Source organism: Gastrolobium bilobum, unplaced genomic scaffold, assembly GCF_033153095.1.
Source record: "Gastrolobium bilobum isolate Gb01-03AN ecotype WA unplaced genomic scaffold, APGP_CSIRO_Gbil_v1 utg7094, whole genome shotgun sequence".
NCBI lineage: Eukaryota > Viridiplantae > Streptophyta > Magnoliopsida > Fabales > Fabaceae > Gastrolobium > Gastrolobium bilobum.
This window is the reverse complement of record NW_026898828.1, coordinates 30936-103024: the sequence shown is the minus strand read 5'-3', so window position 1 is coordinate 103024 and position 72089 is coordinate 30936. Positions and strand designations below refer to the sequence as shown.

Genomic DNA, 72089 nt, shown 5'->3' with positions numbered 1-72089 from the left:
TTAGATTTTTATATTTTATCTCAAAGACGGACTTTCATTTATTACAACAGATTTACAAAATAAAAATAAAAAATTATTTTTTGCAACTATTTGTGTCATTAGCATTAGAAATTTTACAAATTTGTATTTACAAAAATTAAAATTAAATTTAGGAATTTAATTATAAAAAAAGAAGGATGAAATTTTAATTTAATTATAAAAATGTGTTGCTGGGCCGGCCCTTCGGGCAGAGGCCCAGTTTGCCACATCTAACTATCCGCATGTGATAGGTTTTATATTTATCCACAAAAAAAGGTTCTTATAGTCGCATTTGAGTTTTTATATTTTATCTCAAATATGAAATTTCATTTATTACAATCACATTTAAAAAATAATAATTAATTAATTTTTGCAAGAATTTGTGTCGTTAGTATTTAAAATTTTACAAATTTTTATTTACAAAACTTAAAATAAGATTTATGAATTTAATTATAAAAAAAGAATGATAAAATTTTATTTTAATTATAAAATATGTTGGTGGGCCGGCCCTCGGGGCCGAGCCCAGTTTGCCACCTCTAACAATCAGCATGTAATAGATTTTTATATTTATCCACAAAAAAGGCTTTTATAGTTGCGCCTAGGTTTTTATATTTTATCTCAGAGATGAACTTTCATTTATTATATTTAGATTTATAAAATAATAAGAAATAATTATTTTTTTGCAAGGATTTGTTTCGTTAGTATTTAAAATTTTACAAATTTTATTTACAAAAATTGAAATTAGATTTAGAAATTTAATTATAAAAGAAGAATAGTGAAATTTTAATTTAATTATAAAAACTTGTTGGCAGGTAGGGCGGACAGGCCCTCAGGCCAAGCCCAGTTTCAAACCTTTAACTATCAACATTTTATGTAAATAATAATTTTTTTGTAAGGATTTGTGCCCTTAGTATTTGAATTTTACAAATTTATATTTACAAAGATTGAAATCAGACTTAAGAATTTAATTATAAAAGAATAATGATGAAATTTTAATTTAATTATAAAAATAAGTTGGTGGGCTTTGTCACCTCTAACTTTCAACATTTTATATCAGCATGTAATATGTTTTTATTTTTATCAACACAGAAATATTCATATAGTTGCATCTAGATTATTATATATCTATACTTTTTAGAGTTGCCTTTAAATCGACTCTTTGTGGTTTGTGTGTTGGTGGGCTGGCCCTCCGGACTAAGCCCAATTTGCCACATCTAACTATTAGCATGTAATAAGTTTTTTATATTTATCCACAAAAAAAGATTTTTATAGTCATATTTAGGTTTTTATATTTTATCTCAAATATGAACTTTCATTTATTACAATCACATTTAAAAAATAATAATAAATAATTATTTTTGCAAGGATTTGTGTCATTAGTATTTGAAATTTTACAAATTTGTATTTACAAAAATTTATGAATTTATTTATATAAAAGGATGAAATTTTAATTTAATTATAAAAATTTGTTTGGTGGGCCGGCCATCCGGGCCTATGCTAGTTTGTCACCTCTAACTATCAACATGTAATAGATTTTTATATTTATCCACAAAAAAGGCTCTTATAGTTGCGTTAAGATTTTTATATTTTATCTCAGAGAGGAACTTTCATTTATTACAATTAGATTTATAAAATAATAAGAAATAATTATTTATTTGCTAGGATTTGTGTCATTAGTATTTAAAATTTTACAAATTTGTATTTACAAAAATTGAAATCAGATTTAGGAATTTAATTATAAAAGAAGAATAGTGAAATTTTAATTTAATTATAAAAACATGTTGCAGGCGGGGCGGGCTGGCCCTTGGGCCAAGCCCAATTTGCAACCTTTAACTATCAACATTTTATGTAAATAATATTTTTTTTGCAAGATTTGTGTCCTTTGTATTTTGAATTTTACAAATTTATACTTACTAAAATAGAAATCAGATTTAGAAATTTAATTATAAAAAAATAATGATAAAATTTTAATTTAATTATAAAAATAAGTTGGTGGGTTGGCCCTCCAGGCCTGACCCAATTTGTCTCCTCTAACTGTCAGTATTTCATATCAGCATGTAATATGTTTTTATATTATCAACACAAAATTGTTCCTATAGTGGCATCTAGATTGCAATATATCTATATTTTTTACAGTTGACTTTAAATCGACTCTTTCTAATATGTGTATTTGTGACATATATAAGAGATAAAGTGTTGGAAAATATTTGAGTTCGTAGGTTCAATATTCTATCAAATACTTTATAGTTGAATAGGGTAATATCAAAAGACCATTCGTTAGTTTAATTACATAATAATAAATATTATTAATAGGTTTAACAATTTTTGATGCAGAAAGTTATGGTATTATTAATAGGCTTAACAATCATCTATGCAAAAAGTAGTGTGATATTAATATAGCTATTTGACAAACAAAATTTCAAACTTTTTTTTCCCCACCTATGAAGTTTACATTTCAAATTTAAATTATTTTTTATCAACTATAAATAAATATTTATAAATTTAAGTAGATTTTTTGTTTAATCTATAATTTTATATTAAATTCAAGTTTATAATATATGTCTTTTTTTCACTGCAGAAACATTAAATGCTGAACTCTTTCCCCACCTATCAAGTCTAAAATTGAAATTTAAAAAGTTTAAAATTTAAATATTAAATATTTTCTCACCCAATATATATAATAATAAATTTTAGTAATAGGCTTAATAATTTTTCATGCAAAAAGAAGTAAAAAATATCTATAGAAAGTTGTGCATTTTTTTCATGTAATAGCTTTTAGTTATTCATTCACGACATAGAAAATTGTGTTAATTATACTCTTGCAATAAAAAAATGAAATTTTAACTTTTTTTATATACTAAATTAAAATTTTCATTTTTATAGTTATTAAATTTTTATAATTTTTTTACAAAATGATAGAGGTCGTTTTATTTTTTATTTAAATTTAAAATTTAAATTCTTTTTTATTAATTTATGATTTTCATATGTTTTTTAAATTGGTTATACACGTATATTCAAAATGTTTATGTTAATTTTTTTTTTTAAAAAAAAATTGTACGGAATTTTTTTCTCTTTTTGTATTACCTTTTTAAGTTTAAATTTTAATAAATATTCTTTTAAAGTATAAATTCATTATTTCCTATTTTTTTATTTAAATTTAAAATTTAAAATATTTTATTATCAACTATACATATATTTTAAAATTTTAAATATTTTTGGTTTAATCTGAAATTTTATATTAAATTCTAATTTCTTTTATAGATATCTTTTTCCCATTACAAAAATATTAAATGTTTAACTCTTTTTTCACTTTTCAAGTTCAAAACTCAAATTTAAAAAATTTAAAATTTCAATATTAAATATTTTTCCAACCAATATACATAATAATTAATATTATTAATAAGCTTAATAATTTTCCATATAAAAAGTAGTGGAAAACATGGATAGAAGGATGTGCACATTCTCCAAATAATAGTTTCTAGTTTTCATTTACTACATATGAAATTGTGTTATTTATACTCTTACATCAAAAAAATGAAAGTTTAATTTGTTTTGTTATATATTAAATTAAAACCTTTTTTGTAATAATTAAATTTTATTATTTATTTTTTACAGAACGATCAATGTCATTTTTAAATTTTTATTTAAATTTAAAAATTATATTCATTTATTTTCATTGTGTATATTTTTTTATATTTTAACAAAAATATAATGAACAAATATGAGTTGATACAAAAAAGTATTCTACTAAATCGGATATTTGGTGAATTGAATTGAATTGCATTTAATATAATTGAATATTTTATTATTTAAACAAAAACATAATTAAAAAGTATATATATATATATGTGTGTGTATATATATTAGAAACACGGTGATTATAAAAAACGTAATTAGAATACTCTGTTTAATCAAATTCCAATCTTTAATAATTTCAGTTTATGCTTTATACTCCTTTCCCACCTATTAAGTTCAAAATTCAAATTTAAAAAGTTTACATTATAAAATTAAATATTTCCCCCAATAGATATAATAAATAATATTATTAATGGACTTAACAATTTTTCATGCAAAAAATAATGAGAAACATTAAAATAGTCTGTAAAATACTTAATGGCAAACATCTTTTTACGATGCAAGAGTTGGATGGTTAGTGTTCATCGAATGATCATTCATTATTATAGTGATTAAATTTTTATGTTTTATTTTATTTAGAATGATAGAAGTAATTTTTTTATTAATTATACATGTTATTCGAAAAATTAATTTTTTTATCTTTTAATTTAAAAATTAATATATATATATATATATATTTAAAATATTTATGTTAATTTTTTTTTAAGAAAATACTTGTACGAATTTTTTTCTCTTTTGGTATTAATTTTTTAAGTTATTTATTTATTTATTTTCTTTTATAGTATAAATGTATCATTTCTTATTTGTTTTTTGCATTTAAATTTAATATTTATTTTATTTTTTAACAACTATGAATATATTTTTTTAATTTCAAATATTTTTTAATTTGATCTATAATTTTATATTAAATTTAAATTTATTATATATATGGGTTCGCTTTTTCTACAGTTACTGCATATAAGTTATCTGCAATAAGCACAATACGACGTCCTTTTGGGGCGAAAATCATGGTATTTTTGTAATTTTATTTTATTTCAGGGTTATAATAGTCTTTATTTTTATAATTTTTTAATATTTCAATACCAAGACGACGTCATTTTTGGAATAAATGCAGACAACTTATCTGCAGTAACTGTAGAAATATTTTTTCCTATATATATATATATATATATATATCTTTGCACTTCACAAACATTAAATGTTGAATTAGTGCTAAAAATTAAATTTAAATTTAAATTTAAATTTATTACTAAGTATAGGTGAAATTTTATTATTATAATATATGACCGCTTTTTAATTGATCGAAAAAATTAGTCCAAATAACATAATAATAAAAATTATTAAACCTAACCATAAGAATATATTTTCCAATAAATATATAATAATACAGTTGTCTACCACTAAAAACTATTGAACTCTTTTTCCACCTATATCAATTTAAATTTGGAGTTTCAAAAAAGTAGTGGGATATAAATAAAAATATTTGTCACCAATTAATGCTGAACTCCTTTTCCAGATATATCAAGTTTGAATTTCGAAATTTAAAAAAATAATGAGATATTAATAAAAAAGTTATTAAATGTTTTTTAAAAAAATTATTTGTACGAAATTCTTTTCTCTTTTTGTATTATGTTTTTGAATTGTTTTTTTTTAAAAAAAAATCTGGAATATTCACTTTTTTTTAAAGGGGATTGGTTTCAAGGCTAATTATGATAAATTTAATTAGAATATAAAAAGCTTTATATGCCTGTATTATATTTTGAAATTGAAGAGCCATCAATTTTTCTTCTAGTTCATATTCTGAATATGAGCATGCAAAACATAGTTTTGAATTCCTAATTACATTGAATTAGGCTAGGCACTTATACAATAGGCACAAAAAAATTAAATAAAGTAGAAGGATAAATTAATAGTGATAATTAAAGCAAAATATTCCTAAAAGAAAAATTGCTTTGAAACTATGTTGCTGGGTTGCACTGGTCTAGCATCTGGCACACTTCTAACCTTCTTTGAAGAAATAGAAGATGGTTTTATGAGGGTCAAAGTAGTATCATCCCTATCCAACTCATCCCTCCCATCATCACAGTAAGAATATATGTCAAGAACAAACATAAATTAAAGAATAGAAGGGAAAGATCATCTTGCTCTTGCAGACATTAAAGATAGAAAATAGAAGAACCTTAAGATAAAGGATAAAGTTTTACCGTGTTGAATTTTGAGATGGTGCCCAAAGAGCACAGATAACACACAAGAGAGAAAAAGAAAGAACTTCCCAAAAGGTCGGGATGATCCACGCATTATGCCATTGCTCGCTGTATACTTTTGTTTCTTTGTTGCAGCTTATAGATCTTTCCAAAGAAGGCTAAAGTCAAATATTTAGTCATTTAAAAGTTAAGACATTTTATTATATCATCTTATTCATTCATGATATTAGATTATGAAAATATACTTATAGAAGAAAAGCAGATAAAGAAGAATGTCATACCTTCCTCTGAGGAAGTGCAAAAGCACATTCCCAGTGATTCCAAATCATCCCGTCGATTTTGTTCTACAACAAAGCTGCCAACAACAAAAAAACCAAAAAATATTACATGTTCATGTAATAGAACAACAATTTGAGAAGATGAAGAAGATAAACAGATAGATAAGAGAAGAAATATATGCACAGAAGTTAATTACCAAATTTGAGAAGATGAAGAAGATAAATAAGAGAAGAAATATTTGCACATAAGCTAATTACCAAGTGAAAAACCCAATAACACATATCTTATTTATACACAAAATATTTGCGTTTTTTACAAAATATTTTCGTTTTTTAATGATTATTTTTTAACAAAATAGTATTTTTTTTATGCAGTATTAATAGGATTAACAATTACCCATGTAGAAAGTAATGGGATAATGTCTACAGAAAAAAAGTAATGGGATAGTAAATGAGCTGTCTGCCACCAACAATTGTTCAAATATTTTTCCACCCTTTAAAATTCAAATTAAAAATTAAAAATTAAAAATTCAAATTAAAAATTAAAAATTCAAATTCAAAATTGAAAATCAAGATTTCAGAAAGCAGTGAGATATTATTAATTTGAAAATTTCAATACAAAAAGTATAGGGACATTAAAAGAGTTATCTGCCACCAACAATTGTTAACATATTTTCTCAATTGAATTTAATTACAAATTCAATTTTATTTAATATTTTTCATTTTATTCTTTTTTACCAAAGAAAAAAAGGTTTTAAATATTTTGTAATGTGAACACAAAGCTGAAAGTGAAGGAAAAAACGACACGTCAGCATACTCATCAAAAAGTGAGTTTCCTTTAGAATATTAAATGCAGCATAAGAGTAATATAACCCTATATACATATACATAGAAGTATAAGTATGTGGGCCTACGTGGGTCATGGCCCAAAATAGGCTATTAATCAATGTTTGGTTTGGTGTATGATACTTTCATGTGAATATATATATATATATATATATATATATATATATATATATATATATATATATATATATTATGTGGAGAATTATAACTATATAAGAAGGGATTAACAATAATAAAAAGAGAGAGAAAATAATATTGAAATAAATAACTATAAAATCATAATCATTAATTTATTTTTATTTAATCATAATCTTTCCATACTACCATGTCACTTTTTTTTTCTTCAGAGAAGAGGATCCATTTCTGTTTGGTTTCCATGTGCGTGTAGGTTTGCATTTAATATTTAATATATATTCAATATCCTATTGAACTCGTATTACGGTCAATTCTATAATGAAACTTATGGTGGTAGGGACAAGGATTAGTAACAAAAATAATATTCATGTACACTTGCTTCTTTATTATTTGTTGTTTAAATTAATGGTCGTATTAATCTTATGTCACTTGAGGTGTTTTATCTTATGTTATAGAGACAAATTTTGTAGGACCCATTATTTAAAAAAAAATGGAACATTTGTCAAAAGCTATGTAGGAGAAATTTTTTTCTTTAAATTGTTTAAATTAAGGGTCTTATTAATCTTATGTCACATGAGATGTTTTATCTTATGTTATAGAGACAGATTTTATGAGACCCACCATTAAAAAAATGACACATCTGTCGAAGGCTATACAGGAGAAGAAAAATTCTTCCAGCAACATGAGAGTCTAAGAGTTGTCAAATTAAATCTTTTTATGAATTTATATATAAACACCTCTCTAATAATAAAATTAATATGGATTCTATAGAATTTCTAATATGATATTATTCGCCTAACTTTCCATCACTTTTTCTTTGGAGTTCCCTAAAGTTGGGAGCACTACAATATTCTTAATACTTCAATCATTTTATTCATTTTATCCAACACGGTTAAAAAGAAGAAGAAAAAAAGAGAACGTGACATCATAATATTTGTTGGAATTTATATATATAAATTGTGTAGACAATCTATTGGTTATAAATAAGAAGTTTGGTAGTGAAAATGTGTGTCTTTTCGTCGACAAACAGATGTATCTTTTCATCCTAACGGACGTGTTGTTTCATCCTAACGGACATGTTGTTTCATCCTAACGGACATGTTGTTTCATTCTTGAATGGGTGTCTTTTCGTGTTGAACGAATGTGTCTTTTCGTGTCCAACGGATATGTTGTTTCGTCGTCGAATAGGTGCCTTTTGAAAAGTGACCTTACGTTGTCTATAAATAGACACTATCACATTCAGAAAATGGATCCAATTTTTCCTGCACTGAAACTCTGCCGGAATTTTTCTACTTCTGGTTTGCATATTCCTTTTCATACTCTGGTGTAGTTTCCTCTGGCATTTTGTTGTGTTCGTTTGGGCTGTTGACGGGTAGTGCCGCTACTCTTCAGACGAAATATGTTCTATCCTGAGAGACAAGTGTACATCAACCTTTGGCATCAGTGAGGGGGCAAATTGTCTTAAGGAGACACATTCTGTGGGCTCAGATTTTATTCCTCTGATACTGCATTTTTCATTCTTCTGATTTTGTCTGTTTCATACATATCAAGTAAGTCTGTTTTAATATTTATAATTGCACAGTGATAATTCTGATCATCTACTCCCTTCTGGTTTATACATGGGTTCAAGCCTCTTAGTGATTTAATATCACTCACTGTCTTCAATAACAATCTTAAGACAATTTGGTGTTTTGAACCTGTGATCAGTATATTCTGTTTTTATTTTATATATTGTTTATGTTTATTTACTGTGTGATTAATCTGTGTGATAAATTAATTTGTGTGATTAATTTTGGATTCTATTTGTGTAACAGAAATGGCTAGTATAAGTGCAAACGCTGCCAATCTTACTGCCTCTGTTCCAATGCATGCTGATAAGCCTGAAAAACTGAATGGAACAAATTTCAAACGCTGGCAACAAAAGATGTTGTTCTATTTGAAAACTCTGAGTCTGGACCATTTCCTCAAGGAAGATGCTCCTAAACTGAATGAGGGAGAAGAATCTGACAAGGAAAAGGTTGCTGCCATTGATGCTTTTAAGCATTCTAACTTCTTTTGCAAGAACTATATTCTCAATGCTCTGGACAACACATTGTATAATGTGTACTGTACCCTGAAGACTATTAAGGAACTTTGGGATAGTCTGGAAGAGAAGTATAAAACTGAGGATGCTGCTTGAAGAAATTTATAGTTGGCAGATTCTTGGACTTCAAGATGCAAGACTCCAAATCTGTTGTGAGTCAAGTTGAGGAACTTCAAGTGATTGTGCATGAAATTCATGCAGAAGGAATGTCTCTTAGTGAGTCTTTCCAAGTTGCTGCTTTCATAGAAAAATTACCAAATTCTTGAAGAGACTTCAAGAATTATCTGAAGCATAAGCGCAAGGAACTGTCACTTGAAGATCTGGTTACAAGATTGAGAATAGAAGAAGACAATAAGATGTCTGACAAAAGAAATGGCAACAATCCTATGATCTCTAAGGCTAATGTAGTCGAAGAAGGATCAAAGTCAAAGAAGAGAAAATATTATGAAGATGGAAATGCCAAGCAAGGAAAGGGCAAGAAGTTCAAAGGTAACTGTTACAATTGTGGAAATCCTGGCCACCGTGCAAAGGATTGTAAGAAGGAACAAAAGAAAGATCAGAGGAAGCCACAAAATTTCAATAAGAAAAAGAAGAGCACTCAAGCCAATATGGTTGATATTGCTGATCAGGTTGAAGAACTGAATCTGGCAGCAGTGGTGATGGAGTGCAAGCTGATGGGAGACTCTAAGGAATGGTGGGTGGACACTGGTGCCACCAGACATGTCTGTTCAAACAAGGGGATGTTCTCCTCCTATACTCCCACTGATAATGATGAGAAACTTTATATGGGTAACTCATCTACTTTAAAAGTTGAAGGTGTGGGCAAAGTGGCTTTGAAGATGACATCTGGCAAGATAGTGACACTGAATGATGTGCTCCATGTGCCTAATATCCGCAAGAACTTAGTTTCTGGATCTCTGTTAAGCAAGAATGGCTTTAAACTTGTATTTGTTTCTGATAAGTTTGTACTTACTAAGAATGATGTGTATGTTGGAAAGGGCTACCTTAGTGAGGGCCTTTTCAAACTGAATGTGATGACCGTAAACAATTCCAATATTATTAATAATACTACTACTTATGTTTACTTGCTTGAGTCTTCTAATTAATGGCATAATAGATTAGGACATGTTAATTTAAGGTCAATTAAAAGTTTAATTCATTTAGATTTATTACCTAAATTTGAATGTTTAAATAACAAGTGCCAAGTATGTGTTGAATCAAAATTTTCGAAATTACCTTTTAAATCAGTTGAAAGATCAACTGAGTTGTTAGATTTAATACATACTGATATATGTGACATGAAATCTACACCATCTAAGGGTAATAAGAAATACTTTATTATATTTATTGATGACTGCAGTAGATATTGTTATGTGTACTTACTTAATAGTAAAGATGAAGCTATTGTTGCTTTTAAGCAATATAAAAGTGAAGTTGAGAATTAACTCAACAAGAAAATTAAAATGGTAAGGAGCGATCGTGGGGGAGAATATGATGGCCCCTTCGAGGATTTTTGTATAGATTCTGGTATTATACACCAGACAACAGCTCCATATTCACCGCAATCAAATGGGATTGCAGAAAGGAAAAATCGGACATTGAAAGAGATGATAAATGCTATGTTAATTATGTTCGGTTTACCACAGAATTTGTGGGGGGAAGCCATTTTGACGGCTAACTACATTATTAATAGAATGCCTCACAAAAAGACAAATAATATACCATATGACATATGGAAAGGAAATAAGCCATCCCTGAAATACTTTAGAGTGTGGGGGTGTTTGGCTAAGGTTGCGGCTCCAAAACCCAAAAGGTTGAAAATCAGACCTAAAATCGTAGATTGTGTATTCATCGGTTATGCACTTAATAGTAGTGCTTATCAGTTTCTAGTTTGTAAATCTGATGCTTCAGATATACACGTTAATATAGTTATTGAGTCAAGGGAAGTTACTTTCTTTGAAGACGTATTTCCGTATAAGAAAATACATGAATCAAGTGGTAATAATGATGATCAGGTATCAAGTGATAATAATGATGATCAGGTTGTGATACCTCGGGATGCAACAACTAATATTGATCCTGTAGAGGATGTAGAAGATGAACCTAGACGTAGCAAGAGGCAAAGGACCGCCACATCCTTTGGACCTGATTTTATGACATATTTATTAGAAAATGAGCCTCGGACATATAAGGAAGCTACAACGTCCCCAGAAGGACCATTCTGGGAAGAGGCTATCAATAGTGAGATAGAGTCTATCCTGTCCAACCACACTTGGGAATTGGTAAATCTTCCTCCTGGCAATAAGCCTTTAGGGAGTAAGTGGGTTTTCAAACGAAAAATGAAAGAAAATGACACTATTGATAAATATAAAGCTAGGCTTGTGGTAAAAGGCTACAGGCACTGTGAAGGTCTCCATTATTTCGATACTTATTCACCTGTTACAAGGATCACATCCATTAGGATGTTGATCGCGGTAGTTGCATTTAATGGATTAGAAGTACATCAAATGGATGTTAAAATCGTCTTCTTAAACGGCGACCTGGAAGAAGAGATATATTTAGAACAACCTGAAGGTTTCGTTGTTCCAAGACAAGAACAGAAAGTTTGTCGCTTAATAAAATCCCTTTACGGGTTAAAGCAAGCTCCAAAACAATGGCATGCGAAATTTGACAAAGTTGTTATCAAATGAATTTCGAACTAATGAATGTGACAAATGTGTCTATGTTCGAAATACTGAAAAAGGATTTGCCATTGTCTGTCTATATATAGACGACATGTTGATCATTGGTGGTAATAATCAAATGATTAAAGCTACTAAACAGTTACTTAAGAGTGAGTTTGATATGAAAGATATGGGGATAGCAAATGTTATCCTAGGTATTAAAATCCATAGAACATCTGCAGGGTTGGCCTTATCACAGGCTCACTATATAGCTAAGGTTCTTGAGAAATTCAAAAGTTTGAATATAACCCCTGTGAGAAACCCTGTAGATTCTAATCTTAGTTTATTAAAGAACACTGGTAAAGCTACAACACAAAAGCTATATGCTCAAGTGTTGGGAAGCCTTATGTATGTTATGAACTGCACCAGACCTGATATTGCTTATGCAATAAGTCTGTTAAGTCGCTTTACCAGTAATCCAAATGAAAATCATTGGAAAGCTATGGTAAGAGTTTTGGGATAATTGAAATATACTCAAAATTTTGTTTTGCATTACGAGAAATACCCTGCAGTTATAGAAGGGCATTGTGATGCAAATTGGATCACCGGCTCTAACGACACTAGATCCACAAGTGGATATGTGTTCACCCTTGTGGAGCTGAAGTGTCTTGGAAATCGTCCAAACAGACTTGCATTGCAAGGTCAACCATGGAAGCAGAATTTATTGCTTTAGATAACGCCAGTGAAGAAGTCGAATGGCTTCATAATTTTATTGAGGATGTTCCTAATTGGCCAAAATCGGTACCAACCGTATTCATACATTGTGATAGCCAAACAGCTATTGGAAGGGCCAAGAACGTCATGTATAATGGTAAGTCTAGACATATACGCCGAAGACATGATACCGTTAGCCAACTACTCTCGAATGGAATCATTACAATTGACTATGTTAAGTCTAAAGAGAACATAGAGGATCCGTTAACCAAAGGGATTCCTAGAGAGTTGGTTGAAAATTTGTCGAAAGTAATGGGTTTAAGGCCTATCAATTGTTGAGCATTGCGGTAACTCTACCTAGAAGAGTGGAGATCCCATGAACTAGGTTCAAAGAGACAACTAAGTGATGGTCGACTGTTCAAACACTGTGGAGTTTTTAAACTCATACTCATTCCTAAGACAAGACAGTGTTTTTATGAGGGTAAGCACTTAGGCTTTTAATGATTTCTTAATTTGTTGTGTTCAGATGATGTATAGTGAGTTACATCACAAGAAATCACCTATGTGAGTGTGAAGTGAGGGCCGCTTCTATAATAATTTTACAAAGGCCGATTCTCTAAAACACTCGCAGAACCAAGCAGGTGTCCCACGGCCAAAATGGGCACAACAAAGGACCAACAATGCTAGAGAAGCAATTGTGTGACTCCTATTGTCTAGGTATACACTAAAGGTTGACGGTTCAAGTCAACCTAGACCACCGATTGACCGAGTATACCCGATAGGTTTTCACTAGAGAAGGTTCAAAGGTAACTCCACCTATCTCGATGCAGTTGTTTCTCGTTGAGGAAATTACATTTTGCATTTATATTCTTATGCATTCTAGTCACGATGAATTGACTTCTTATCCATGTGGGGGATTGTTGGAATTTATATATAGGGTTTGGTGTTTGCCATTTTAAATGACATAAGTTATGTCATTTTAGGAGAGAGATAGACACAGAAAAATAGAAATCATAGGAGAGAGAAAGTGGGTGGTTTTTTTAATTTAAAATTTAAATAATTTTTTTTTCTGTGTCTGTCTCTCTCTTAAAATGACAAACATTTTTTCCATAAATTGTGTAGACAATCTATTGGTTATGAATAAGAAGTTTGGTAGTGAAAATGTGTGTCTTTTCGTCGACAAACAGATGTATCTTTTCATCCTAAAGGATGTATTGTTTCATCCTAAAGGATACGTTGTTTCATCCTAACGGATGTGTTGTTTCATCCTAACAGACATGTTGTTTCATCCTTGAATGGGTGTCTTTTCGTGTTGAACGATTGTGTCTTTTCGTGTCCAACGAATGTGTTGTTTCGTCGTCGAATAGGTGCCTTTTGAAACGTGACCTTACGTTGTCTATAAATAGACACTGACACCTTCAGAAAATGGATCCAATTTTTCCTACACTGAAACTCTGCCGGAATTTTTCTCCTTCCGGTTTGCATATTTTTTTTCATACTCTGGTGTAGTTTCCTCTGACATTTTGTTGTGTTCGTTTGGGCTATTGACTGGTAGTGCCGCCACTCTTCAGACGAAATTCGTTCTATCATGGAAGACAAGTGTCCATCAACCTTTGGCATTAGTGAGGGGGCAAATTGTCTTAGGGAGACACGTTCTGTGAGCTCGGATTTTATTCCTCTGATACTGCATTTTTCATTTTTCTGATTCTGTCTGTTTCATACCTATCAAGTAAGTCTGTTTTTAATATTTATAATTGTACAATGATAATTCTGATCATCTACTCCCTTCTGGTTTATACATGAGTTCAAGCCTCTTAGTGATTTAATATCACCCACTATCTTCAATAACAATATTTAAATAGGAAAGGTTGATATTCAACTACTTTAAAGTAAACTTTAAACATTTGAATACTAGAGGCTTATACTTCAATTAATATTAATTTGTGTTTTGCCAGAATCACCCACAAGTCAATACGAAAAACTCATCAATCATTTACGAAAAAAAAAAAAAACTCATCAATCCTTCTTTTTTTTTTTTTTTTTTTTTAATTTCTTCACTGTTTCATCGGTTAATTGACTATTCCTGTTGAGTAAGAGACGATCACAAATGTGATAAAGCTAAAATAACCTTTTATCAGTTAAGAACTCGTTGAAAACTCCAAAAATCTATCAGAGTCATCACCCGTATATTAACAAACAGTTATATATGTCACTGAATATAGTCTATATAGTGTCTGAATTTCCTTAACTATGTATGTAGATTGGCTAAATATACAGGGACACGTTGTCACTTATATTATGTTATTTGAAAGGGGTGACAATACAGAAGATGTGCTGTTGTAATGTCTTCATGTTTCATTGTGTCAACATGAAAATTTGCAGTCTGCAATCTTCAATAATGCCATGAAATAACATGGCCTTAGGTACATTTTAACGTCATTTATTTCTTCCATAGCTGCTCTATTAAAAAGCAATCAAAGTTGCAAAATCAGTTGTTCAAATCACCTAAAATTTTGAAGCACACGTACAATTCACACAAAATCAATTAAACCTTGCAACATTTAGAAGACAAATGGGATGATAGCCTTAACATCATTAGGGAAATCATCAAACTTAGAAAGATACCATCTTCTAGTTGCATAGCTCCTACCTAGCAGGTAGAAAGTAGTGCCTATGGTGAAAGAGAAGGCATAAAAGGTCTGAGAAATGAATGAAACCCCATAAAACCCAATAATCTCAAAGAGATAATGGGGACATATCACAAGGTCAAACATGCCACCTTTAGGAATCTTGTATTCCTTTTCACCCTTTCCTCTCAGTTTGGAAAGAAGGTAATGGTGGTAGAAGTTGCCACATATGCCCACAACAAACAGCACAATCCCTGGATACATTAGATCAATTGGTGGTTCTGGAAGCCCCTCTGTTAGGTTTTGAGCATATGTCATAGTTGCAGTTGACAGGAAATAGCTAAGACTGATGGGGATTGCAGAATCAAGAACCATAAAACCACTATATCTGTGAACAAAAAGAACCTACACAAGAGAGTAAAAACAGCATTCTTAATTCAGCTTAAAATCCCATAACAGAACAAGAATAAAACACTATGCTCAGCACTCATTTCCAAACAGTAAGAAGACTGATTTTTTAAAATAAATGAGAAATTAGACTGGAATAGTTGGGAAAAAAACAGATAATTTTTGTTGAAATTATGACCTGAAATAACCTAAGCAGCTAATTTCTTACACATAATCCCATTTATTCCAAATACTTGAATAAACAGAACCAACACAACTGAGTGAAACCTTGGACAGAACAGCAATAAAACTATATGATAACGAACCCAAACATTGAGAAAACAACAATTACTCATTTCCAGTCATATGTTGAGCCGTTTTTGTTTGCTTTCAAGTATTTGATAAAACCTTACCACAAGGGTACTAATTTCTATAATTCAACACCTTAACAAAACATTGAGATTGTTATTAAAAATTAATGAGAACATAAACTGGAAAAATATTAAAGAAAAAAAAAACTTAAATATTTAAGGTTTCTACTGAAATACATTTGATTATAAACCAAGCAATAAATTAATTCCAAAACAGGCCTATTGGGAATGTTATTAAGTGTGTGGTAGAGAGTGTTACCTCAAAGATTCTCTTGAAGAAATGGAGGGTGACAGCAGATTGAAGGATAATGGATCTGAGAGCATGATGAGGAAAGATAAAAAAAGAAGCAGCTCCAGCAAGAAAAGCCGGAGTATACAGAAGAAGCATACCAGCCTTGCTTGACAACTTCATCTGCCTTTTTTCATTGCTATTGTTATTATTGACATTGACATTCCAGAACTTTGAATAATTCAAATGCTTCCCTCTTATCTCGGACAAGCCAGTGTTTGCTAGTGACACCAAGCTTATCACTGACATGGCGGAAACAAATCGAGAAGGTGGTGCTGGAAACAACAACTTCAACAACACAGACATCACCATGGTTTATGTATGTCACCCCTCTTTTTTAGCTTTGCCCTTTTGCGTTGTGTTTCAGATCTAAAGAATAAGGAAAAGCCGTGAAATACCAATATATACTTATATACATAAAAGTACGGGGCTAAGTGGGTCATTGCGCAAAATAGGCTATTAACGAGGAATATATTTTTGTTATGTTATAAGAAAAAAATTATTTTATATTATAGAAATAGAAGTATAAGTGAGATTCACAGGAAAAAGGAGAGAGATAAAAGAGTGGTGAGACCCAACTTTTTTTTGTGTGGGTAGGAGAGTTGTTTATCTCATGTAAAATGAGATAAACATAACCCATTAATTAATGTTTAGGTTTTTGATCTTTTTTAGTAACTCATTGTTTAGGTGTTTTGGTTTGGTATATGATACTCTCATGTGAAAATATATATATATATATATATATATATAATATTATTATGTGAAGAATTATAACTATATAAAAAGGGATTAATGATAATAATAAAAAAAATATATTAAAAATAATAATTATAAAATTATAATGTTGATTCATTTTTACTTGATCGTAATCTTTTCATACCACCATGTTACTTTTTTTTTTTCAGAGAAGAGAATCCATTTCTGTTTGGTTTACATGTGCGTGTGGATTTGCATTGAATATTTAATACATATTCAATATCCTATGAACCCGTATTATGGTCAATTCTATAACGAAACTAGTGGTGGTAGGGACAAGGATTAGTGACAAAAATAATATTTAAATCATGTACACTATTTCTTTATTCTTAGTTGTTTAAAGGGTTTAAGTTTTTTTACGTTGTAGGATTGTAGGAGAGAACAAAAGTAGAGATAAGTTAAATGTGGGTCCCATATTTTATATTAAAAAAGAAAAGAAAAATTAATTAGCACGGAAAACGAATTTGTGTAGGAAAATGATGTAATCTCATGTGGCATGAGAGTATTATTTCCGTTGTTTAAATTAAGGGTCGTATTAATTTTATGTCACTGAGGTGTTTTATCTTTTTTTTGGAGTTAGCCAACCCTAATTATCTCTTTGAGACGAGTTGGCTCCCTCCGGTATCCCCACGAGCTTCGACTCTTTGAGCCGGCTATGGGACTAATCCGGAGTGCGGGGGAGTAGTGATGGCTAAAGGTTCAGCCCCCTCCCCAAGAATGCATTCAGCGGGAATCGAACACATATCCAACTCCACTAACTCAGCGCCAAGTTACCAACTGAGCTGCACCCATTGGGTTCTGAGGTGTTTTATCTTATGTTATAAAGATAGGTTTTGTGGGGGCCTATTATTTAAAAAAAGAAAAAAAGAGATGGCAAATTTGTCAAAAGCTATATAGGAGAAAAAAATTTCTTTAATTATTAATCTTATATCAAATGAGATATTTTATCTTATGTTATAAAGACAGATTTTATGAAACCCACCATTAAAAAAAATAACACATTTGTCGAAGGCTGTGCAGGAGAAGAAAAATTCTTCCAGCAACACGAGAGTCTAAAAGTCATCAAATTAAATATATTTCTGAATTTATATAGGATTCGTTTTTTCTGCAGTTACTGCAGATAAGTTATCTGCAGTAAGCCTAATACAACGTCATTTTGGGACAGAAATTATGGTATTTTTATAATTTTAATTTATTTCTGGGTTATTATAGTCTTGATAATTATAATTATTTAATTTTTCAATCTCAAAACGACGTCGTTTTGAGAGTAAATACAGATAACTTATCTTCTTTTATTTACCAAAAAAAAAAGATAACTTATCTTCAAAAATATTATTTTGATTTATATATAAACACCTCTCTAATAATAAAGTTAATATGGATTCTATAGAATTTCTAATATGATATTATTCGCCTAACTTTCGATCACTTTTTCTCTGGAGTTCCCTAAAGTTGGGAGCGGTACAATATCCTTTCCTAATGTATCATTTGTTTTTCAATAAAAAATAAAGTAACATAAGAACATATCCTATCAAAATAAGGTATTTACTTAAATGATTCACATAATAGAACACTAATTTAAATCATACATAGCATGTATTATCGAATATAATTTATAAAAGAATTTGGGATAACTTGACAAATATTGGAGATAATGCTCCCCCATCAAAACTGTTAATCTGTTATACACTTCTTTTGTGTCCCTCTAATTTTCTTCTCTTTCTTCTTTTCAAGATTGTGCCCATTCACTTTTAAGTAAGTGTAATAGAAAAGCAAATTTTAAAGCAAAACAGAAATATTTTTCCTTTTTAATATATAGACAAGTTGATGGGATGGAGTAAGAGAGTTAAATCTGATGAGTTAAATTTTTTAACTCACTTTAAAAAATGAGTCTAGACAAGGTGATTCATTTTGAGACTGGTAAGCGGCGGAATACATTACCCCTTTTTTCACCTCTAGATCCACCCAATTTCTTGTTTTTGTAATTCTATTATTATTGTGTGTTAATAATAAAAAAAGAAATATGTCTTTCATGTTGTATGGTCTCACTCACTTTTTAATATTTTTTTAATCATATATATTATATAAGATAAAATTATCTTATATAATATGATAAATATATTCTCCAAATAAAAATATCCTAAAAAAGACTCTAGTGGTGAAATGCTTCAACGACCAGGAAAAAAAAAATAGCTTCAAATTGTTAAAATTGGATAGGAATCCATCAAATGAGATAAGGTTAATTATTGGGTGCGAGCCTATCATGTGGTATTTTTTAATTTTGCTTTAACTCTCGTGCCAATTAAAGAAAGAGAAATGTTAATAATATATTTTTTCTATGTATTCTTTAATCTGTATTAATTTTATTAATAAGTACTAAATGTAAATTATTTAATGAGATTAATGTATAATTTTATTTAATAATAAAGAAAATATTAAAAAAGTGTAACATATTTTTCGTGAAAAAAATTCTCACTAATTATCAACTTTAAATACGGATTTTAAAAAACTTATAAGTGTTTATGTATAAGCAGATCAGAAAATTATTTCTACAGTTAATGTATATAAGTTATCTGCATTTATTTCTAAAACGACGTCGGTTTAGGATTAAAAGATTAAAAAATTATAATTATAAGGACTATAATAACTCTAAAATAAATTAAAATTACAAAAATATCATGATTTTCGCCCAAATACAATGTCGTATTAGGCTTATATATAGTAATTGAAGAAAAAATCAACCCTAAACAGATATGATACTTAATTTATATCATATTATTTAACAAATTAATTTCCAATAAAAAGTAAGTGCGTGTAAAGAAGAAACTAAACTAAGTGGTGAGGGACAAAACGAAGGAATCGAACCAATTAAGTGAAGATGGAGGGGTCATATCATTATCAAGGGGACAAATCCCTATCCTTTCATAATGGATACATTTCCCTTTCATTAATTAATACGTGGAACAAGAAGCAAGGAAATAAATGAGAGACGCCCGTTGACGTGACCTTAAAGTAAGAACTTTCATAATGGTTAGCCAGCCACGTGACACTCGTTTATTTTAAAATAATAATATATTAATTATTAATTAATTCAATGGCTTTCGTTACGTAGGTCATGGAACACGCAAAATACTGAAAATAGGCTATTAACCAATGTTTAGGTGTGCGTCTGATCCGCACAGATGAATTGGGCATAGGTGTCCCAAGAATGTGTCTTAGTTCTAGCTTGTTTTTAGTTTCCTTGTATCTCAAAAAAAATAAAAATGTTTTGGTGTATATATGTTGCGTGTGGGTTTGCATTGAATATTTAATACATACTCAATATGGGGTATGTTTTTCTCTTGCACCAAAAAACAAAAAAAATTATAGTAAATAGGCAGGAACACATGATATGTAAGTTGTAAATATTTATTTTATAAACTTAAGCAAGTATTCAGGTCTTGGAATATCAGTTTTGATAAGGTTATCAGAATTTTGATTTTGAGAGAACTTTGATAAGTGGTGTGTATTTGTATGTAAAGAATCCAAGGGGAAGCAGTAGCTTTACGATATTTTATGTAGATGATATGCTCCTTATTGAAAATAACGTGAAGGTAATATCAAGCATAAAGAGTTGGCTGAGTAAGCGTTTTGATATGAAAGTCCCAGGGAAGCCAATTATATTTTTGTTATAAAACTCTTATGAGACCGAAAGAATAAGTTATTGGCATTACCTTAGGCTATTTACATTGACAAAACTCTTGCCAAAATTCAACATGGGAAATTCTAAGAGGAGAATTATATCTCTCAGATATAGAATTTATCTTCCTAAAGAGTTACTTCTAAAGACTCCTAAGAAGGAAGAATGCATAAGTATAATACCTTATGCTTTGGCAATAGATAGTCTCATGCATACCATGTTGGGCTTTAAACCAGATATCTGTCACACAGTGGGAGTAGTGAGACGGTATCATTCCGAACCTAGAAGAACACTAGATTATTGTTAAGCATGTACTTAAGTATCTTCGGAGAATGAGAAGTTATTTGCTGGTATATTCTAATAGGAGTCTTGAAAAGTTAAATTTTCACAAATTTAATTTTTCAAGTGAATATTGACTCAAGAAAATCGACCTCGAGCTATGAGTTTTGCCACTAAACTAAGATAGCATTTGAGGTGGATCTTGCAAACCCAATTACTAAGAGTTTTTCTAAACTTTGTGTTCAAGAGGCATGTTACTTCTCTAGGTCTTAGGAGGATCCCAGACTTGCATTAAGCAAGTGAAAGATATTGTGTTCATTGTGCTCTTAGAGTAAGACAATGAAACAATATAATCATTTTTCTGAATTTTACAAATGAGGTTTTATTCATTGTTTAGTGCACACAATTTACAAATATTAAGGTCCGGATCAATTGTGGAGTATGTGATTGTTTGGATACGTTTATAGAGGATATGATCATATGTTCTCACGATTGATGAATTGGTTGACAGCTATTAAATAAAGTTGGATGCTTTATTTAGACTGCAATATTTTATGAAATGATTTTGCTCGAATCATTATAAAATATTGGTGTGAATTAACATTTACATTGAAAGGATCAAGGAGAGATTTGATTAAAGTTGTTTTTCTCTGTCATAAGGTGTCAAATCTCCAAATAACTATAGTTATGTGATTACTCTTAATCCTGAGTTTATTTTAAATAAGTAATCAAATAGTTTTCATTCTTTGATTTACCAACTAGTGAGATTTGATCTATTGACAACCAATAACTCGGTATTTTGGGAGTGAGATTATTTGATTATTGGTATTTATGAGATAAACAACATGGACTTTGTAGGATATGTTCCCTTGATATGTTTCGGTACTTAGATATTGAAGATAATGGCCAGTGCATATAATCCATTAGAGAAACTATTATAGTCAAGGGAATAAATAATTGATTGAGTAACAAAAAGTTCATCAGTCAATTATTGACATTCTACAAAGGGGAAATACATATTCATGTTATATATGTTATTAATCTTGGAGTTCAAGTTTGGGCTTTTAGTGGAGTAACACCGAATCAGATAATCATTCGGTCATTATATTAGGAGCCTCGATTAATAACAGCTGGTAGATCTCAAAGCTAGCTCGAGATAAGGGATGGGGCAATTTCAGTTGATGACGATTAGTGGGATACATGGACTTGGGCTTTGTACTCAAGAGCAAGTGGGAGATTGTTGTATTTTGCTCTTTCACTAAAGTCCAATAAGGCCTAGTGTGTAAGAAGAGCCCAAGAAATCTAGAGCTCATTTAACTTAGGGCTATGGTTTCTTGGAACTCATATATATTCTACACTTATAGTCATTAGCCTCTAACGTCTTCACTTGGTGATTAAAGAGGCTGAGGTAAGGTCATCTCCTTGAAAGTGAGAGAGTGCCCACACACCAACCTTATTTTCTCTTGAGACATAGTCTGGAAGATCTACCTCTAGCCAGTCTCAAGGAGATTGTTCGTGCAGAGGAGAACAGTTCATGAAGAGGAATCAAACACGAGGAGATACTGCACAGATCTGCGCAACAAAAGGTAAACATAAAACGATGATGATCTGTCTCATCCCAAACCGCAATGGTCTAAACGCTTCCGCAGATCCAATAATTCCTACAAGGGAACCCTAATTCTTATTTATTGTCATTGTGTGCATACACTTTCCTAAGAATCAAAGGTTATATATTGTTTGCATCATAGACACCGCGAATTTTGAGATCCAACATTAACTTTTGATTCTTGGTATGAAACATTGTTATTTTCATCTCAGTGATAGTAAAAAGTCATGTTCCTAAATAGTTGCAGTGTTATATTCTAAGCTCATTAATATTAACTATGGCGTTATATTATTCAAATGATTGAATATGTCAAGGTTTTTCCCCTCCTATTAGATAGCTTTGTTAATTCAATGATGAATTGGAGATATAAATCTGTTGGTTTCTTTGTCATTTTAGAACGATGGTAGGATATTCCATAATCGAATCTGCAGCTTTATGTTTTGGATTTACAAATACAATTGCCACACATAATTGCAAGACAAGGTCAACTTAAATATTAATTAGTTAAACAATAAAAAAAAAAGCAACATACATAACATACTCATTTTATAAATCCCTATAAGCTTTGAAACTTTCAACAATATTTTTTTCTCGAGAACTAGTGCATATGTTGTTGTAGGTCATTTTTTTATTTCATGATCACCTACATTACATATAAAAATATCATGAACTTCAAATTTCTAAAATAAAAAAGAGAGGAGAATTTAATTAAAACACCATTTATATTAGAGAACACAAAAATTCAGCAACCCATGACTTTGTTAGCGTTAAGCAGCAGAGGCTTCTCCACAACAGTTCCATCATTACCAGCAAGTGCTTTATACTTATCTTTCCTTGTAAAGCTAGTGCACTCATAAGACAAAGTTGAAGCAATAACCCTCTGAATATAATTTGCAACATCATGGCTTAACTTGTGGCCAGAACCACAAGTTAACTCTTTAGGTAACTTGTTCAAGAATGTTACTTCATAAGCAGGGCTAGGGTTCATGAAGAAGTAGAAAGGGTCCATTCCTTTCCACCCTCTAGCAGTTGTTCCATGAAACATGCTCATGCGGTTAACCATAGCCACTGGAACAAGTTCATCTGTTAACTCAGCAAACAAAGCAGAAAACCTTAAAAGGAAAGGTTCCCTACAAGTTGTTCCTTCAGGGCATATAGCCAAGTCACCTTGTTCCAAGAGTTTCTTGATCATGGAAGCATCTTTGGCTCTGTCACGGTTTAACCTAACGGTTTTGATTGGTGAAATGATCTCAGAAAGGCGTGAAACTGAGTAGGTTACTGCTGGTATAGGGCGTCCAAGAGCTGTGGAGAGAAAAATGGGGTCAAGTAGGGTTCTGTGAGAGCAAATGAAGAGAACACCACTTTGGCCGTTGGATTTTTTGACTGGAGGAGGTGGAGTGCCTTTGATGATGACACGTACACCTAGTGCCCAAAATGCATAGTAGACTAATGGCATTGGAAGAAGTGACCCTGCTGCAATTCTGAGACATGCTAAGAGAAACCCTAATGGGATCCATACAAGTGTTAGTAAGGCAATGAGGGGTGTTGGTTTTTGGACAAGTCTTCCATCATGGAAGATTATGGGCTTGGGAAGCTTTTCACATGTCACTGCTTTCACCTCTGGTTTTGCTGGCACTATGTATGCCTCCTGCAAGCATATATAATATAAGAAAAAAATGTTTATCATTAAAAATGTGAGATCCATACTTTTATTTTTTTTGTCAACTCTCTCTCTCCTCTTTTATCTATCTCTTTCTCTCTCTTAAAATGACACAACTTTACATCTTTTAAAATGACACACATTTTTCCCGTAATATAAAGGGGTTTACAACTTTTGTAATTGTGTGTTGGTTTGAATATCATTTTTCTCAATTCATCAAAAGTCCCTTTCAATCTTGTGAAATGCTATATATATAAATGATGAGGCTTCCTTTTTTTAAGAAAAATTTGTTTTCAATTAAGTAATGTAAGAGGATGCTTTCAAACAGGTCATTCATTAATGAATGTATATATAATGCAACAAGGAGGCAAAGAAATAAAAAAAAGTAAAATGAATAACACCAAGTTTAGTTATGAAATCTACTTAAATGGGCTTAATACATATACAGTTGCATGCCATGATGTGCCATGAAGCCATAATCAATTTTATCTCACTTGAATTATCGTACGTCTTTTCTCTTTATATTTCACAAAAGGCAATTTAAGTGGGAAAAAACACTTATACATTAAATTTTTTTTCTCATACTCTGATCTTTCGATTTGTGTGTGCATATTTTTTTTTAAATAAACGTGAGTCTTACCATTAGATGAGTCATAACATGATAAAACAATTTTCATACAGCACGAAAAAAATCAAAACCCATTTAAGTGACTGAAATATAACTACAGATTTCGAGTTTGAACCACCGGATCTGACAATATCGGATAATTAATGAGCCGATATATATATATATATATATATATATAACAAAACAACATAAATTGAATTAGCAAGTTTTGAAGAATGAAATTAATTTACCTTGCACAAAGCCATGAAGGGAGCATCAGTGAGTCTATCTCCAAGCCCAATTTCAGGTTGTTCATCAGCAAAACTTTTCTTGAGTGCATCTGCTTTCTTCATTCCAACAAGTATTCCAGGCTCACAAATCAACCCAGTTGCTCTACCCTTATAACTCCCTATCTCAGTCCCCAAAACCATATCAGCACCCAAAAACTCCTTCAAGAATGGTTCCACCATGATCCTTGGATTAGCAGTGAGAACACAACGCTTCCCACAAGAAGAGAACACGCGCCAGCTCTCAGGATGGAGGTCACCTGAATAAAACTTGGGAAGAACAGCACGCGCCACTGACTCAATGCTTGAGATCTTCATCCCCGCCATTGATGCAAAGATAAGAACTTGTATTCCAGCAGATTCAGAGACAAAGTAATAGAGAATGCCTGCTATAGGGGAAGCCAAGAGATAGAAGAGAAGCCTTAGAACACCACCAACTTCAAAGGCCACAAGAGCAAAGTAAGGGAATGAACTACGGCCTCTAAGTAAGGTTCCATCCATGTCTGCAACCACAGTGTGTTTTTCTCTCCCTATAGAGTTGCATTTGTCCACTGTTGGAAAGGTTGTAGTTGTACTAGTACTAGTACAAGTGGCCATGGTGGAAGAGTTGAATGTTGAATCCTCTTAAGTACAAGTAAGAGCTAGGTTGCTTAATTATATCAATGTTCCTTGTGTGTGTGTCTGTGTGTTTGTGTATATATAGAGAGAAATTTGGTGTAGAAAGTGAGGGTGCATGCATGTGAGACAATTATTGGTTTTGTTGTTATGATATGATACGATGATTATGTGAACTATGAAAATAACGGCGTGAAGTGATTGAACGGTATAACCAAGGAATGGTTATTCAGGTGAAATTGTCAAGGGAAAAGTGTCTATACTTTTAAATTACACAACTTACATCCTTTCACTCTCACAAAGAGGTGGGACCCACAACTTTATTTTTTTTTGTCAACTCTCTCTCCTCTTTTATCTATCTCTTTCTCTCTCTTAAAATGACACAACTTTACATCCTTCAAAATTATACACACTTTTCCCAATTGTCAATAGTCTAGTTATGACTTAATTAATTATATGTTGTATGCTCCGTCTCCTTTTGTCTTCAAATCCAAATAATGCTTATTCTATTGCATGTGAAAGAATATTTCTTTTTCAAGCTTTGCAAATTGCAATGCTTTTTTTTTCCTCGGGGACTTCGACCAAGCTTGTGTTATTATACATATAAATAAGGTTATATTTATTTTATGTTGTAGTAAAATGATTGTCTCATGTTATAGAAATAAAATTACAAGTAAGATCCATGTATAAGAGGAGAAAAAAAATAAATAAATGTGGAATCCCCTCCATTTTATGTGTGTAAGAAATTTATTTATCTTATGCAATATAAGATAAATATAACCCATATAAATATGTATTTTATTTATGTGAATATTCGGAAGCCACCAGATAGATGGATCTATTTAAGAAGGCAAAACTTTCCCAAGACCATGCTTAAAAGACACCGCTCTCCTCAGCATTCGGACTAATAACTCGTGTTAATTATTATTATTATTATTATTATTATTATTTTTTTCAATAACACGTACACCTTTTGAATTTTAGTTGTCGTCTGATGAGCTGAAATATAATGAAGTTATTGGATTGACGCACTAAAAAACAACAGATAGACAGACACCTTTCAAATAATCTGTTTTAAGTCCTTTGCCTTTAAAGTCACTCACCTTTATTCTGACCATATACCTCTATTATGTATTATACACACAAACACACACCCCAGTTTTATTAGTTTCCTAAAGTAGTTTGTTCCAAATAATTAAGAAAAAAAAGTGTATCATTTTAAAAAATGTAAATTTGTGTCATTTTAAGTGAGAGAAAGAGATAGATAAAAGAAGAAAGAGTGGACAAAAAAATATAAAGATGTGGATCCCACCTCTTTGTGAGAGTGAAAGAATATAAGTTGTATCATTTAAAAAGACAAACACTTTTCCCAATAATTAAAAATGAAAAAAAAAAATTGTGACCAACGGTTTTCTGTAATGTTTGAATCTCAGTATGTGAAATGGCTTTGAAGTGAATACCCTCTACCTTTTTTATGTCAAAAATACGTAGATACCCATCGGATATAAATATATGAGTGTAATGATTGATTATCATGATTCTTTTTTGGGACAGCCACATGATAGTCGTGTTTTATGCTGCGTTTTGTGGAGTGATTGATAATCATCCAGATTTTAATTCAAAATAGGGTAATTTTTGGGGCTATCATGAGGTGATCTACCTTGTTTTGTAGCTTCTCATGTGTCATGAAGTGATCTACCATGTTTTGTATCTTCTCATATGTAATAATAGGATGAGTTAGAGTTTAAGAGGTAAAAGATTTATGGGCCATGAGAAGAGAATATAGATAAAAAAAAATGAACCCATATGCTTTTATGTGTTTGTATGAGATAATTTTATCTTCTACGGTATGGGCAACACTAATCTCATATATATATATATATATATATATATATATATATATATATATGGCAAATTCAGATTAGAGATATTGCTAAACAGAAAAAGAAAGCAAACATAGATGGTAAGAGGCAATAAACGACCACTGAGCAAATATTTAACTATTGAATTATACATAAAAAATCAAGATTATAATTGCTTAAAATTCACAGGACTATTTAAAAAAAAGTCACAAAACTTTGGTATCATTACCAACTGATACGTCCGATATGGATAAACGGCCATCTCAGAAGCAAGACATCTTCAAATGTAGACACGAATAAAAATGACTGCTCATGCAAATTTTCTGCAATATTGTGACATTTTATCTTTGGGAAAAACACATCCGAATTATTTTATACCATTATATACGACCATTCCACATTTGTATATTTGCACGGTACAGGATTTGAAGTGTAGTTGGCCCTCATTAGTGATGTTGATTACCCAACATCATGACACGTTCAAGAAATAGGGAAGGGCAACACAAGTGACTCGTGTAAATTAGTTTGAACAGAGGTTTCTTTGGCAATATAGAAGAAAATAGAGAAACAGCTATGTGAAGATGAGAAACAAACTGAGGGCAAACTAATGTTTCATTTACACAAATCAATATGCCTCTAATAAAAATTTAGTCAGAAAAAGGCATATGAAATGATTACATTGAAGACCCTGCAAAAACATATACACAAGGGAAGCAAACGAAGATCCCAGAATGAAAGGAATCAAATGTAACTTTTGTGAAAAACCAAACCCTGTTATGTACTAAATTTACAAAGGAATTAAAACTCAACCTTCTAACCACCGAAGAGACAACTGCTTCAGACAAAGAGTTCTAACCACCACTAACACAGTTCAAGGCTATAAATCTATCCCCAAAGCTGAAAGTTATGAACTTGAACAGACAACTTCAAATAAGAAGATTGACAGCATCTCTACATTTCTTTTGGCACCTTCAGAAAGCTGCAAGTGCCTCTGGCATACGGAATTATTATATTGACTGATTGAAATGATACAGATCTTTTCTAGTTGTAGATTTTTACTGGCTTCTCAAATGTTTGACGGTTCTGCAAAATTGAGAAATAATCATTGTAGTCTTCCGAAACCTGCAAATAAAATTATTTCCAGTGACTTGAATTCTAGCTATTATTAACTTTGTTTAAATTACCAAATCTCATGTGCATATAGTTAAATTTCTTTCCAATTATTTTATCAAGTTGATAACAACTTTACATAGAAGGATTACATAAAATTCATCTATGAATGTTTCTTGTAAGGGAGGAGGGGAAGAGTAGCTAGAAAAAAGAGCAGTGATATATCATAGAGTAGAAGATAAGAGCAAAATATAGCAAGATTCAAGTCTGTATGTGTTTACTTAAGCTTTTCTTGTTCTATTAATTCAGACGAAGTCTTATTCTCAAAGTACACTTCCTCATTTAAAGACATTCATTTTACCCAAGAACCTAAAGATACTGCAATAACAACAATTTTCAGCTAGCAACATGCGTTATCCTATTAAGCAGGGTTGCCTACATAGATCATTTGACGCATTGAATTCTATCATGAAACCGAAGTTTCAGTAAAATCGATTTATACATGGCCATTTTTAGCAGATCATCAAATGTTTTATGGTAAGCATCTTATAATATTCTTCTCACATGACCAAACCTCCTTAAACAAGTTTCTATCATCTCAATAGGTGCTACCAAACCTGTCTCAGATACATCCATTCAAAATGTTGTTTTGTATATTTACACATAAACCTAATCATTCTCATTTTTTTTACTTTAGCTGACATGTGGATTCCCAACTCACTACTATAACCTATAAAGCATGATGTTCTTATTGCTATTTGAAAGAATTTTCACCGAGTCTGATAGACACTTTAATAGCATAAATTATACCAGAGACATTTCACAATTTCATTCATTCAACTTGAATCCTGTGCTACATCCCAAATAAAATTATTTTAACTAATGCATATTTTATCTATTACTAGATTTGGTTTAAATAACCAAACCTCAAGTTCATATGCTAACCCTTCAAATCATTTTATGAAGCTGAAAATAAATTTAGATAGACCTATTAAATACAATATATCTCTTAATGTTTCTTGCAGGGCAGAAGGGGTCGTCTGTTGTCGGAAAGAAGAGCAAAGATTTCATGGGTGTATTGATATAAGCTTTCATTGTTAAATTAATTCAGACGATGAGTATTCTGCCTCAAATAACAAAAATTCTTTCAACCAAAGTATTAAGTAACTGCAATTATAAAAAAATTTCACAATCAACAAGCCTTAGTAGGGTTCTCTAAATAGATCAATTGAGGTCATTAAGCTCTACAAAAAACAAAATTCATCAAAAACAATTTCAGACAAGGTCCCTCAGAACATGTACAGAGCTCATACAAGGTCATTTTTAAAGGTACAATATTTTCTAGTTGTAGATTTTTACTGGCTTCACAAGTGTGTAACGATTCTGCAAAATAGAAAAAAAAATCATTATAGACTCCTGAAATCTGCAAATATAATTATTTCCAGGCAATGTATATTCTTCCCATTATTTGGTTCAAAATATTAAACATCAATTGCATAAACTAAAACATTCCTTCCAATTAATTTATGAAGCTAACAAGAACTTTTAATAGCAGTATTAAATGCAATTCATCTATGAATGTTTCGTGAAGAGGAGAAAGGAGTAGCAGGAAATAAGAGCAAACTATTTATGTTTAAATGAGCTCCTCTTGTTTTATTATTTCAGAAGCATGTCTTACACTTTAAGTATTGTTCCTCATTTAATAACAATTCTTTAACCAATAAACTTGAGGTTATGATGTTTGGGGTAGGCTAAATAGATCAATTGACGCCATTGAGATTTGAGCTCTATCAAAAAACCAAATTTTCAGTAAAATCATTTTATACAATCTCATTCAGTAGGCTGTCCTTAATCTTCTATTATATCCATCAAAGCCGCCAATGATACTCTTCACACATTACCAAACCACCTTGGATGTGTTTATATCATCTCCTCAATAGCTTCTACCAAAACTTCATCCCAGATACATTCTTTTCAATAATTTTCATGCCTGTCCATGCATCCACCTCAATATTCTCATTTCCACTACACTTATTTTTTTCGCTTTCGTTAACAATTTAGTACCCAACATTCATTAACTGCTACGGGCTATAGCTATAAAGCATCAATGCTTACCTTTCTCTCACAACTTAATTTTATTATTAAGTCCTCTCTTATTATTAAGTCCTCTTGACTCATCGACTTGGAGCAAACCTATTGTTATAGAAACATTTTTTATTATCCCTCTATGCATTTGCACACTAGACCTTGCCCCATTATACATATTCTTTATAACTCTATGGAGTACAAAATCCTTTAATGTCCAGAGGCATGATAGCACCTCACCGTACCATATCACAGGCTTGTTCTGTATCAGTCATATATGTCTTTTGGTTTCTTTCTATATCTTTCCATCAAACCTGTACACTAGGCATATTGTATAGCCTCCATTTTTGAGACTCGATCAAACACTTCATCTAGAATCTTGAATAACAATTTTAAAACAATTTTCTTCTATGCTTAGTTTTTGGATAGTTTTTTCTTATATATAAAAATTAAAATTAAAAACCCGTCAACCCAATCCACATATGTCCATAAAAAAGTTAGCAGAATTCCACTTTAGAGTATTGGACAAAAGAGCTTTCAATCACGTTACATATTAATTAACCATTTAGTTTTCAATTGCTATCAAGAGCAGATCTCACTATAGATCACAAGCTCATAGCTTATTCTATGATGTCATATTTTCTTAGAAATACTAAATATTATCTATGCACAGAAAGTAAGACTATTTTCTTCTTAATCTATATATTGTTTTGTTTTATCCTAAATTTTCAATGATTGTGATCTCCATATTTAACGCGAGCCTGGGCCAGTGGTAAAGCTACTTCTTTGTGACTGAAAGGTCATAGGTTTGAATCCGGAAAATAGTCTTCTTGCAAATATGCAAGGGTAAGAAGACTGTGTATAAGGATTGTCCCCCCCCCCCCCCCCTACCCCACTAGTCAGGATTTAATGGGGAGTGGTTTTTTTTGTGTGTATGATATCCATATTTCAGGCTTAAGACGGTACAGATACCACATATACTGCTGCACAAACCATCCCCCAAATGCATTGTCAGTGACAATAATATTTACCTGGTTGACTGCATAGGACCTTTTTGGAGCATTGTCAGTATGTTCCAGTCCAAGATATTGCTCCCAAGAGCCATAGATATCCCTTCTCTAAACAATCAAAAAGTACAAGTTTGTAATAAATTAATTAACCTTGTAGAAATCGAGGAATATACCTAAGGAATTCCAGAAACAGCGTAAGACTCAAACATGTACGACCAAAATGAAAAATCACACACGAGAGAATGGGAGGATCGACAGACCTGAAACCGAGTAGAAACAATATCCGAATCCTGTAGGTAATCAGGACGACCAAGAGACAGATATGCAAACTTCCACTGAAAAGACAGACAACAGATAGAAAATTATATTGATTGTGAAATAAAACATTGTTAAGTCTCCACTCAAAAAGTAATTGAAGCCGGAATGAAACAAGATGAAACACAATTTCACATACTTTGAAATACAGTCTAAATGTTCCATAAGAAGTTGAGTAACAAAGCTTGAAAATGCCTAAAAATAGTGCAGATAATTTAATTATATTAGGCATATATACCTTTGAAAAATCCTCATTTGGAACTTGCAACTTTTTCTGTATCCGCAATTTGACATCAGCTAATGTCTCACCCTCGTGGATAACCATGAAAAAAGGATCTCCAAAATTCTGAACTGGCTGCTAATTCCAAAAGTGGCCCCCCACCCAGAGTAGAATAAAAAAGAGAAAATATACAAACATCAGAAAAAACTATATTCGAGGCAGTAATATGATTCAATTATTTGAAACCTGATTTATATTTAGAGCGAAGAAGCACCAAAAAAGTATAAAAATACAAGACATTTAAACTTATCACCTGATTTGGTGCAGGGTCATTTATAAAATGATAAACGTGGATCAATCGATCATGCAGGCCAAGATTTCTCTCTTCTTCAGGAATCTTCAATAGTACAAAAAAAATATTATATTTGTGACAAGAAAGTAAAATGAAGAGTAAAAATGCACTAATAAAACTATAACACCATGTCAAAACAACAAAATGACATTAATGAACAATTCCTAGAGTAAAGTCAGGATAGCAGTGCAGAGCAGCTGATCCCAAAACTGCTATGGTAGGATTGCTGCTAGCAGGACTAAAGCTAATGTATACGAAGAAAATAATTTATACCACATACATACATATATATATGTTCAAAAATAAAAAATATTAAAGTTAACGACATTCATCATTATTCATTAAATGATGAGGAACAGAGGCAGCAGAACACAGAGGAATGAAGTGAGAGCAAAGGAAAGAAATCACAGTAAAGAGAGGGGGGAGAGAGAGAGAGAGAACATAGCACAAACCTGCAAAGTACTTAAAGAGGAGTGTGTGTGAATAGAAATGAAATTTTAATTTCAGAACATAATAAAAGAATAGTACCAATGAGTTGGCACAAAACGGCTGGGCTTGGCCCAAAAAATGGTGGGAGGCCAGAAACAAGTTGGGTTTTCTGTGAACCTCAAAACAGAGGTAGAAAGGAAACCCCAGAAATTGTGGGTGGGAAACCACAGAAAGCAGCCACAATGGCCACAATTTCCAGCCATGACGACTGCAACAAAAAGCACAGCGTGATGTGCTGGTCACGACACGACATAACATGGAAGCATTGCAGCAGCGCAAAATGATGCAATTACCCCAAGGATCCATGAAACTTGCAGCAAATGACGGCAGTGTTTGTTGGAAAAGGAGTTCCAGACTAGCAGGAATGACACATGCTACAAAGACAAAAAACTGGAGTGGGGACAAGCTTTCCGGAAAAAAAATGTCACCAGTGGACAGCGGGTTCACCAAGTAGTTATAGACTCATGTTGCCTCTTATCAAGCTCTAGATAACATGTTAACGAAAGAGGATATTTGGTGAAACCTGTGCGTTGAACTACGCATCAAAGAGTAGATTATATAGCTAGAAAATAATAAAAACAAATATGTATGCTACACTAATTACCGTAAGATTAGTCTATACAATAAACTTCGACACTACTTTATATGGTTTCCAATACAATACAAATAACGCTATAAAAATAACAAATCTTTACCTCCTCTGCTCTTAAGGTCCAATACTGATCATTAATACTCTCAATCTTTTCACTGAGAGGGAAAATCTGCAAGAGGTAGATCATAAAATTAGAATTGAAATTACTTAATTTGAAACATCTTCAAAAACATTGTTATATGATAAAATCAAAAAGAAAATAAGACAAACAAAGCAGCTCATAAAAAAATATAATGAAGACATGAAAATTGATAACAGATTAAGCAGTTTGAAAGACCAAAATAAAATGCAACCACTAGAGGCATAACTGCCACCCCAAAACAAAAATAAATAAATAAATGGATAGGCCGATAGATTTTCCTTATCCTTTAAGCACATCATTACATTTAAGTATATAAATACAGGTGGAATATTTCAGTCAAATGTCATTCTCATTGGCAGAATTGATAAAAAACAGAAATGAAATTTTAATTTCAGAACATAATAAAAAGAAGAGTACTGCATTGGGTTGTGGGCAAATAAGCTTTTAAGCTTTCATATGTCTCTTTCTATCACTTTATAACTTTGGTACTTCATCATGTCCTAAATTACATCAAAATCATGCTTTTGATATTTTTATAGTTATATAATTATAATATATTTTTTTCAAACTGGTGGCATCACTTCAATGCGAGGCCACGCCAACAGTGTATCTGAGTGATGCTGATCAATCTGCTTTTCACCTCATGAGAACACGAACCAATAAAAGGAAATCATATTTAATGCTATATTATTCAGCACCTTATAGATCTTGTGATTAAAAACTTCGAACAATCTTAGTTGAGCATCAGGATGAGATAAATCCACCTATTTCACATAACACAAAATATTAGTCCATAATCCATATACTTTCAGTAAAATAGAAAGTGAAATTTTGAGGCATACTACCAAAGAATGCAATGGTGGACATATAAACAAATATTTGCTTCAATTAGATAGTCAAAGCCAATCATCAACACAAAAACTATAAATAAATCCAGTTGATGAGGACCACATTAGATTCGATAAAGGAAAAGTTGTTTACCTACCATGTTTCCCCCTCCCACCCCTTTTCTCACGATCAAACTGCCTCTCATTCAAAAGGTGATTAGGGCTAGTTAACTTTGAGTTGCTTGAGTTGAAGAATTAACGCTATGAGTCAACAATATGAGGCATATCAACGATATCATCTACCTTCGGATTTCAACTTTTATTATTAAATTTAGATATGGAGAATTTGAATGTTCATAAATTTTTTTCATTGGAATCATTTCTCTTATACATCAATATTTGACCAAATTCTATAAATCTGGTGACCAGCCTACATATAAAATTTATCTAACTTGTTGTATACATAAAAAGCCGTAACCTGCCCAAGTATATAAAAAGTTTTCAAAACCAATTATTTTCAATAAGGAAATTTTAAATGGTAAACATCTGCCTTAAATCAGAGTATTGCATTAGGCACACAAGCCAGAATGTCAACGTGTCTTCAAGTCTCTGGCAATAAAATATAGCTGACAGATTAATGTATCAACATCCACTATATGGTTTACCTTAGATTTAAGATCCTTAATTACATCTTCCACGGTACTCTGTTTTGGTAATCTAAGAGTATATATCACCACCTGAGGAAGCATAACTCTGTTAGGATATAAATATAAATATAAATATAACACAATTTCATCGTAAAATGAGTACAAAACCACTAATAATACTCACTTCAACCTTGGTAGGATGATGGAAGGCAATTTTAAGAGTTTTTAGGCACTGCAATTCTGGCAGAGGGATATCCAATACTTCATAGTAAAGAATATCAGAAATCTAGAAACAAAAAAAAAAAAAAAATTCACAATATCAGAAGCCCAAGTACAAGAACCAGCCATTTTGAAGTCCCTGCGAATTGCAAGGTTTAAAATGCAACAGAGTCTCTTCAGAAAAAATTGCACTTGTGAATAATACCTGACTGTAGTGAACCAGCATGTCAGACAAATTCTCTACTCCTCTGTACTTGATAGGCTGTGGTTTAGGTTGCTGGGAGTAGCAGTTATGAGATGTGAGTCTGATTTTAGAAGGATCATTCAAACCAAGATGTTGAGCAACTCTTATAACAACATCATCATATGTGTGAAGCTTTGACCTAGATTATCAGAAAGCATACATGAACCCCCAGATACATTTTAATTTAGAGTTAAGATACTAGCAGGTGGATTGCATGGGAGTTTGTGAAGGGTTTATTTGTGTGCATATCATTTTTCCTTGATTAAGTGCATTTATCAAGGATTGTATATATAATTTTAAAGAAAAAAACAAATTGTAGGTACAAAAGAAACTTACAACTCTAGACTGAAATCATCTTCTTTTGGTTTCTCCAAAAACCGAAAGCGTACAACCTGAAAATCGAAGTAATGTAATAAATCGAAAAGGACTTGAAATATTAGTGTCGCTGAAGATTATACAGCTAGCCATTTTAATTCCAGATTATACAGTTGGCTGTTTTAATTCCCTAATTAATTTCCCTATTAATTCTATTTTTGAATTTGAATTATTTCCTGATTTGATTTCCTTGACTTTTCAAATCAAAGATCTCTAATCCGTTTTTTTCTTATTCTTTAGCAATTAGTTTTAATTACTGCAACATTAGATATTGTATCTTGTATAATCCCTTCTCCATGAAAATGACGAACTATTATTTTCCAAATTCTTCCTTCATCATCCTACTTTTCTATATGGTATCAAACCACTCATCTGAGAGCCTGAACCATCACAGTGCACCATGCAATTTGGTACCATGAGAGCATACCAAACCTCCAAAAACAACCCCTCTTCAACCTCTCAGCCTCGGATCATCGCGACACCTCAAAACATGATCCCAAATAACACCGCGCCTATTGCCACACAAACCAAAAGTCCCTCTCTCATTATCAGATCACAGGACATCGGTTCAATGGGTCCAAAAGTGTGAAGATGTCTATCAGTGGTAGAATAAAGGAATTGTTTTAATAGGGACCGCAACGCAGCCAGCTGAAAATGATCCCAATTATGAGAGCCGGAGTGTAGATGACAACCTTGTTATGTCAAGGCTCATCAATTCCATGACTTCCGAAAATTGGGGAAACCTACATACTATGTTTGTCGGCCAAGGAAATTCAGGACGAAGTTCATGAGTCCAATTCTGAGGTAGACAATATCACGGCCATGTTCCAAATTAAAGGAGTGTTGATGGAGTTGAAACAAGATGATAGGAGGGTCACACAGTTGAGCCTATACGACAAGCACGAGTAAGACACCCCCAACGATGCAGCAACCTAGAGGAAATTGGTGGATATTGACTGTGTTTATAAAAAAAATTTGGTACATAACCATGTTTTAAATGCAGCTAGGAGCAGGATTGTGGCAACTGAAGTTAAATGGGAGGAGAGTAGACTCCAACTCACTCAAAGTGCTGAAAAACATCCAGAAGCCGGGGCATTTGCTGTAGGGAAACCATCCCAGATGACAAACCTCGAAGGAATCGAAGGGCTTGGTGTGACAAATGCAGCAAACGTAACCTGCAAACTCCTCTCCATAAGTAAATTGAGAAAGAATCTAAATTGCATTGCTAAATTTGATGACAATAGTTTCTTTTTCCAGGATTTAGAATCAAGGAGAAGGATTGGCAATGCAAGGATTTATGAGGGTCTCTACATGCTTCAACAAGATGGAGGAATGCATACTAGTCACTTTGTGTCCGATGATCCCAAAGATAATGTAATGCTATGGCCCTTTAGACTAGGACATCCAAATTTTTCTTATATGCGCAAATTGTACCCCAAATGAATTAAATAAATATTATGTTTTTCCATCTTGTGAGATTTGTCAATTATATAAACACGTCAAAGCTACTTATCCCCCCATGGCGACTATCCCTCTAGGCCATTTTCTCTCATTCACAATGATGTATGGGGGCAGCCAGAAGCAAAAATCAAAATGGGACAAGGTGGTTTGTATCATTCATAGATGATCATAATCGGGTTACTCGGGTTAATCACCTCCATAACAAGTCTGAAGTGACATACGTCTTCAAGAAGTTCCACATGCTTATTCGAACACAATTTCAAACTCATATTTAAGTCCTAAGGAGTGATAATGCTATAAATTACTTTAACCAGAAACTCACGTCATATCTCCGCAAGCCCTCAAGAGTTCTAAACTTTTAATTACCCTATCAAATTGTACAAGGCAGCTACCCCCACATACAACCCATGTATAAAATCCCCCCAAGAAAATTTGGTTGTGTTGCGTTTTTGCACATTGACCTTGGAGGAAAGCTTGACCCTAGAACCATTAACTGTATTTTTGTAAGATATTCAGCCAGCCAAAGGATACAATTATTATAATCGATCCACTCACCATATGCATATTGTAAGAACCCGTACCGTTAATTAAGATATTTAATTAATTAATTATGCAAAAATAGGAAATGATTCCATAATTGACCCCAATAATTAATTATGAGGCTTAATAATCATAATAAGTGATTAAGAATGCTGAAAGTCGTTTTTCGGAAGAAAAGTGCAGATACTGGTTCTGCTAGTCGGTATAAATGCGTGCCGAAAAAGTATCCCAGAAAATTAAAGTAAGTGCATGATAATTACTAGAATAATATGTAGGACTTATAAAACGAGTTTCAAGTCCAAATAATGAGAACTGGTGCTAGAAATCGGTACTGGCTCTTAAAAGCGCGTACCGGAAAGTTGCTCAGAAAATTATAAGAAAAATATGATAAATCTCAGAAAATTATGTAGTTTCATAATCCAAAGTTTGGGATTAAAATGCTAAGCGTAGCAATTAAAGCTAATACTGTGTGTTTTAACCCTTAAGTGGCCTATAAATACTATAGTTGGGCACAAAACCCTAGGTGTGTTTTTTGAAAGAAACTCAGCGGCTGAGTGTGGCTTCTCTTTAGAGTTTCTTGGAGTCCTAGCCTTCTTCTCTAAAGTTTCCATTTTTTTTCTTCTTCCTCTCTTCCATTAAAACACCACCCATCCATTAAAGCTTTAGTTGTGTTGAAGGATAACCCTTTGTTGAAGATTTGGGTGCTTTCTAAACCTCTCAAGTTTTCATTTTTCTGTTCTAAAAAGAACCAAGGTAAACTTAATTATCCCTTTGTAAATTATTGTTATATATTACTGTTACAATATCATCTTTGAAATACTGTGCGTTATTTTTCTTCTGTAGCATATCTGCGTGATTTACTGACTTTATTGGTTTGCGTGAGTTTTTAAATTGAAAGTCTGAATCTTTTGTAGCAATCGGCCAGGCTCTGGTCCAACTTGAAAGAAAGCATATTTTAGAAATGGGTCTTTGAAAGCATTAGTTTAATATATATATATATATATATATATATATATATATATATATATATATTAGTCAAAAGCTAATAAAGAAAAGGCATGCTTATACTTATATATTGTTACAACGAAAGCTGTGAATGAAACGGAAGTACAAAAGCTAATAAAGAAAAGGCAATGAAAGCTAATAAAGAAAAGGCATGCTTATGCTTATATGATTGTTACAGGGGACGTTAAATATATATATATATGGGAAAAGTGTGTATAATTTTAAAGGATGTAAAGTTGTGTCATTTTAGGAGAGAGAAAGAGATAGATAAAGGAGGAGAGAGAGTTGACAAAAAAAATAAAGGTGTGGGCCCCACCTCTTTGTGAGAGTGAAAGGATGTAAGTTGTGTAATTTTAAATGATAGACACTTTTCCCTATATATATATATAATATATTTTGTGGTTATATATATATATATATATATATATATTTATAAAATAATAATGATCTAAAATTAAATAAGTTAAATGGTATGTTTTAAAAAGGATCTCCGGTTCGAAATGAAAAAGAAAATAATACCTGATTTCCTTGGAATTTTAGAATGTGTATATTGATACTATGATGGTCATTGAACCAGATCTGTGAGTGCATTGGATTCTATTTGTGGTGTGGACCCTTGTGATACCGAGTTCGAGTCGGAGGGGCATACGGGTACAGGTAAGCTTTCGTGTCCTCGGTTTAGCCATGTTGTGGTTCCACCATGTCCCATGGGGGTATGGTTATATGCATGCTGTGTTACATACTTTTGATGTTTTGGAAATGCTGTTGAGCTATTGTATGTTAGTGCCTTGTTGATATGCATGGAGGTGTTCCACCTATACGGTAAGCCTGAGTATGTAGAACATACAAGAGGGTGAGGCTGTGGGTGAGGTGCAAGCGGTGTTCCTTGTACTACATGTAGGGAATAGACGTATTCCTACATTTCTCTGGCCAGTAGATAGTGATTACACACATGCCATAGATATTTGTTGCACTACATAGTTTTGGAACTGATAATGATATAAATGCTTTTAGAACTTATATTGCACATGTAAGTGAGCTTGGGGTGGAAGATCCTTGAGGACCCCTTGTCTTACTGAGATTTCTTGTTTAGAGATCTCACCCCACGTTTGGGGAATGCTTATTTCAGGGTCAGGTAATGTTGAGACCTCAGGCGGCAGGAGGCCGGAGCTGAGTTAGATTGCTGTTATATTATGCTGCCATGATTGGATGCTGGATTTGCATGCTGTTTATGCTTATAGCTTCAGTTATGTTTATGGAGTTTTATGTTGAGACTTGTTGTTTACTATGCTTATTTGGTTAGCATGGGGATTGTCCATGACACATAGTATTGTTATGTCTTGTTTATGTCTTGCGCCTTTTGAAGTTGTAATAATGTATCAGGATATTGTCCGGATTACGAGATGTAATACCGTGATTTAGATACACACTTTATTTATATATTGAGGTATTTCAGTAGATGTCTTATTGCAATTTACATACAGGCGATATTTTATGAAATTCATTAAGTAATCAAGTTGGTAATTGATAATGACGTCATAATTGAAAAGAAAAAGAATATTCCGCAATTTTTAATTAAGCACCGCTTAATACGATGTAATGTTAATATTCCGAGTATACACGGGGTGTTACACATATTACCTTGAATGTCACCTAATTTGGAAATCAACCATTTAGAACCAAACACGCATTTAGGGGGAGACCAACATGAACTATCATGAAATCAAATGGATGCCTACTACTGAACCCAACATTTCGTCTGTTGTTGCTGTTGTAACTGAGCCTGTACTTTTTCATAATGAACTTGGGACTACCACTACACCTGTTGTTGCACCTGAGCATGCACATGTAGAAACTCCATAAATGAATGGCGATAAAACTCATTCAGCACCATAAAGGTAGCAAGAAATCAGATATACAATACAGAAGCCAAGACTTGATTCGTCTTGCACAGTTGAAGATCAAGGTCACAAGTGCAGCCAACAACTGATGTCCTATGCATAACCAGTCCTTCATCTCCAATTCAAGTCCTGAAGAAGCAACTAACCTGGATCTTCCACGGGAAAAGTGGTGGATCTACCATGGAAAAATCCCAGCTGGCTACAGATGGATTTTTACCATCAAGTATAATGAGGATAGAAGCATCAATAGATACAAACAGAGGCTAATAGCAAAGGCGTTCACGCAAACCAAGGAATCGACTATCAAGGAAATTTTGCTCCTGTGGCCAAATTCAACACTATCAAGGTGCTTCTTTCACTCGCAGCTAAATGGAATTGGCCTCTTCACCAAGGAGTTAAATCTAGCAATGTCCCAAAGAAAGTGTGCAAACTCAATGGTCTCAAACAATACTCAAGAGCTTGGTTCGATAAATTCACTTCGATTATCAAGACACAAGGATATATTCAATGCCAAATGGACCACAACCTTAGTTAAATTTGGTATATACCAGGAAATCACAATATTAATTGTATATGTTGATGATATTGTATTCACCGGAAACCATGGAGTCAAAATTTGCATATTAAAGAAATGTTTGGCAGATGAATTTGAGGTAAAAGATCTCATACAGTTGAGATAATTTCCTGGCATAGAAGTGGCATGGACTAAGAGTGGGATCAGTGTTGTAAAAACGTAGTGTCGAAACGTAGAAACGTATCGTTTTTACGTTTTAATCACAAAAAACGTGTCAAAACGGTAGTTGAAACGAGTTTTGGGTCGAAACGTAGTGTCAACTCGGTAAACTCGATTGACTCGGCGAGTTTACCGAGTTGACTCAATTCTAAAACTTGAAAAAGGGTATTCTGATATATTATTAATTGTAAATAATCCGTACAAAGGGTTCTCTATTTATAGAGAATACTTGACCTAATGGGCTTGGCCCAATACAACAAATAAATGACTAAATAATAACTAAATTATTATTATTTACAACAGTCCCTCTCAAGCTGAGGAATAGATATTTATCATTCATAACTTGCTAGTAAGCTCTTGAAATCTGTCTGAAGAAAGTCCCTTTGTCAATACATCAGCTAATTAACGCCCAGTGGGAATGTATGGCGTGGTAATCAACCCGCTATCAAGTTTCTCTTTGATGAAATGGCGGTCGACCTCAATATGTTTAGTCCGATCATGTTGAACTGGATTATGAGCTATACAAATAGCGGACTTATTATCACATAGCAGCTTCATAGGTCCCTCGCATTTTATTTTGAGATCATCAAGTACAATTTTCAGCCACAGTAACTCACCAATGCCTTGAGCCATAGCTCGAAATTCAGCTTCTGCATTTGATCTGGCAACCACATCTTGTTTCTTACTTCTCCATGTCACCAAGTTACCGCAAAGAAACATGCAATAACCAGTGGTAGAACGACGGTCAGTCACGGATCCAGCATAATCAACATCAGTGTAGACTTCTAAAGAAATATTGCCATCACGTTGGAATAACAATCCTTTACCAGGAGTAGCTTTAAGATACTGAAGAATTCTCTCTACTGCCTACATGTGTTTCTCCTTTGAATCGTGCATAAACTGACTGACAACACTAACAGCATAAGCTAGGTCTGGTCTAGTATGAGCCAGATATATCAATTTTCCAACTAGCCGTTGATATTGTCCTTTATCAACTGGAGGACTCTCCTCTTCAAAGCCTATCTTGTGATTCTGCTCAATAGGAGTATTAGAGGGTTTACACCCGAGCTTTCCTGCTTCTTTGAGAAGATCCAAAACATATTTCCTATGACTGATAAAAATTCCTTTGCTTGAATGAGCTACTTCTATCCCTAGGAAATATCTCAGTTTCCCAAGGTCTTTGACTTCGAATTCAGAGGCAAGCCGTGTCTGCAGAATCTGTCTCTCCACAAAATCATCACCTGTGATAATAATATCATCAACATATACAAGGAGCACAGTAAGCTTCCCATTTTGGGAGTGCTTGAAGAAAAGAGTGTGATCTCCTTGACTCTGTCTATATCCTAAGGTCATCATAACCTTAGTAAACCATCCAAACCAAGCACGAGGTGACTGCTTCAATCCATACAAGGCCTTTTTTAATCGACAAACTTTATTTTTCCCTTTCACAGAATCAAAACCAGGCGGGATTTCCATGTAGACTTCCTCTTCTAACTCGCCATTGAGGAAAGCATTTTTCACATCAAATTGATTTATATCCCAATTGTAATGGGCAGCAAGGGACAAAAAGATTCTCACTGTATTCATCTTTGCAACTGGAGCAAAGGTTTCTTCATAATCAATGCCATAGGTTTGAGTGTAACCTTTGGCGACTAATCGAGCCTTGTATCTCTCAAGAGTGCCATCAGAATTATATTTCAGGGCATAAACCCATCTGCACCCTACTGCTTTCTTTCCGTTGGGTCTATCAATAACCTCCCATGTTTTATTTTTCTCCAACGCATTCATCTCCTCTTGCATGGCTTGAGCCCAATTCCTATCTTTCAAAGCTTCATGTACTGATTTTGGGATTGAAGTAGAATCTAATGCTGAAACAAAGCTTTTGTGCTACACAGAAAGATTAGCAGAGGAAACAAAATGGGAGATAGGGTATTGAGTACAAGAGGGACAGGAAGAACAAGATTTCTTGGAACAATATCTTTTTCCTTTTCTTAAAGCAATGGGTAAATCATCAGAAGCAGTAGTAATGGGTAAGTCATCAGAAGTATTAACATCATGATCAGAAATATGAGATTCAGGACTTACCAGTGGTTCAGACGATTGAGGTTGCTGTTGAGGCAATGTGAGCTATTTCCTTCTTTGATATACCAATTCAGGTGTCACAATCTTCCGTATCTCTGGTGTACTTGATGTATCAGTCATAGGAGGATCAGTCACAGGAGGATCAGTCATAGACACATTAGGAACAGGAACAAGAGGAAGAGACACTGACACAGGTGAAGGAGTAGACACTGAAGATTCCAATTCAAAGAAGGAAGGTGATGAGTCTTCTGGTGAATTATTCTCCCCCTGAAGATGAGGACCTTGGAAAAAAGACTCAGATTCCTGAAATGTAACATCCATAGAAACAAAAAATTTCCGACTTCCAGGGTGATAGCACTTGTAGCCCTTCTTATCAGGAGCATATCCAAGGAAGACACATTTAAGAGCCCTAGGATCCAACTTATTGCGATGCTGTTTATGAATATGAACAAAGACAACACACCCAAACACTCGAGGAGGAAGACTTTGCAAAGTTGGAACAGAAGGAAAAAAAGAAGTAATGGAGTGAATAGGACTTACATGATCGAGAACCCGAGTGGGTAGACGATTGATCAAGAATGCTGCAGTAAGAATGGCATCTCCCCAATAGCATTTGGGTACATGTGTTTGAAACAGTAAGGCACGAGCAACTTCAAGAAGATGACGATTTTTTCTTTCAGCAACCCCATTTTGTTGAGGGGTGTCTACACAAGTAAGTTCATGAATCATACCTTGATTTTGTATAAATTGGGAAAAAGAGTGATTGACATATTAGGTACCATTATCTGTCCTTAGTCTTTTCATTTTTTTACAAAATTAAGTCTCAATCATTTTATAAAATTGAAAGAACAGTTGTGGTACCTCAGACTTTTCACGCATTAAGTAAACCCAAGTTACACGAGTGCAATCATCAATAAAAGAAACAAACCATTTATTTCCAGAAGAATGAGGGACCTTAGAAGGACCCCAAACATCAGAATGAATAAGATCAAAAGGTTCAACACTTTTAGTACTACTAGAAGGGAAAGACACACGATGATGCTTAGCAAACTCACAAACATCACAATGAAAAGACTCAACAGACTTAGACAAAAACAAAGACGAAAATAAAGACTTGAGTAAACTAAACGGAGGATGTCCCAAGCGCTTATGATGAAGCCAAATCAGAGAATCAGCAGTTGACTGGCCATGTGATAGCAAGATGTGATCCTTAACATGAGTTGCAGGAGATTGTGACACCAGATAGTACAGCCCACCTTGCTCTTTAGCACCCCCAATCGTCTTCCCCGTGGCGAGATCTTGAAAAACACAGTGAGTAGGAAAGAAGGTTACAGTGCAATTTAAATCTTTTGTGATTTTATGAATAGAAAGAAGATTAGTAGAAAGTTTAGGGACATGAAGAGCATCTTTGAGATGTAAGGAAGGCTGTAATTTTATGTTACCAGAACCCGCAACTGATGTATGTGAGTCATCAGCTACGGCTATAGTATGTGTGTCAATGGTAGGGTTATAAGAGACAAAGGGGTCAGCACAACAAGCCATATGATCAGTAGCACCAGAATCAACAATCCAAGAATGTTTAAAATCAATACATGAAGTAAGAAAAGAAGAAATTTTGGAGCTCATACCAGTCATAGCCAAATCACTAGTACCAGATGGCTTACTCAGAGAATCAAGTATGGTCCGAAGTCGTTCCAACTCATCTGGACGAAATGCAGGTTGGGTCTCATTAGGTGCAGGAGCTATATCAGATGAAGTAAAATGCGTTTGACCACGCATCATTGCCATCTTTTCTAAGACAGTTTGTTTTCCATGGAGGCGATAGCATAGATCCTTGATATGACCTGTTCTTTTACAATAAGAACACCAGCGATCATCTTTCTTAGGTCTAGAAGATGCTCCATCAGAATATTTTGGAAAGGAACTCCTGTAAGTAGAACCATCCTTTTTTGTTGAAATCATAGCAGACCCATCAGTGGGTTTAGAAGCAGCACCATCATTTGATGATAACATGACAGATTTATCAGGGTTCATCATAACACCCCGACGATTCTCCTCTCCCCGAACAGTATTGAAAACAACAGAAAGGGATGGAAAAGTTTCTTTGCCAAGTATCTGAACCCGAATAGGTTCATACTCGGAATTCAAACCAGCAAGAAAATCAAAAATACGCTCATTTTCCACCTCCTTGGCTAAAGCAGTAGCATCTGCAGTACATTTCATCTTCAAAGTCTGAAATTGATCAAGTTCAGTCCATAACTCCTTCAAGGTGCCATAGTACTCAGTCACGGATAAAGAATCTTGTTTTGTAGTGAATATTTTATTGCGCAATTCATAGCGCGCAGCCATATCCTGTTTCAAGGAATAAGTGGAGCGGACAGTTTCCCAAATCTCCATAGCAGAAGACAGGAACATACAGTGACGACCCACTTCAGGAGTCATCGAATTCCACAACCAAGTCATGATAAGAGAATCTTCATTATCCCAGACAGGAAAACTAGGATCAGTGGCAGTAGGAGCAGGGCCATCAAGATGAGCAATCTTATTGCGACTCTTGATGGTAGTACGAATGAGCTGAGACCACGATAAATAATTTGATCCATCAAATCGATAGCTCTGATGTAGACTTGGAAGATCATTGTGACCAAGAGGGGTCACCACAGATTGGGTAGAATTTTTTTCAGATGTGTTTAGAGTTGAATCAGTGTCGGAAGCGGCCATACTGCAAAGAAATACTCAAAGAATAGTACCAAGAAGCCAAAAAATCACAAAAAAATACCAAACGACGTCCAATCTGGGAGAAAAGCACAGATCCAGAACGAAGGGAAAGAGACGATCAGAACGGCAGTGGTCTGCGGCGGAGATTCAAAGCCACGCACTGCCACGCACCGGTGAAGCTGTCTGCGCGTGGGTGTCACTCGCGGTGGAAGTGGTGGCGCGTGCAGGCGCGTCCGGAGGCTTTCTGGGCTAATTTCGGTGGCTTGGTCGTCTGAGGAGCGCGGTCCTTTCTGGATCAGGTCGAAGGTGAAAGGACGTCGGAAAAGGGGCCTTCTTGTGCAATGAACAAGGTTGTTTGTGTATGGTGGCCTTCTTGTGCGATGAACAGTGATGTGGCTGAAGGTGTTTGGAACAAGACAAGGTGAACAGTGGTCTTCTCGGTCCAAGAGGTCCCCGGAAAATTTTTCCGGTGGCGGTTGATGGCAGCGAGAGAGAAGAAGAAAAGAATAAAACGCGGAAGCAGAGCCCTCAGGATCGAGAGCTCTGATACCAACTTGAAAAAGGTTATTCTGATATATTATTAATTGTAAATAATCTGTACAAAGGGTTCTCTATTTATAGAGAATACTTGACCTAATTTTGACCTAATGGGCTTGGCCCAATACAACAAATAAATAACTAAATAATTATTATTTACAACAGTAAAAAAAAAATCTGGGGTATTTTTGAGAAATCAAGTTCCCCCCAAATTAAAACAAAAATAAAACCCTACTCGCCATTCATGTGTGCTGCCGTCATCTAAAATGCAGCATCCTTCCTTGCTGTCATCGTTGTCGTTCCTCATTGTTTATAACAAAAAGAAATCGTGTCTTCTTCATCGTTGTGTTCAAGCAGGCAGCAGCGTCCTTCCTTGCTTCTTCAATCTTCCCTGTCATCCTTCCTTACAGATCTTGACAGCAGGCAGCAAGGAACAACGAAATCGTGTCTTCTTCATCGTTGTCTTCAAGCAGGAAGCAGGTTTTCTTGCTTCTTCCTTGCTTGCTTCTTCACCCTCTTCGCTGCCATCTCATATTCTCTCTCCTTAATCTTTCGAAAAAAACAACGTAAGGTTTTATTTATAGAGTTCTCTATTCTTTGTGCTTAACTGCCTATCATTCATTTAACTATTTTTTTTTTTTAAATTTGAAACTATTGACTGAATGTCTGAATGGAATTAGGTTTTTATCTTGGGCCTGAGCTATCGCATAATTTGTGTTGTCGTAATCTGCAATCGCAACTTGAAGTCTAAATCATTTTTTTATTTGGCTTTAAACACACTTCAACTTAATTAATCGATGCATTGTAGATTTTCTTTTTTTCATAATATCTGTTAATTGCAATTGTTGTAATAATTAACAGATTAGATTTAAATTATCCTACTTCCACCTTATTTTATTTTATTTTCTTTAGTGTTTAAACTTAAATTTGTGATGACTTATGTATTGGTGTATTTTGGATATATATATATATATATATATATATATATATATATATATATATATATATATATATATATATTATATATATATATATATGTTGGATATATTTTTTTAGTAAGTAATAAACTCTTACGTTTCGTTTACGTTTCACGATTTTACGTTTTTGCTCACCCATATCGTTTCTACATAGACTCTACGTTTTAACAACATTGATTGGGGTACCTGTCTCACAAAGGAAATATACTCTTGATCTTCTGGAGGAAACCAAAATGCTTGAATGTAAACCAGCTGAAAGTCCCACGAAAGCTTTACAAAGTTGGCCTCAAGAAAGATAGTGCTCTTATAGACACAGGAAGGTATCAAAAACTTGCGGGAAAATTAATTTATTTAACTCACACTAGACTGGACATTAGTTTTCCAGTAGGTGTAGTAAGCCAATTCAAAATAAGGCAAATGAAGAACATCTAGAAGCTATGTACAAAATTCTTAGATATTGGAAGATGATTCCTGGCAGAGGATTGTTCTTCAAATGGGAGCTGACAGGGGATCTGAAAGTATTCATTGATGCAAAATGGGCAGGATTAGTCAATAACAAAAGGTCTACCACTGGATACTGCATTTATGTATGGGGGAATTTAATCACCTGGAAGAGCAAGAAGTAGCCAGTGGTACCTAGGAACAATGCAGAGGCCGAATTTAGAGCCTTAGCTCTTGGAATTTATGAAGGGATGTGGATTCAAAGGCTGTTGGGCGAACTAAAGTTGAGTTGCTCTACATGAATGAAAGTCGACCGCGATAATATGGCAACCATTGGGATAGTTAAGAATCCCATTCACCATGATCACACCAAACATGTTGAGATTGACATACACTTTCGCAGAAAATTGATGCTAAGATTACTGAGTTGAAACATGTCTCATCTGGAGCCCAAGTGACTTATGTGTTTACCAAAGCATTGACTAGAGTCAAATTTGAAGAATTGATTTGCAAGCTGGGTCTATACATCTACTGCCCAGCTTGAGGGGGCGTGTCGCTGAAGATTATACAGCTAGCTGTTTTAATTCCAGAAGATTATACATTTGGCTGTTCTAATTCCCTAATTTATTCTTTTTTTTTAAATTGAATTATTTAACATTTAATTTCCTTGATTCTTGAAATCAGAAAATAACTCTGATCCGATTATTTTCTTATTCTTTAGCAATTAGTTTTATTTACTAAAGCTTTATATACTTGTATGTTGTATCATGCCTTCTACATGAAAATGAGAAGAATTATTATTATCCAATTTCTTCGTTCTTCATCCCACTTTTCTATTTTCTATAATTAGGCTATGCAAAACTAGTCTCCAAAAACCAAAATTAATTTTGCTATATTTAATCATTAGCAATATTTACAAACTACTCTTAACCAACTCTAACTAATTCTATTACACAGGACATATTAAAATTGAGGATACAACAACTCAGAATTTCAAGAAAAAGAGATTATAATCCTCTTATTTAAATAGTTCATACCTGACGGTTTTGCACATATTCCAAGAAGGAAGGAAGATCTGGATAGCGAAATTGCTCGCCACTACCAACCTTGAGGGGCTTTTGGTAGCAAATAATATCACCATCCTCAAGCTGTTCAAAAACACAAGGATAGAAGCAAAAGTCACAAAAAATAAGGCGTGCGACAATAAAAGTCAATCTGGGTTGGAGATGACTGTTAAATACATCAAACGACATTAGAAAGCGCTGGAAAACAAATCTACAGTTAATCACTCATAATTTATACCTGATTGGCACGGAATGTGGAATTCATGTCAACAGTTTCACACATGACATGAGGTTCAAATTTTATTTCCTGGATGTGCATGGTAGAACGTGAGTATTTTTGCTCTTCCTTATTGCAATCATGGAAAATAATGATACATTAGATGCAGATTGACTAACCTCAAAGAGGTCAATTTCTTCATCAATAGCAAATCCTGCCATTTGATTTAGTCCAGTCAAGATGTCCATGGGCTTCCCACTAGCTGGGACATAAAACCTACCAATATACCTGAGAAAAGAAAAGAAAAGGCATTTGAGTAATTAAATGAAGTTTCATTCTAAAAGGTAAATGATAGAGCAAGTACCGCAGCTTCTCATGAGAAGGGTCATAGAGTTTAAAGAATAGCATTAGATCTTCTTTTGTCTTTTCCAGACGAGGAATTGGCCAGAAATCCTAATTCATTGTGCAACGCATAATTAACAAATCCATGTCAATTACAAGTCAGTTGGAGAGAGAAGAACATATACTTAAAATTCACTAACAGACTGTCAGAAAAAAAGATGAAATTACAAAGAAAAAAAATACCTGTCCTTTCGATTCCAAAAATAACTTCAGCTCTACATTATTTGCCTTACTGGAAACTTCTCTTATCTGTCCAACCTACATGTCAAGAATCAGAACACAAACTTATACATCATGATCAGCAAGAAAATCTTAAAAAATATTCAATAATGGAGATAGCACTTTGAACAATGAAACTTTCAATCCCAGTCTCAATTTCACCCTATTAACTTCTCTTTTTTTTGGAGTTTACAATGAAGCTCAGAGAAGTGAATTTTCAATGTTTTCCCACAGCAGCAGTCCACAATTATTGGTTCAAATATATTTTCACAAATCAGACATCCTTCGTTTAAAGTTCAAAGAGGATCACTAATCATACCAAAACAGACAAAATAAATTTACGATACCAAATTTCGAGATTCATACTCAAAAGCCGCATCATATTAACAAAAAAAATAAAAAATTTAAGAACATGAAAAAATGAGTGAAAACAATCCGGAGTCCAGACCAAAGCAAATTTTACACTTCATTTGCAGATATGAAGAAATTCACTTCTCTTCATGGTGTTTTGGAACATTGGATTTGTGTAAACCTTTCCAATTTCCATTAGACTGCACTAACGAGGTAACTATATTATGGTACAAAGCAGAGCTGGCAGCGTTCAGATTTCCTTGAATAATTAATAGGAGAAAGAATAAGATCACTATACATAATATAAATACATGCCAGCAAAAGAGCAATTTTATGGACACAAAGCATTGGAATTTAAGCGAAGAACTTACGGTTTGTGTTTCTTCCTGAGCAGTCAGTGGTCTATTTGGCCGATATGTGTGATTTTGACGCTTCGCCCACAACCAAAAACGTTGGTGAAGGACAGGTATACCAAACTCTCTAGCAACTTCTTCCTGATAAAAGCTTCATTGTAAGAAATATATGAAGAAAATCTAGAATCAAATTTTGTTTCATCAGATATCAAATGAATTACAAGTCGTGTTTAAAATAAGAAAATAACAGTTTGAAAGCTGTAATATGGATGTAGAGTTGCAGATCTTTGTAGTTAGATGTAGCAAAATAGTCTAGCAACACTAAGTCGTACAAAGAACAAAAATGCAGTCAAGCAAAATTAACATGTATACAAAACACATAACTCTCAAAAACAGAAAAGGAAGCTAATTTACATAGATCAATTTGATCATAAAAACAGAAGCCAACTTCAATAAAAACTTATTTGAAGAAAAATCCACCTTAACATCTTTCCCAACAATGTATCCAACTGAGGATGCCAACCCAAAAGACCTTAAATCTCATGCTAGTCCTCAGGTAGACCATTGGTTTCTTTTAATTTGGATGATAGTACTTGTATCAAGTTTTAGGAAGACAATCTCAGTAGAGAATGACAATTTCATAGAGGCCTTTTTTCTTGAAGTAAAAACACAATTTTATTAAAGGCTCAACAATGAAAGCATATCAAGAGTGAGGATTAAGTATTCTTTAAAGCAAAAAAAATACTCAAAAACAACACAAGATCAAGACAAAAACTAAGAATGTGGTAGGCCGCCCAATCCCTCCACATAAAACAGAGATGGCAATCACCATGAAATATTCATGGGCAAGGAAAACCATATTTTTATTCCATTCAAGCAACTGCCACAAAATTTCGACCACCTTGTTTTTACAAAAATATTTGTAGTGAACCAACAAAAACTGCTCAGACGTAGATGGAAAAAAATTGTGCTCATCAAAAACCCCAGAAAGGTTGTTCCATACGAAAGTATCTTTCTTACAATACAAGAATAGGTGTTGCATTATTTAATGCACTTGACTTCCACATGTTAAGAAAAAGGACATTGTGAGGCCCATGAACCAAAATCAAGTAATTTGTGTTAATCCTATTACGTACCTGATAGAATCTCAGCACAGAAAATAAGAGAAAAGATGAAAATATGGATTAAAACACTGATATAAGTAGAAGTACGAATCAGCAATCCAGAAAAGATGATATGAGAAAACAGAAAAGATAATGGAAATGGTAACACGGCATTTGAGAGTGACTCACTCCCAAAGTCTTTTAAATATTTAGTTAATCCCCAACTAACCTCCCCTCACACCCTTTATCCCCTTCCAGTTGGTTAGAGCTATGAGTGAACAGTTCAGTTCAGTTCGGTTGTCTTTGCGGAACTGAAAAAAACTGAAAAAACAATTCAGTTTGGAGAGCTGGACTGGTTTATTTTTTCAAACCAGTCCAGAACTGGTTATGAACCAGTTCAATTCAGTTCAGAATTGGTTTTTAAAACCAGTTTTAAACCAAATGAAAAGTAAGAACATAAGGAAGAAAAGAAAAAAATAAAAAATATATAAAGAAATAAAAAAAAAAAAAAATAAAGAAGAAAAGAAAAATAGAGAAGAAAAATTAAAAATAAAAGAAAAGAGAAGAAAAAAATCAGTTCATTTTATAAACTAGTTTTTTACTAGTTCGGTCCATGAACTGGTTTTTTAAAACCAATTTAGTTCATGAATTGGTTTTTGAAAAAGAAGTTCAGTTCATGAACTAGTTGTAAAAAACTAATTTTTTTAAGTGTAATTCAATTCAATTCACAATCCAGTTCAGTTCTTTTGCTTCTTTTTCACATCCCTAGTTAGAGTTGTTATGCTCTAGTAGGCCCTTCTTCTAACAGGCCATTGCCTTTCTAGCATACACATGCTCAAAGACAAGATTAGAAACTGTAAAATGGATTTGTAGTAAAACATTCTAGAATAATCAAAGTCCAAACTATCGGGTCATGATTTCATTTTTGGGATAGAAGAAATTCATTAGGACAAATAGAAGAGAAGTACAAACAATTTAGAAGGCAACAGAGAAAACACCAATGGAGCATGGCTATGCCAATCCCTCTGGATGTTAAGGAAAAGCCTTTTAAAAAGAACATCTTCAGTTACACATAACCAGCCACCTTATCTTATATCCCCAGTCAGCTTCTAAGCTAATGAAAAATACTCAACCTATCAGGATTAGCATAAAATGAGTAGAATAAAGTAAGAACATAAGGGATTGCAATCTAATTATTTCTTTTTCAGTCAAATTTTTACTTAAGTTTAAACCCCACTTCCTGAACCTTCTGTATTAGAATTGTTCTGGGGGCATATACAAGGTAGATAAATTATGGAGAAAAGAAAATGTCACTAGGAGAAAGATATTCCCACTCGTGTTCTCAAAACGCCTAATACAGGAGCCATATCCATGAAAAATAAACTTCCAGGAGGCCAAACGAAATCCTATCGCACAAGCCCACCAAGAGAAAAGAAGCAAATGTCATTCAGGCAAAAGAAATCCCAAATTTCCATAAACACACACCTAAAACTTGACAAAGAGCCATGTGTGTTAGCACGAAGGAAGTCAATGCAAAAACAAATTTACACTTCACTAATTTAAATCTTACGATGTTATTCATGTGAGATAAAGATGATATCAATTGCCATTTGAAAATGATTGCAAAAGGGGAAAATTTTGCAAAGAATGACAAATGAAATGAACAAAATATAGATGGCCAAACAAATGAAGCATGATACCAATATAACAATAGTTCATACCTTGAAAAGGATAAAGGGCATTTGTTTTTGAATACGAAAACTTCGCACTTTATCATGATCCACTAGATCAAAGAATATATCCTTTCCAATCTGTTCAAAAAGATCTTCATCGCGTGCAACCTGGGTCCAATAAATCAATAACAACTTATCATTGAACCAGCTCTTATGAAACATGCATACCATAGCATCTAAAAGAAGAAGATTTTGAACTGAGAAGAGAAAGCTATAGTTGCAACCTTTATGACGGTGTACAAGTGAGCCTCTGCCTTCTCCTTCCTCTTCAGCTCCTTTTCTTCTTCTTCTTTTTTTAATCTTGCCTAAAATGTAAAGTTGAAAGTGAAGCATTTTTATATTGGAAATATAATAAAAAATCACAAGACACCAATGATTCAAACATCTTACACTAAGGTGTTCGGCAATGTCCTTCTTATCCACATCACAAATTATCTTATCCTTATCGCTATCACGTATATAGACAAGCATATATGCATTTGAGTACTTTGTAAATTTAAAGGGAGAGTTGTTGAGTCCGGGGTTGGTATGAGGTAACTGTAGACAAGAAGAAAAATGAAGAAAAATACAAAAAAGTATTATGACAATGTCAAAAGAAAATTTAATAAGACAAACAATTTTATCCAATGATAGGTGAAAGAAACATTAAAGCAAACCAAACAATGTTATCCAATGATAGATGAGAGAAGCACCAAAGCAATCTAACAAAAAATTACCTCTTCCTCACCACCATACTGTTCTTCTAAGGCCCTCTGTGCATCTTCTTTTGTTACCCGCTCATCATCAAATTTAAACCTGAAACAAGCAAGTTATTTTGTGTTTTCAGATAAAAAAAAAAAAACAGTAAAGGATGATGAAAAATGAGATATGATAAAAAAAATCAATTACAAATTAAGGGAATGTCTATCCTGTTAGCCATCCTTCCCATCAAGATTATCAAAAATATACATACCCTCTACTTAGCTTAATGAAAACCAGGGTTCAGCGTGAAGGTATAAGGGGACACCTATCACGCTAGCTATCCCTCCTATGATAAAAATTTGTTATCAACAAAGAATAAACATAGTAAAATGCAAAATTAATTTACAATGCACAAAGGAGAACGCCTAAAAGTTAGCCTTTCCTAAAGACACCCAACAAATCATCTAAATAATCATCCAGTAGCTCGAAAACACTGAAAATGTCTGAAATACTACCTTTTGTTCCATCTCAAAGCCCAATGTCGTGCACCTTTGAAATTTTTTTATAGTTCAGAGTAAAGAACATAAAAAATTATCATTAAGAATTTTTTATTGGAGTGAAATTCTGTGTACATCAGTGTGTTAACTAGTCATGTCTGTTATAACAGAAATAGCACTGTAGCACAAAAATACAAGTCCTTAAGATTTTTTATCATTTCTTAGAGGTCAATATGGTCCTGAATCAACAAGCACATCAGTTTTCAAGGAAAAAAAAAACAAATGCAAAATAAATAAATAAACAGCTAGAAGAATGGAACAATAGTTATATAAATAAAAGCTCAGGATTATTTTATACCAGTGTAAGTTACACTCTCAAATTTGATTGTTGATCCTATTTATATCTAACGGTTCTGATTTATTAGATTTTTGAGTCATTATATGCAAGCAAATCAATGATCAAGATTTGGTGTAAGACTTCTTATTTTTATACCGGTGTAAGAATATCCTTCCCCATAAATAAATAAATAAATAAATAATGAATGATTCAAAAGTTTTCTTGGAAACGATGCTTACCACTGATTTGATAGAGTGGGCCTAATATAAGCATAGTAGTGTCCGCCATGAACCCCACCACTGTGAACTAAGACACTGAAAATAAATAATGATGTAGACAACGTACATCAGTGTATAATCAATTAAAAGCAAAATCACGTTTTATAAAGATAAAGGACTGTGCCTTCTATCCAAATTCTACATCATCAATTACTTGTCATGATTTTATATTATAACAGAAACAATTCATAAAGATGAACAGAAAAAATTATAAAATATTTGGAGGATAAAAGGTCATAACCAAAAAAAAATGCAAATAAAAAAATAAGAAAAAGAGAAAACAATAATTGAAGCCAAAATCCATTAGAGAAAGCCGTTTAAAAAAACCATGAGTTTTGCACCAAACAGAGCCAAAGAAAAGTATTGTATTTATGTAAATTATTTTTATAAAATATTACACCAATATAATGAGAAAAATTCATTTAATATAATGAGAAAAATTCATTTATGGTCCCCAACAGATATATCGATTAATTCTAACCAGTTCTTGACTATCTCTCCATGTTCTTGTACACAGCTCTTACACAATGAATTATAACTTTTTACCCTACATAATCTTAAAGCATTAGGGGAATACATCCATCCCCCATAAAGCCGACAGTTAACAACCTCAACTCAAACACTTAAAAAGCATGAATCATTGAGGAACGCAAACCAGGGGAAATGAGCAAATAGCCTCAATATTTAACATGCATAAGAAGGTAACAATGTGAGCTTATTAGTCTTTAAGTGGCTTGGATTAGCAAGGCCTGCCTATTGTATAGCTACGGACAAGTTCAAATTTTAAACTCTGCATGTAGCTCAGCTCTTAACTGGTTGTGTTGTGGATTCCACAATCATATTGATGACAAAGCAATACAGAAACACCATGCCAACATCAAAGTTATTGGGATGCACAGAATTCTACATTAATGAATTAAGTCCATCATCAAACAACCCATATTATTTCTTGTAAAAATAGTAACTGACAGCTATAATGTATAGTACTCTGTTATAATAAGAATAGTTGTCAATAGTGTGATAAACTTGCAAATTCACACATTTGGATTCTCGGGAAGTAAAAGAACTAAAAAAAATCACCTAGTCAACAGATGTGCATGTGTCTTTAATTTAAATTTCCAACTATTTTTTCTCCAAGACTCTTAAGTAGAGTCATGTACATGCAGAATGTTAAGCTTTCAATTTCAGTATTTTCAAATCTAAACGATAACCCTGCTCTCACTTTATTTAGGCAATGCTTGTTTGACTAGGTGGCAAATAAGGGGAGTTAAAATGATGAAGAATACAAAGGTTTTGATTTTCACTTTCATGCTATGAGATGTGTGAAAACTCAGAGGGGCAGAGAGTAAAAGAGTTTCACTTCACTTCCAAGCTTCATACATTTTTATTGTACCAAGCAAACTGAAGGAATTTTCATTCCAAATTTTCCACCCTTGTGCTTTCCACTCATTCAGACAAGAACAACCTTAGTTTCATGTTGCAGCATATCATGCATTTCCAAAAACAGAAACTCAATAGGAAAAAGCAGACATGAAGTACATGCAAGATATAAGTGAACAGAGATCATTGGAGTGAAATTATCAAATACCTGTGAAGTGAATAAAGGTTGCGAATACTTCTGTCTGCTTCAGGAGATAGATACTTGCCATTGTCCCTATCAAGATCTAGTTGCAAGGGGAACTCATAGCGGTCATTGATCTGTTGGCAATCAACTTAATGGTCATTCCAATTACAGGTATCATAGAAAAAAGAGAAAATTTACAAATACAATAATAAAACTGAGAGGTGTGGCAACAAAAGGATTATGATCCGTGGTAAACAAGGTAAAAAAATACATATGATACTAACATTCAAGAACATTTAGTACAGAAAATAACTAATTTACTTCAAGTAACTGATTAGCTTGAAACGATACAAGTATATAGAACAAGGGAGGAATTTATACCGATTCATGATTTAATACTAACCTTTACCATGATGTCTCGCATAAAATCATATTCAAACCGTTTCAACTGAAGCTGAAGAACAGGTGGAAAATCAATGAACAAGACGCCCTTCCTAGCCTCCTGAAAGATTAATCATAATGACGACGTACGAAAATAACCAAAAACAACAATATTGGTAAAATAATAAAAAACAAAAAGGAAAAAAGGCAGACTAGTACACAAGGCTCCCATCATTACACCATCTAGGGAGGCTCAGATGTGCACAAGGCTCCTTCAAGGCTGTCATATCGCTGTCTTACCAGGACTAGATACACAGCCGGTATAGGTACATATTTGGTACAAATATGTACAGCTGGGTACCCTTTTTTTTGTCAAGTTGGTTTCTGATGAAGAATGATGATTCAGTAATCAGTATGACTCAAGTATAAGTCAGTTCATGCAAACAACGTTTTCCAACTAACATTTTTTGGCTTGCTACCAAATAAAAGACACTGCTACTCCACCCCTTCAAATATTAAGGCCCACCAAAGAGTTTGACTATTCTTTAGATATCTTCAGCTTGCTTGATGACCGTTGTGGAATTTTGTTGAAAATATAAATTAGAATGTTATGAAAATGGTATTTATGTTCTGGTTTAATAACTTCATTGTTTATATTTTTACGTTTATGTATAACATATCCTTCTGTACATGTACCCTAGCTGTTAGAAACTTTATTGTACACGTACAAAGTACAAGCAGACAGGAGTGGATCCTCTCATGTGTTAATTAACAAGATCATGTCATGTGGGAGAATCCGAACCATACAAGGGTGGATCAATGGTGATAAAGAAAGAGAAAAAAAATATAAAAATAGGAAGTTACAAAATCATAACCGTTGATTTGATTATTAATGGTTAAGATCTTTTCACGTGATATAGTCATGTTAAATAACACATGAGAGGATCCATTTCCCAGGTAGACATACCCATTTCTAGGCAACCACACCAGGTACAAAGCAGTACCATTGCACCAAGGCTCACCCTTACGAGTGATAAGAAAAGGAAAATGCAAATAAAAAAATAAAATTAATCAAACAATAATCATTCAAGCAAAACCTAAGCAAAAGAAAGAAAGAAAAGAAAAAAGTAATAAAATAGAGTAAGACTAATCTACAAAAAAAGTATTCAACTAGTAAATTAATGCAAAGCAAGAAGTACAGCTTGACAACCAAAATAAAAAGCCCAAGGTTTCAGATTTTACCTGTAAACCATACTGCTCAGCATGATACCTGTTATCACCCTCAAGTTGTTCCACTTCAACATACTTGTCAAAAGAATCATACACATCCCGACATCCCTTGACATCAAGCTGAAGATCTATAATAAAATACCCAAAATTCCTTAAGGTCCAAGAATATATGGGATGATGTAGTAAACAACAGCATCCTAAATTGCATACCATAAAATGATTCTTTTCTTGTTGATTTATAGTCAACACTGATGCATTCAATATAGTTCATATGGTGGCCTTCAAACAACTGCTGTATGGTGCCTTCCACAACAGTTCCCTGAGCCAAGAAGAAACCCGAATACAATAATCTCCCAGATATAAGTACAAATATAGAAGAATATCTGAAGTAAAAGCAGCTTTGTCTATATAAGAAAACTAAAAGATGTTGCCATGAAAAAAATTGTACCTTCATTTTGTCTTCTAGCTTTTCACAAAGAACTCTATTAAGCTCTTGGACATCATGCTGCATGAATGATTCATATGAATCCCATCCAAAAGACTTGGTTAACTCTTTCGTTGCTACACTACTCTCACTATACTGCAACTTATAGAATAAACTCTGTAATGCCAAAGGAATGCTCCCGGATGGCATATCATTCTCAGTCGTAGGCATATGATACACAGCCTGTAACAAACAATTGTACACATAAGGTACTTCTTTCTATAAAAAAAGAATAAAAGTTTGCAAAGTGAATACTGGCTAACCTTTCTAAAATAAGGAATGTGATACAATGTCTGAAGGAGAGAATTCATGTAACAAGTAGCTCCCTGGTTTTTCAGTCCCACATAACCAGTTTCTTTTTTTGAATTATGTGACCAGTAATCATTAACCTTACGTACAGCAACCTCAGCCTCAATTATGCATGTACCATTCACAAGATAACCTCTACTAGGATCAGACAATTCAGCAATAGGCATGAAATTAGAGAAACCCCAATCACTCTCACGAGCATTGAAATGGTGCTGTGTTTCTGCAATATGCAAAAATAACTAAGTTTAAATTTTTAGGGTAACAAAAGAAAAAGTGAATTGGATTCTTCATTTACCTGAAAATTGAATTATTCAATTTTAAAATATTTCCAAATAAAAATATCATTTGCAAATAAGCTGCACTACAAGTAACAACTACTGTTGACCATTTGCCATTAACCCTATATATTCGTATGTTACTAAAAATTTTATAATTTCAACTCTTGAACAACAATAAACTCAATTTATGTTCTATCAGAATTCAGACCGCTGCTATAATTAGACCTGGAACATATACAGAAAATCAACCAAAAACAAAAAATGTAGGACTATTAGGCTATATTAACAATAACTTGTAGAAAGCAAGGGTTTGCAGCATATAAGATTAAACAACATAAGTGTACAGCATCTACAAACCATAATAAATTTCCTAAAATATTGCAGACACAAAATATAGAACTTGTATTCAGGAGTTCCATCTCCAACTAAATTCAGTATACTGCAGTTTATAAAATAAATAAGCTACAACATTCACACTCAGAGATGACACACCACCCAAAACAGGCAAATTTAATTCTTCATTACTTATTCCATATGATAAAGATAATATCTTTCAATGTGAACACCTGTGACAGAGAAATTACCTTTTCTGATTGAGTATTTATGGTCAACTTGATTAACAACAGTCAAGCTAAACAGGGCATATCTACTCCATCCATAAGGCAAAGTCATTGAATCTGCAACATCTAGATACATTGACAAATGATCAACATTGTTCCCCTTTGGAAAGATAAGTATCCGCCTGCTCATTGTAAATAATATCAATCAGGACCACCATTCAAACATGCATAATTTGTCACGCATATACATATCAAGCATTAGCAACTGAAGAATATGGGCAGAAATCCACATACCATTTGTACTCCCCAACATTGAAATCGTCAGAATATAGTTTCTTCGTAAGACTTGAAAAATTCTCAACTGTCCATGTGAACCGCCCAGATTGCGGATCATCGACTATCGGCGCAGGCGCATCAAAAGAACTCATGTTTTCTGCTTGGGCTATTAACAAAACAGAAAGGGAAAGCAAAACAACAAAATATGTCAAACTATTACTCAGTTATGCCATTCATTAAAAAAAACTAAATCCTCATTGATTCCTATTTAAAAAATCCCTGACAATCCACAGGTCCACAAGCAACATGAGTGAAAGAATCTTGAGATTCTAATTACCCGCTTCCCCATCCACATTCAGTGCGGAGAAAAAATCTTGAAAAACTAATAACAGGGCTCTTTTAACTCTGGTAGAGTAAGACCATGGTAATGCATAAGTCATCAGTTCAAATCTGTCTTTTCCCAACTTCCCCAAACAAATAGGCCCACAGCAACGCGGTGGAAAGAATTTTGAAATGCAAATTACCCACTTCCCCAATCAAACAGGTTCACACATGATATGGAGGAAAGAATCTTGAAACACCACTTACCCCCTTCCCCAATCAAACAGATCCAACATGGGGGAAAGAATCTTAAAACTGAAATTACCTACTTCCTCAATCAAAAAGATCTGCAAGAAACACGGAGGAAAGACTCTTGGAATTCTAAACTATCCACTTCCCCAATAAAACAGATACATAAGTAACACGACACTCAAGCAGAGCTTTAATCCAAGCCCAGTAACCAAAGCAAAGCAACTTTTGGCTTCTAACAACAAGCAAGATTAACCCCCACCAACACCTAAAATACTATAAGAAGACCAATCTTCACTTAAAAAAACCACAGTACAGAGAGAGCTCAAAAGAGTAAGCCATAACAAATTAAACCCTTGCTTCCTTAGTCTTTAGCAATTAAAATAAATAAATAAAATTCGTCCAAAACCAGCCCTCTTCTCAAGCTAAACCTTTCTCACCGCGAACCCTTACCCGCCATACACAAACTATAAATGTATTTTAGTTTCATTCCCACCCTCTACATAGACACACACTCGCTGAGGTCATCACCACCACCACCACCATCGTCAACAAGCATCTTTTTTAATAAAAACAAAAACATGCATCATCAACAACATTTATGAATTAGTTAAAAACAACAATCGAGACACTAATTTTATTGTCATTCCCAACCATTCTACATACACCGAGCTCATCAATCAATCACTATCAACAACAAAATGCATCACCATTAATCAAAAGAAAGATATTCCGAAAAACCGAAGAGCATTTTTATTTATACCTTCCATGGGCAAAGGGCCATGGGGGATATCGGAGCGGGGAACCACCATCTCCTCGTCTTCCTCCATCTCCTCCTCCTCTTGCTGCTGCTGCTGCTGCTGCTCCTGCACCATGCAACAACAACAACATCAGAAACAAACTCAACGAATTTATCTCGCAATCAAAAGCCCTAACAACTAACTGAGCAAAGTACCGATCAAAAAATAATAATAATAATAATAACAACAACAATCGAGGTCGATTCAGAAGCAGAGAAGCAAATCCTAATGCCATTGAACTAAAAAAAAAAGGAAAACTGAGAAAGCAAAGCAGAAGAGAGTATAGATAGAGAGTGTGTTGGTGATCACATCTGATTGCTGAGGACGCATTGGTGTGGCGGTTACAGTTTAACAACCCGATAGAGAGAGAAGAGAGTGTGTGTGTGTCAGTGACGAAGCACGAGAGTAGCACAAAGTTACAAACAAACAAATATATATATATATATATATATATATATATAGTGAGAGAGAGAGAGAGAGAGAGAGAGAGAGAGAGAGAGAGAGAGAGAGAGAGAGAGAGAGAGAGAGAGAGAGAGTGTGTGACGAAGCAAACGACGATGATTGATTGATTAATTTCACGCAGTGTTTAAAAACTGGTACTTGGGGTTGGGGGTCTGGCCTCTGCTCTGGACCAGTACGATGAAGGGTACTTTCGGAATTACATTATTAATTAATTACATTTTCCCAATAATTAAAAAAATAAATTATATGATTCGGGGTTTATCATTTCATCTTCTCTTCTTCTTTTTTTCTCTCTTTAAAACGGCACGATAATAAAGTCGATCCAATAATCATATTTTTAAAGTTTGAATTTTGATAATAAACTAAGGATTTGATATTTTTTATTTTAAATAATATAAGTTATGTCATTTTAAAAAAAAAAAGACACAAAAAATAAAATTGAAGAGGAAGTGGATGATTTTTTTTAATTTAAATTTTAAATAAAAAATATTATTTTATATCTATGATATAATTTTATATCTATAATATAATTTTATGTCATTTAAAATAACAAATATTTTTTCCATAAACTAAACCAAAAAATGCACTAAATCATGAAAATAGCGGATGATAATACGTTTGATTGGATTAGTTTTGGATAAAAAAAAATCAAAATTAAACTGCTTAAATACAATTGGATTGGAATCAATCCGTTTGATAAACAAAAATTATGAACATGATTGATTTAGTTCGAGTTAAGAGTTTTGATTGATACTTGTTTGTTCTTATTTTTTTTAATATGACCTTCCTTATATTAAATTTTTAAATTTAATAAAAATAATATTATTTATGAAATTATATTAAAGTTATAAGAGATTTGAATAATTTATATGGGTCATAAATTATTATTATTATATAAAAAATAATTTAGCTTGAAAATAATAAAAATCTATCAACAGAACTGATTGAATTCGGATTAGCTCACGTTGAACAAAATTTTGACTCCATTGCTCAACCCAACTTATATTTTTAAAAAAGAAAAATTATATTTACAAATTTTTTGTTTACAGACTACACTAAATATAATCGGTCATGCTTCAATCAAGAGCGGTCATGCTTCAATCAAGAGTATATGACTTATTATATTTAATATAATTTGTAAAAAATAATTATAAACAAATACTTACCTTTTTTAAAATTAGTTTGGATTAAATTGTCAGGTTAGTAGATGGAATTAAAATCATGTTATCCACTTATCCCTACCTGAAAAATGTGACTAGATGATTGCGTCACGTAAGTTGGTCCTTTTAATACTTGTTTATTTAAGAATTTGATAGTGTAAAATGATAAATTCTGAAAAGAAAATAATATAACAATATTTAGGGAAAATTGTTTATCCTTCTAAATGACACAACTGATATTATTTCACTCTCACAAAGATGTGGGACCCAGATCTTTATTTTTTTTGTCAACTCTTTTTTCTCCTTTATCTATCTCTTTCTCTTTCTTAAAATGACATAATTTTACAATCTTTAAAATGACATAATTTTACAATCTTTAAAATGAAACACACTTTACCCTTCATAATAACTAGAAAGGAAAAAAAATAAAAAGGTAAATGCATTTTTCATTTTTTAACTTTTGATAAGTGTTTAGTGCCTGATGAGCTTTTATTCCTATAAAAAAAATTAAATAAAAGTCTTTTTAAGAATTTTTAGAAGTTTGAATAACAATTTTTTTAAAAAAAATTAAAATAAAAGTTAAAATGCTATTTTTTTTTAGCCAATAGTTGGTTGCTTTTGCAAAAAGCAAAAATTACAAGATAATATAAATTTTTAAAATACAATTTTAACTTCATCCTATCATACCTATTTTATCTATCTTTATCTCACGATCATGATATTTTATCTCTCTTTTATTGTAATTTTATATATAAAAAATATATTTTTTATTTTAACATACAAACAACTTTTTTATGTAAAAGTGATTCTCAAATCATATATCCTAACGTAAAATAACTTTATCTTTTAAAAAAAATGTATAAAAAGTTAGTTTTTAAGAATTTCATCCAAACGGGCCTTTAATGTTGATGGAATTTGAAACCAATTATAACTAAGACTTCCCTTTATTAAGAGAAATTTAATTCCGATTGATTTGTAATTAGCATCAATTTTCTTGTTTTGAGCGTTGAGATTTAGAACGTGTCTTGAGTTTGACAAAAAATAAATTATAATTTTTGTTAATTATTAGATTGATTGAATTTTAATTATTTTTATTTTAACTATATTTAGTATTAATTGATTTATAATTAACTATTGTTATTTTTTTGGGAAAACTTTCCTTTTCTTTTTATGCGGGTTTAATTGTGATTAAGTTGTAACCATTTATTATTAAAAAAAATCTTTTCTTTTTAATTGAAATTTAATTCTGATTAATTTGTAATACGGATCAATTTTCTTGTTTCGAAATTTGAGATTTGGTATATGTTTTAAGCTTGATTGATTGACAATTTTCCTTTTGTATTTTTTAATTATTAAGTTGATTTAATTTTAACCATTTTTTAGGTGTGCTTAATATTAATTTGTTTGAAATCTGTTATTTTTATTTTAAAAAAAAAATCCTTTTTTTATTTTTATGAGTGTTTAATGATAATTTGTTATAATCAGCTATCATCAAAACTTGTGATAAATTATTCTACCTATCATTTTTTCTGTCTGCCTACCACTCTTCAACATCATTACATCAGAATCTCAATAGAAGAGAGAAATGATAAATGTAATTGAGATTCTGATCAAACGATGTTGAAAAGTGATAGGTAGAATAACATATTCCTCGAAACTTTCATCTTCTTTTTTGTAAGAATTTTATTACAATTAATTTTTAATTGACCTGGTAAAAGGTGTACATTGAGATTCATCATAGATAAAATTTTAAGAGTTTTTCTTTCTTCATGTTATTTGTTGAACTATGTTTGACTGTATATTAGGGCGACGGTTAATCAAAAAAATCAATGGTATCAATATGCTTACTAATTAGAGTCGTTGATCTTTTTTGATCTAATGGCTCTCAGATGAGGTGTCAAAGGATCCTGCCTATATATATATAGAGAGAGGTAGGATCTTTTGACATCAGTATCAAATTTAAAGTTTGACATCTTATCTGAGAGGCGTTAGATAAAAAAAAATCAATGGTTTCACATGTTTACAAATCAGAGTCGTTGATCTTTTTTTGATCTAACGACTCTCAGATGAGGTGTCAAACTTCAAATTTGACACTGATGTCAAAGGATCCTGTCAAGATCATTTTACATTGGTATAAGTTATACTCTTAATCTTAGCCGTTGATCCTACTTAGATCTGACGGCTCTAATTTTTTAGTAATATGAGTCATTGAATACAAGTGGATCAATAATTAAAATTGAGTATAAAATTTCTTATTTTTACTCTGATGTAAGAATATGCTGCCTATATATACAAACACATTATTTTCACAATTTCAATAGATATATTGAAAATCAAATATCTCCCGATAAGTGCTCCTTCAAAATTGAACTATAGACTTTGAAGTTCAAATAACTGCTTTTAACCATTGCGATCGACACCTATTGAGTTATGAATAGTTACTTTAAGGTTAGAGAAACCTAAACATCTACAATTATATTAGTTTAATTAATTAAAAATATAAGTATTTTTTTCCACTATTTTTTTCGGTAGACTTTTTTCCACTATAATTCAAGTGTGATTAGTTAGTTGATATTTTTGTGTGTGAATAATTAATTATAAATGTTTATTATCTAAGCATGATCTTATATACATACTATCTAAAGTACAATTATGATATTAAGCTCCACCTAATTTATTTTGGAATTATTTATTTCTTAATATTATTTATAATTTATTAGATATATTAATTCTTTATTATTATTTTTTATCATTTTGACTCGCATACCCAACTCGTCCAATATCAAGTTTACAAAAAAAAAAAAACAAGTTGTGTATTATATTATATATATGAATATATGAGAAAAAATTTATTCTTTTAAATTACACAAGCTAGGTTGTTTTTTTTAAGTGAAGTCCTTTTAAGTGAAATTATATTGTTTTATTATAATATTTAATAATTTATTTATTTATTTATTTATCAGAGTTTATTTTTTTTATTTTTTAATTGGCCAAATATTATAATAAAACATTTTTTTTACTTAAAAAGGATACAATGTTGTGTTCTTTAAAAGGATAAATATTTTTGTACAAAAAAAAAAGATTTGGTGTTTGTCATTTTAAATGACATAAGTTATGTCATTTTAGGAGAGAGATACACACATAAAAAACGGAAATCATGGAAGAGAGGAAGAAAGTAATTTTTTTTAATTTAAAATTTAAATAAAAAAATTATGTGTCTGTCTCTCTCTTAAAATGACATAACCTTATGTCATTTAAAATCACAAACATTTTTCCCAAAAAAAGGGATAAATATTTTTCCTCCATATATATTATATTCAAAAAAAAAATTAGAAATTATTCATGGCTGCTTTACTTTTTTTTCTGAATTCTAAATATTTTTTCTGAATCCTCATGTAAAGTTAATACAGTCAGCCCAACTCATCTCAACCCAAACTCAGATGGATTAAGAAAAGAAGAAAAAAAAAACTCACATCTTGGTTGAGGCATGCCGAACCCCAGCCACAGCCCACCCCACATAAGCTAGGACTAGCCTCTTGATTTTTTATTTATTTATTTTACCTAAATATATCACAAAGTGAAATATGCTTGTATGAGATAAAGGTGCAAAAACCAGTAGGCAAAAATGAAGTGATACAGCGAGACTTGATGGAATTTTAGAATATGCATGATAATAATTTCTGGTATTATTTTCAGAAACAAATAATTTATTTAGTTTTATACTTTACAAGAGTTCATGAGAAAAAAAAAATATTCGATAACATGATTTATTTTTATATCTAAAGAGAGCGAGAGATTTAATAAATAATATTTTTAATAAATAATGTATATTTAATATTGATAATATATTTCACCATATTTATATTTAATAAATAATAATTTAAGGAATAAAAAAATTATTATTTTTTGTTCCAATTTGATGCAATTGATTCCATGAATACCCTTATTTGCTCAAATTATACAATGGTTAGTTTGGTAAAAAAAATTAAGGGAAAAAAGTATCTAATGTTACTTTAAATAATTTTATCTAATGTTTATCGAAACTACGTCGTTTTGAATTAAAAAATTAGAATAATAAAGATTATTATAACCCTAAAATAAATTAAAATTACAAATATAACATGATTTTTGCCTCAAAACAACATCATTTCAGTGAATATTAGATAAAATTATCTAAAGTAATTTTAGAAAAAAACAAACCCAAAATTTATCCATTTGACCCTGCAAACAATTTTACAAAAATTAATTGATTAAAAAAAACTCAAACGGATAAGAGATAAAAAATTAAATTATAGTTTTTTTTTTCACTTTTCCTCTTCAACAATTTAAAAAATGAAAATACCTTAAGTGAAGAATAATGTGGAAATGAATAAGCTAATGGGATATATGACCGTTGTAAATAAATACTTATTTTTAGGGGTAAGTTATATTTACAAAAAATTTGTTTACAAATTACATTATGTATTTTCGCGAATATATTACTAGCTGAGTCTATTCTCGGAAATACATAGTTGAGTTTGTAAACAATTTTTTTGTAAATATAACATTTTCCTTATTTTTATTAGATAACAACTTATTTTTATTTTATTTATGAATATACAACTGTCCTCACCAATTAGTTATTTTCGCCCCTCTCTACAAGAGAAGCTCCTCTGTGTTTTTCGAAAACAGATCATCACCTATTCTTTTCCATTTTCGTCCCACACCTAATCTCAAGACAACAATCATAGTCTTGAGAAAATTAATCAAACACTTGTAAATCTTCTAGCCTTCATTAGCCTAGCAAGTAAGGACAAGGAGGATCAAGGAGAAGAGTTCTCTGCTGCGACATTGGAGATAGCTGTGTGGACTATCATTAGAGGGCATCATCCTTTTGAAGCCTACAAGAGATCGAAATAAGATAATTCTAAATCCTCTCGTGTTTCAATGAGCGTTTTCTTTCTAAATCACATGAGGGCATAGATTGTCTATGCATTCCGCTTTCAGAATTTTTTTTATTTTTCCCTCATGTAGGCATATCATTGTGCGACAATGATGGTGCTAAAGTTTCGAACTTTCACGTGGTATAACAATCAATTATAACTCCATAAAACATATGAGGTAAGATATTTTAACAATCAATTAGTGTTACTATTAATGTTATTATTAATTAATTTCACTGTTAAATTGATTATGTTAATCCATCGGTTTTATTTATTTTCATCCTGGTATAGTTATGATTCCCCATATTGAATGTGAAAGCATTAAATATGCAGAATCATAACCATACAAAGGTGAAAATAAATATAAAGTATTAAATACAGGGGATCATAATCATACAAAGATGAAAATAAATATAACCGTTGGATCCACATAATCGATCTAACGGTAAAATTGATTAATAATAATATTGGTAGTAACACTAATTGGTTATTACAGTATCCTTCCTCATGTTATATTCTGCATATGGAATTTTACATATGTATTTGCACCGTTAGATTTTCGTTTATGTAATATAGTCTCACTCACTAAGTGTTATTAAATCCGACTCGGACATCGACACAGTCAGGGTGCTGGGTCACCGGTCGAACTGATGGGTCACTGATCGGATCGGTTGATCCGGATATATATATATATATATATATATATGTATGAACATATAAATTTAATTATATTATCCATATTTAAAACGAGTTAAACAAAGTTCATTAAATAAGCTTAAAAATTACCCAATCACGTTTTTATAAGTTCATAAAGCACAAATAAATGAAAATACACGTGATTATTATGTCAATTTAAATTGCAACTCAAAATCTCCATAGGCATAACTTTCAATGACATTCAAAAGATTAGATGTTGTGAATTCATATTTTTCAAATTCATCTACATTGAAATGATATGTCATATTCTTTTAATTTATTGTTACGCAAATTGCTTCAGTATTGAAAGTTGAAATTTGATATTATTGTAGAAGAGTATACTACTAGCAAATAAAATTACAAAAAAATTAAATTGAATTCTACATTTTTTCTGACAAAATGAAATAATTTTGATTTTTGATTTTTTTTTTTATTATAAAAATGCATAACTAGACCGGGTCATCAATTTTGGCCGAATTTTGACCGGATCCGATTATGGCCAATCCTATACTTGACTCAAACCGATTCAATAACCAAATCGCCGAATTTCGGATCTACCTAATCAGGTCGAGTCAGGTTTCATAACATTGGTCTCACTCACCATCCTTTAACTTTCTTGAATGAAAAAATTGAGTACAAATTGATAATAATTTGTTAGTCTAAGTTTCGTAGAACGTAAAAATTGGAAAGGAAAAATTCATAAATTAGTTTTATTTGTAAAAAATTGTATTAAAAAATGATTCCTCAAATTCTGACCTTCATTTTTAGTCGACCCTTACATATAACACGTTAAATGGTTTTTTTTTATTCCGTATATCGAGTCTATCATTCTATATGCAATTTAAAAAAAGAAAACAAAAAAACGATTGGTAGCATGTCATGTTCCTAACTCATTTAGTCTGTTATCTGAGATTCGTTTGTTGTTTAGTTTAATTTATATCTTGTGGCAGCAAATTTTGTTTTATTAGTCTATAGTGAGAACATATCCAAAATTTGTTTTTCACAAACCAGAAGGGGAAAATATATCCAAGTCGAAATTTAACTGATAAGGGCTGTTCCAAATTAACCGTGATTTTGAGTTTAAGTCATGGCAAACGAGAAAACTTTGTCATTTTGAGTTCAGTGAAAGGGTAATTTATTTATGGATTATATTTATCTTATGTTGCATAAGATAAATAATTTTCCTATATAGCTATACATATAAAGTGGACGTGGGTCTCACATTTTTTTTTTTTTCTCTCCCTTACATGTGGGTCCCACTTATAAGGAAGTCTCACTTGTCATTTTATTTCTACAACATAAAATAGCTATTTTCCTATAAGATAAGATAAATATAACCCTTTAATTATATTATGATTCATAGGCGGATTCTTAGTAATTAAAAATTTGCACAAGATCTGCCTATATATCCTAAAATAAATAAACCATAGATATACTGAACTTCAATGAATCGGTAGATCGAACAGAAGATTTTTCCCATGCAAACATAGTGAAAACAAATTGTATTAAAACTTGATACAAAGAGTTTTGCCGCACATATTGAAATCGGAAAAGACACTCCAAAAGCTAAAAATATATTGGAAAACAAAAAAAATAAAAATAAAACAAAGAAGAGAGTGTAATTGACATTTGGGGTGGTGTGGTTTGATGTGTCCTAAAGCTAAAAGGATTGTTTCACTCCTTTCAAGCATGTCCAGTTCAAAACCGAAAGGCCAACGATTGCTAGTTTTTGTCGATGTATATACAAATCGGTAACCAATCATTTGCTAATAATATAAGCATAAAATATAAGCACCTTGACCTTTGCATAATATAATAATACATGCCTTGCTTCTCTCATCACGTAACCCGCATTCTATGCCGGCATAGCTATTTCCAACCTTTTGTACCATTTAGAAACGCTTAGTCTTCTCTCTCTCTTTCCCTTTCCTGATTTTTTCTTTTTGTTCTTGTTGGAAACGTTAACTCTCACAAGGACTTGTTCTCCTCAACATGTTGGCTTATTATTCACGTTCATCTTAAAAAAAACCTTCTTCAATTCTTTGATCAAAACTAAAGTCAAAGTCTCTTGTCAAAAATAGTTGGTTTCAGAATTTGAGTTGTTCTAAGAGTGCAACTATACGTATAACCACCACCGCCACCATCATCACTGTCACAAGCATGCCATAACACCCTCATCGTTACACTGGAAAATTTGAAGATGGGATGTCAGTGGCATGTTGTCAAGGATCTGAGTTGAAAGCTGTAGTGGTTGAAGATAAGAAGGGAGGGAGAAGCTAAGGTCAAAGATCTAATCTGGGGTTATCTGAATCAGGTTTATGCTTTGATTCTTGTACCCTTTTAGATTCTGACTTGATGTATGATGATTATATACTGAGTGATATTTATAATGGTGGGTTAACTTTTTTATAAGGTATCAAAGATAACTATTTTTTTTATTTTTTTTGCTGTTTGTTTAGTTGGTCAACTTTTGCATGTGCTAATATATATACATTTCTTCCTATAGGGATAGATTATTCAGTGTTGTATGACAAAAGT

General features: G+C 32.4%; 3 protein-coding genes across 8 annotated transcripts; all 3 read right to left on the bottom strand.

The window, feature by feature from the left end:
• Positions 1 to 14978: 14978 nt before the first annotated feature.
• LOC133284532 (steroid 5-alpha-reductase DET2) lies at positions 14979 to 16599 on the bottom strand. Its single transcript, XM_061481567.1, has 2 exons — positions 16222 to 16599; positions 14979 to 15609 (listed from the first exon to the last, which is right to left on the bottom strand). The coding sequence occupies exons 1-2, from the start codon at positions 16561 to 16563 to the stop codon at positions 15139 to 15141; spliced, it is 813 nt and encodes a 270-aa protein (XP_061337551.1). The 5' UTR covers positions 16564 to 16599; the 3' UTR covers positions 14979 to 15138.
• A 6714-nt stretch (positions 16600 to 23313) lies between these two features.
• Positions 23314 to 25722, bottom strand: LOC133284503 (glycerol-3-phosphate acyltransferase RAM2-like). Its single transcript, XM_061481529.1, has 2 exons — positions 25090 to 25722; positions 23314 to 24219 (listed from the first exon to the last, which is right to left on the bottom strand). Exons 1-2 carry the CDS (start codon positions 25720 to 25722, stop codon positions 23314 to 23316), a joined length of 1539 nt encoding a protein of 512 aa, XP_061337513.1.
• Positions 25723 to 28268: 2546 nt separating this feature from the next.
• Positions 28269 to 62720, bottom strand: LOC133284523 (ubiquitin C-terminal hydrolase 13-like). 6 transcript variants are annotated; one of them, XM_061481554.1, is made up of 33 exons: positions 62621 to 62720; positions 62275 to 62377; positions 61279 to 61281; positions 60960 to 61107; positions 60690 to 60847; positions 59782 to 60047; positions 59483 to 59701; positions 59245 to 59353; positions 59047 to 59162; positions 57827 to 57925; positions 57448 to 57557; positions 55821 to 55895; positions 54783 to 54861; positions 54457 to 54603; positions 54291 to 54371; positions 54055 to 54174; positions 51249 to 51371; positions 50491 to 50565; positions 50270 to 50358; positions 50085 to 50193; positions 49927 to 49995; positions 49662 to 49772; positions 36191 to 36246; positions 35816 to 35993; positions 35576 to 35677; positions 35410 to 35481; positions 34616 to 34681; positions 33879 to 33944; positions 32656 to 32739; positions 32361 to 32477; positions 32068 to 32142; positions 31829 to 31915; positions 28269 to 28724 (listed from the first exon to the last, which is right to left on the bottom strand). In XM_061481554.1, the coding sequence occupies exons 1-33, from the start codon at positions 62639 to 62641 to the stop codon at positions 28644 to 28646; spliced, it is 3414 nt and encodes a 1137-aa protein (XP_061337538.1). In that variant the 5' UTR covers positions 62642 to 62720; the 3' UTR covers positions 28269 to 28643. The 6 variants fall into 6 exon arrangements, with proteins under 6 accessions (XP_061337538.1, XP_061337541.1, XP_061337536.1 ...); XM_061481557.1 differs by lacking the exon at positions 61279 to 61281 and adding an exon at positions 30026 to 30095 and having other exon boundaries at positions 28269 to 28685; XM_061481552.1 differs by lacking the exon at positions 61279 to 61281.
• Between the last annotated feature and the right edge of the window lie 9369 nt (positions 62721 to 72089).

Excerpts from the sequence above, each read along its gene's own strand:
- LOC133284532 (XM_061481567.1), bottom strand. The coding sequence starts at position 16,563 with ATGGTGATGTCTGTGTTGTTGAAGTTGTTGTTTCCAGCACCACCTTCT. Across the intron at positions 15,610-16,221 it reads TCTTCAAGAGAATCTTTGAG|GTTCTTTTTGTTCACAGATA; the intron begins GTAACACTCTCT and ends TCTCTTGTGTAG.
- LOC133284523 (XM_061481554.1), bottom strand. The coding sequence starts at position 62,641 with ATGCGTCCTCAGCAATCAGAT. Across the intron at positions 54,862-55,820 it reads CCCACTCTATCAAATCAGTG|GTTTAAATTTGATGATGAGC; the intron begins GTAAGCATCGTT and ends TGCTTGTTTCAG. Across the intron at positions 50,359-50,490 it reads TTTTGGAATCGAAAGGACAG|GATTTCTGGCCAATTCCTCG; the intron begins GTATTTTTTTTC and ends ACAATGAATTAG.
- LOC133284503 (XM_061481529.1), bottom strand. The coding sequence starts at position 25,722 with ATGGCCACTTGTACTAGTACTAGTACAACTACAACCTTTCCAACAGTG. Across the intron at positions 24,220-25,089 it reads CCTTCATGGCTTTGTGCAAG|GAGGCATACATAGTGCCAGC; the intron begins GTAAATTAATTT and ends ATATGCTTGCAG.